The sequence below is a fragment of the Medicago sativa genome, chromosome 7, assembly GCF_051527215.1.
Source record: "Medicago sativa cultivar Bolivia chromosome 7, Bolivia_mono, whole genome shotgun sequence".
Lineage (NCBI taxonomy): Eukaryota > Viridiplantae > Streptophyta > Magnoliopsida > Fabales > Fabaceae > Medicago > Medicago sativa.
Genome location: NC_140755.1, coordinates 103,493,669 through 103,565,757, shown reverse-complemented (window position 1 = coordinate 103,565,757; position 72,089 = coordinate 103,493,669). Strand labels below are relative to the sequence as shown.

Below are 72,089 nucleotides of genomic sequence, written 5' to 3'. Positions count from 1 at the left end.
TGAAGTTCAGCAGAACATCCTCCATCTGTTCCGCGCATCGCCATTTCTGCTGGAACACACCCTAATGGTCCAGTGCCTGTCACAAGAACTCTACGAGCTCCTATATCATATAGTCTCTGCAACATATATAATTATGTCAAACTCTTATCACTACGTTGACATCATACATAGATAAATGTTAGTATATTAGTTAGGTTGTTTACCTCCAGGAGTTTACGATATTCTATGATGAGAAATTTGACATAATCTTGTAGCGAATACTCACGAGACCTTGCGGAATAAGGCACCAAATAGTAATTGTTTACAAAATCGTTACCACCAACAGTGACGAGGACTAATGCTTTATTGACTAACTTCTCAGCTCGGGCTGCGCCGATTATAGAGGCCACTCGATGTTGGTACTCTTCAAAGTAATCTAATTGTCTATACATTCTGATTATATTAAGCTGCAAATGTAAATTATTTCAATACAATAAACCGAAGTTTACATTTGATTTGATTATATATACAATGGCAACTAGCATACTTACAAATTGAACTCCAGTATCATTGAGAATGCCAATTCCAGCTGAAGCAAAATTGGCTCCGGCTAAAAGCTTTTCACCTCTTAGCCGTGGACTCAAGTATGGCAATACGGATTCAATACCAAGTTTTTGGCCTGATAATCAAAGAATTTTTTTTTTTGAATTGAATGCATACCAAAATTAAAGATACCAAAAATATGAAATTGGTCTCTAGTTTTTGTGTCTCAGCATTTACATGTCAAATTAGAGATGTATTTATTTTCGTTTATAACTTTTCATTGCTAATTTAATTTTTTTTTAGTAGTGTGTTTGATATTTGATTGATTAGTGAGCAAAAATGAAATAATTGCATATATATTTCATACTTGTTTTGGATTTGTGGTTGATGGAATTCAAAAAAGGAAGTAGTGTTGAAAAATTGACAAATACCCTCTGTTTTTTTAAGTGTCGAATTTTAATTTTGTTTTTGTTTTTTTATTTGTCGTTTTCAAAGTAGTTTTGTTAAAATTATCTCCAATTATTTATTGTAGAGAGAAATACCATAAAAGATATGGTAAGTAGTTAATTTTTTTTTTTGTGGTGGCCGGGATTCGAACCCGGACCTTGCATATATTATGCATTGTCCATACCAACTGAGCTAAACTCACGAGATAAGTAGTTAAAAAAGTATAATAAGTAAACGATAAATAAACCGTAACAACTTTTTTTAGTATGCGTAAATAACCTTAAAAAGAGAATTAATTAATGTGATACTTAACTGATAAGATCAGGAATATTGAGACCATTAGAGAATCGACCGGTTGGTCTACCAGTTGGATAATCAATTCCATAAGGAGGAGAATCAGCCCTAGCAGTAGTTACCAAATAATTGTTATTGCCACTATCAACGAGTGAATCACCAAATACAAAGAAAGCCCTTTGCTTGGTATCAGCTCCAGCTGGGACAATGACCCCAATCACTAAAAATATACCAAAAGATATCATCAAAGCAGCAAAAGAGGAAGGAATTGCCATTTGCATGGAGTTAGTTGAAAAGAATTAACGTTTCAATATGTGTAAGTGAATATGTTGTATTGGATACATCAATTCATGCCTTTTTATAGCCACTTTTTTTCAATCAATAAAAGATTGAATTTTAGGTAGAATGAACTTTTTGGTGGTATTTAATTGAAATGAATTGTTTCAAGTTGCATGTTTTCTAGTTTTGAAAGTGCATGACATGTGAAATTGGTTGAATAGAAATGCAATAAGAAATAATTTCCGCCGCCCAAAAGCATACAAAAAATGTAAGAAGAAAAAAGTGAAAACAAGGTATGTTTCCTATGGTTGACGCATGCTTTTAATACAACAACCAATAAAACTATACTCTTGTCACGAATTATTGGATATTCTAGCTAAATACTTCCGTGAAAAGCACTTCATAGACCATATTGCCAGTTTTCCAGTTGCCACAATGTTTCTCACTTTTAATTTTTTCATTCCTAATGCAAAGTTTTACCAAGAGTCTAAGACGTGTGATTCTCATGAGAAGCGGCGATAAAAAATGAGAGAAAGAAAACTCAGATTACAATAATTTTCATTCAATTAGCACATAAATACAAATCAGAATAACAAAGGGACTACCAGGCTCGGTAAGCTTAGTTTAGTTAATAGGAACATCGTATAATATACGTAGGGATTGAGGTTCGAACTCACCAAACACCCCATTTATTCATCTTATGATATAAATTTATAGTCACTAAGTTAATTGAAAAAAAAAAAAAAAAACAGCAAAGCGACTATCAACTTAGCAATCTAAATTCCAGAACATAATGCTAAATGGTTTTAACAAATTAAATAACATAATTTGATTTTAGCTTTGTTTCAAAAGACAAAAGTTTATTAGAAAGCTACTCTCTTTTTTTGTTACATATTAGAAAACTACTCTTTTTTTTTGTGGTGGTCGGGGTTTGAACCCCGGACCTTACATATATTATGCATTGTCCCTAGCAACTGAGCTAAACTCGCGAAAACATCAAAAAAAAAACTACTCTAAACACGCATGAGTCGTGACAAATTAAAGATAAAATAATTTGGTTTTAGTTAATAGTTAGATTCTCAAATTAAACAGAAATTGTTGAAACATATTCAGTCAGAGACAAGTTATACATAGACTAGTTTGATAAGTAGTAAAACTATGAACAGGTGTTTAAAAATTATTTAAAACTTTAAGGATTGTCGATATCACTTTTTGGAAGTAGAAACTTACCATTATCTTTGACATCATGATATCAGATACAAAAATAATGAAAAACAAACATGTGTTTTTAAAATTCAACTCATATTTATTTTCCTTGTTTTTGTCGAATCAATGTCGATCATGTCACCATACTAGCTGTAGTAGGCGAGTACAACAATTTTATAACCTAAAGAAAAAAAAAATAGAGTGACTAACGCTTAATCCCTTATTAACTTTATATCTTTTTAAATGTAAAATCATTTATCGAATTTTGTAAGTAATTCTATCTCATAATAATGTTCATATTAAATAAGGTTTAAGCTTGAACCTTTAAAAATAAGGGTTAATTAAGTAAATGGTCCCTATAAATATTTAGAATTTTGTTTTTAGTCCCTACAAAATAAAATCACACTTTTAGTCCCTATAAAATTTTTCATCAGCATTTTTAGTCCCTAAAAAAATTTTCCATCAGCATTTTTAATCCCTAAAATGCTTAAGGAAAATGTCACAAGGACTAAAAAGTGTGATTTTATTCTATAGAGAGACTAAAAACAAAACTGTGAATATTTATAGGGACTAAAAACTTAATTAACCCTAAAAATAAAAACAACTACGACCATGGTTGTAGGGACAAGAAACGATGTGAGTTTCTATGTAGAATTCTGCTCTTTACCCAACAAAAATTGCTCGCTCCCAATTGAAAAGACAAAATTACTCATGCGTGAGTTAACTCACGCTGCGTGAGCTAACTCATGCTGGTGTTATACTCCCGTGTGAGTTAACTCACGCATGTGTTATACCTCATGTGAGTTAACTCACGTTAGTTCAAAATTCAAGTTTTAACTTTACGTGTTCACATGATGGTTTTGTTAGGTACTTGTGTTACAATATACCACACATGACGCATCACATGTGAGTTTCACATGATGGAGTAATATAATCAATTAATAACTCATGTTGCTTTCTTTTTGTCATTTCTGCTGTGCTGAATTCAATTCAAAGTTATATGGTGGTGCTTTTTGTCAATTCAAAGTCATGTAGATCATTGGATCCCACTTTTGTCATAAATAATTAATATGGGTCCCACTTTGGTAGTCATGTGGATCATTGGATCCTACTTTTGTCATAAATAATTAATATGAGTCCCACTTTGGTTGAAATAATGTTAGCTGGTGATAGAAAAGTGAGAAAGAAATCAGCGTGAGTTAACTCACGTCGGAATTTTCAGTGTGAATTTTCAGCGTGACTTAACTTACACTGCGTGAGTTAAGTCACGCAGAATTAACACTAGTGTGAGTTAACTCATGCAAGGGCATTTTGGTCTTTTTAGTTGTGAATGAGCAAAAACTGTTGGGTAAAGAGTAGAATTCTTCTATGTACGGGTGTGAGTTCACATGCCGGGTTAGGTCGGTTTTGGCCAAATCCGCTACATGGCCCAATCAAATTTTAATGGATGAGGTTTGGTTAAAAAATTGTATTTTTTCTATCAAACTCACACCAACATGAGGTGATAAGCAGGTTAGATCATTGGGTTCGTGGGACATAACTTTCTGAGTATTACTTTTTACACCCTATAGGATTCTCACGCGCCCTGCGTTTTTTTCAAAAATGCCCTCGAGGTTTCCGGATTTCATAATCCGGAATAGTGTTTTCCATTGTTATAGGGTGAAAAATGGAGTTACGGATTTTTCCGGATTTTGTAATCCGGATACTTCAAAAAAATAGGGCGCGCTACATGATGTTTCCGGATTACATAATCCGGAAACCCCCCAAACACCTTTCTTCAAGGTAAAACAGTTCGGATTATATAATCCGAACTGTATCAGCACAAATTATAAACATGTTTGTAACATGGATAGACATTTTAGGGACAATATTAATCTTCCTAACTCTCATCCTTATGTTTTTAGGTCATTGTTACCTGTTCATAGTCAAAAATCGGGTTTTCGGGCTACTTGATCGGATTGCTCCGAAACTTCCCCAGAAAATCAGAAAAAATTCAAGGACCATGACTCCCCTAGAAGGGACTTCTTACGGGACTCCGCCCCTCAAAATCCAAAATTCCATCGTTTAGACCCATTTTTCATTTTTTTAAATTTTTCATATTCTCAGAAAAATCCGAAAAAATTTGCATTAGTTTTATTTGATTTTTAGATTTTTTTTTTGCTATTTTTATATTTTTATGATTTTATTTGACAGGTTTTTAGCATTTTTTACTTAGTTTTTTTGTTGTTTTTAAAGCAAAACTCAAAACTGCTGAAATGTGAGAGAGTCTGATGACTGATTATACATAAGAATTGTCCGGATTATAAAATCCGAAATAGTAAACATGAATCCGGATTTTAAAATCCGGAATGCAAAAGGGCATTTTTGGAAATAAAAAAAAAAGCAGGGCGCGTGAGAAACCTATAAGGTGGGAAAAGTAATACTCTAACTTTTTTAAAAAAAAATGTATATATAATCAAACAAGATTCTAAATACAAATTTTTAAATTCTATAATTTAATTAGAATAAATTTTAAAAAAATCTTAGTCTTTAACCATTAAATCATGCTGATTGTATTACCTTTTATATGGTATTAGACATAATTGCATAAAAACATAAAAAAAAAAAAAAAATTAAATAACATAGACATGAATAAAGACTTTTTTTTTTTTTTACAATTCATGGAGTAATGTACGTCTCAATGAAATGGTTCTTTTCACCTCTTATAATTGAATCCTAGACCTCCTCATAAATAAATCATTGATGCAGACGAAGGAGGACTAAAATGTGCAACTTTTTTATGAGAAAAAACTAAATTTTGTAAGTAAAAAATGTTTGCAGCCACTGGTCCATGGTCTTGGATACACTAGTGGGTGGAGGTAGATGACCTTGAGAAAAACTTTCCATAAATTTAGTCATTTGCTCCCTAAGCAAACATGAATCTTTTTGCGATGAACAAATCAACTCCTCATGAGTCTATTGCTCTTTAAGAGATGCGTTTTCATGAGTCTTTAGGAATCAATACAATTGTTAAGGTTGATACTTTATCTATATACTATACACTTGAGTCTTGTCTAATTAAATGTTTACTCTCACCATATTATGTGGGTGGGTGTGCACGCGCGTGCGTGTATGTTAAGTGGAGGAAAATAAAAATTTGGGTGGGGAGAGCTGGAAACTTTGTTTAAATTATTGTTAGGGGGAAGGGGTAGATTAAATTTGGTTGTGGTAAATTCAAAATATTTATAAATTCATAAATATGATAGAGTATCCTAAAATGAATTAAAATATATTCAAAACTATAAATAAAATATGTATAAAAATTATAACAATTATAGAACTTTTTTTTTTGTCTATTTGAAAAGAGTATAAAATTATAATGAATTAAAGAGTAACAATTATAGAACAATTATAGGACTCATTGTGATAACTTTGGTGGTTAATATTGTTGGAGAGCATTATAATTAATTTTGCTTATATTGTAGAGTACTTCACTAAACATGTGATAGGAGCATCTTTCAAAAATACTCACTTTGCCTCAATTACTTCAATTTTGATAGTAGAAGTGGAGGATTGTTGTGAAACTACATAAATGAGCTAGGGACCATCTTTCTAAAATTTCAGAAACAACTAAAATAGGAAGAAAAATAGGTTGCTTGCAGTGCAAGGCTGAACTGGGGAGTCTTGAAAAATATAATTTGATTTCTTGTCACATTGCATTCTTTTTCTTTCTACTACTATATAAACCACCTCACTTTGCTTCTTCTAAGTCACCCCTCTTCTAAATAAAAACACAGAAGCACAAACAACTTAAGCACAAAAAATGTCGGGTCCAGCGTGGTCATCAGTGCACACTTCTTCTCCCTCAGTGGCGAGGCATCCATCTTTAGTGGAGTGTTGAACTCTTGACCATAGCATGTTTAAGTTCTTCTACGGCTGAGCCATTGTGATTTATATGCTTTGTGTACATATGTAATATATATTATAATGTTTCACGAGTAATAATTTTCTATAACTTTCCATAAATTTAGTCATTTGCTCCTGAAGCAAACATGAATATTTTTGCGATGAACAAATCAACTCCTTATGAGTCTATTGCTCTTTAAGAGATGTGTTTTCATGAGTCTTTACGAATCAATAAAATTGTTAAGGTTGATACTTTATCTATATACTATACATTTAAGTCTTGTTTCATAAACCTAATTAAATGTTTGCTCTCACCATATTATGTGTGTGTGGGTACGCGCGTGCGTGTGTGTTAGTGGAGGGAAATAAAAAATTGGGTGGGGAGAGTTGGAAATTTTGTTTAAATAATTGTTAGTGGGGAGAGGTAGATTAAATTTGGTTGAGGTAAATTTAAAATATTTATAAATTCATAAATATGATAGAATATCCTAAAATGAATTAAAATATATTCAAAACTATAATATGTAAACAAATTATGACAATTATAGAACATTTTTTTTGTTTATTTGGAGAGTATAAAATTATTTTTTGCCGCAACATCCACAATTCCTATCCCAACGACATAAATGGTCACAACTGCAAGTGCATCCTCGACTGGATCTGCAATTTTAAAATTATGCATAGATGGATCATGATCATCAAATTTATAGGAGTTTAGTAAATGCATGTAACCAACAAATGCAAAATTGTTGCATGGCGCGGTTAGGGTGTTTGGTATGAAAGAGAAGTTGAGAAGAGAGAAGTTGGGAAGAGAGAGTTTGAAAAGAGAGAAAGATGTGAGAAATAGAGTAGATTTGAGGTGTTGTTTGGTATAAGAGAATGAGAAGAGAAATAGAAGAGAGAGAAGTGTATTTATTTTTTGAAAGGACAAAAACACCCTTAACTAAAAACTATTATTCAATTCATTTTATCTCAAAGTTAATTTATTTTTATGTAATTAAGCTATCTCCTTAGACTACTAAAAAACTGCAATATTGTATATTGAACTTTAATTTATTCTAAAAATTATTAATTACGTTAGTTTAATACAATGAATTTATTGTAAAAAAATATAATAAATTCATTCTCAAGAGAAAACGTAAAAAGAAAAAAGATAAATTGTAAAAAAATATATAGAAAACGAGTAGATTGCAATGTTAAAAAAAAAAATTGTAAGGCATTCTCTTGGTCACCCATTATGAAATAAGTCCAGCCAGTGTCCGTCAAAAAAAATTGTAAGACATTTTCTATAAAAAAAAAAAAAAAATTAAGTGCAGACATTGTGATAGAAAACAAGGATAAATGTGGAAAAGGCAATAATTTGGGCCACTCTCTCCTATTTCTTCGCATGATTGAAGAGAAGATAAATTGTGTGGGGCCTACATCAATTTGGTCTCTCTTCCCTATTTTTCTGCAGTGCCAAACAGAAGAAGTTCTGCATTTCTTCTCAAACTCTCTCGCTTGTCTTTCTATCGCCTCTATTTCTCACGTTCCAAACAAGCCCTAAATTCATTACTTTATTCCCTCCAAAATCTACGCTTTCCTGAAAACCTAATTGCCTCCACTCTATTAGAACTATCACTTTTATGAGTAAGCTGGTTGTACTGATCGTACTCAGAATGATCTAGATAAATTGGAGTCCCTTGTGCACCTGTTCGAATATGGCTTTGATCAGTCAGAAGATCATGAGAGAGTCTACAATCTCCTACTTTTGCATGAAAGTTAGCGGTAAGAAAAATATTTCTGGTTTTAATGACGTTAGAAGCATGAAGATGTTTTAGTGCTCTAGTGGTCTCCACTGCAATATTCATCCTAGCCTTCCAAGTTAATTATCCCTATATTGCTTTGTCGCCATGAAGGTGATCAACCATAATTCCATTGGACACATACTCGTAGACAAGCATGTAACCGCGACTTCCACGTGAGGTGCACCCATGTAACGACATAATATTTGGATGGGAAAGGTCCTTGAGTTTTACGTTCATTCTAAAATATATCATATGTGTCAAAGCAGAGATCACGAAGCTTCTTCAGTGCAATTTGAGTATCATCGGGCAATTTACCTAGACAAGAAATATCATATGATAGAAAATATAAGTTAACATTATTGAATGTTAAAAAGTAAAGTAGAAATAGATACAATAAACAAAAACATACTCAATTTCCTATGGTAAGAATTACCTACTGTCATTGCAGTCAATTTATATGAGTCGTTGTATAGAGACTGGACGACTCACATCAGGACTTTTGGCCAATTGAAAATTCATAATCTTAATTGTTTGATCTTTTTATATGGACATGATCACTGTCTATAATGACTATTGACAGTAAGGACTCTGCTTATACTGCAAGAAGGTGCTAGGTTTTACCATAAAACACTTTCCATTACTATTGCTAAATGAGTAGGGGTCAAAACCACCTGACCAATCAAAACCCCATTGAAGTAACAGTTAACAACTCAGAATCAATTAACAATGTACTCAATACAAACTGATCCAACAGATGAACAAATAAAATCCTTACCTCCTTGAAGTAAATTATATTCGGGTGCCGAAGAGACCTGTGGTTGATAATCTCTCTAGCCACATTCTCATCAATCTGGAAATGAAGTAGCAGAAAAAGTAAGGAAACAAAAAACTTATAATCCCAGATGTCTAAATAATAGTTTTTTTTTCTTCTTCTACTTTTTCTTTTTTAATTATATTTTTTAAAAAGTGAAATGGTGAACTCCACCAAAGTTATCTCTTGTTCTAATTCTATGACTTTCTTGTATAGATGGTTGGTTGAGAGACTCTGTATGAAGCTCTGCAGAACTACTAATGTATTGGCGCCTATATTTATATAGGCGCCAATACCAGAAACAACACCTTTCAAAAAATGTAGGAAATCAAAATCAGTATATTGTGTTAATAAAGTGTTTACATGAAAAATATCAAAATTGGATTTATTACCAAGAATGAGTTTCATCTTTGAATTCCTTGCTCCCGCAGCTGTTAGTTGTGAAAGCAATGATGAGTTAGCATTATGATGATTCAATAAACTAGTTTAGCATAAACAACTAAAAAATATGTGGTAAACTAGTTCAACATAAGAGTATTGTTAAACATTTACGATGAACGAATCAACTCCTCACGAGTCTATTGTTCTTAGGGTTTGTTTGGAAGATCAAAGAAAGTAATAGGAAAGATTGTTTAAGGAATGAAAGTGAATAGAAAGAAGGTAGAATGTGAGATGATTGTTTGGTTGTTTGGTACAAGTGAAAGTGAGAAGAAAGTGAAAGGAAAGAATGACACATATTTTAGTAAATGACACAAGTACCCCTCATTTAAAATATAACATTTTATTACAACTATATAAATATATAATATAAATGGAAAAAAAATATATGTCCTTGTAAATAAAGAAAATAGTGGTATAAACATTACAAGAAAAATGGAAAGGTAATCAAGCAATTTCATGAAGAACAGTTGAGTACATAATAGTGATGCAATGCTCTAAAATAAGGGTTATTTGGTCTTTTTGCTAAATTCATTGTTCTCTCCTAACTTTCTTCTCAATCTGGTGCGGAAAGTTTTCAAGGGATGGGGTCCACAAAAAGTGCACTTTCTTTCCTCTCTCACATTCAAACTAAACCATGGAATGAAAGTTTTCCATAAACTTTCTATCCTCTCTACTATCAATCCTCTCACAATCATTTGAAACAAACGACCCCTAAGAGATGCGTTTTCGTGAGTCTTTTTGAATCAATAAAATTGTTAAGGATGATATTTTATCTATATAATATACATTTGAGCCTTATTTCATAAGTCTAATTAAATGTTTGCTCTCGCCATATTATGTGTGTGTGGGCGCGTGCGTGTGCGCGTGTGTGTTAGTGGAGGGAAATAAAAAATTAGGTGGGGAGAGTTGCAAATTTCGTTTAAAATTAAGGGGTAGAGGTAGACTAAATTTGCTTGAGGTAAATTTAAAATATTTATAAATTCATAAATATGATAGAATATTCTAAAATGAATTAAAAATATATTCAAAATTATATATAAAATATGTATAAAAACTATAACAATTACAGAACATTTTTTTTCGCCGCAGCATCCACAATCCATATCACAACGACATAAATGGCCACAACTGCAAGTGCATCCGCGACAATTTTAAAATTATGCATAGATGAATCATGATCATCAAATTTATAGGAGTTCAGAAAATGCACGCATCCGCAAATGCAAAAATGTTGCATTGCGCGGTTACTAAATTCATTTATAGTAGTTTATATGTGTGTCTGTATTGTCCAAGTAATGAAGAAAGGGTGCAGTTAGTAAATGTTTCAAACAACGGAACACCAAATTACGCACGGTTGGCACCGAATTTGATTCTAAGTTTTCCATCATCAACATGTTTCACTAGTCTACTTGCAAGACAAAGTGTGATAAGTTGGTTTGATATTTTAAGAAAATAAATATAGAAGGCTGGAGAATTAAGAAGTTGTGCTCTGTAGTAAGTTAATTAAAACTTATGATTTATTAGTATTTGTTTTATAATATTTACGATTTTTTTTTACCTATTAATAAAAGCAAGTAATTAAATTTTGAATCTGAATCAAAATTAAGTGAAGATAAGAAAATACAAATTTGTGGGGTCAAGTATAGGTTTGCTTATTGTTAATCACCTTTGAAGTAAAATTGATTGAGGTTGTTTAAAAATTGCTTAAATAGGGTCTTGCAAGTAAACGATTGGATTGAACACTTTGGATTAGTCGGTCCTAGACCGAACACCGAGTTTTCAAAACAAAAAATAAAATTGGAACTTCAAGTTCAATGCCTAGTGGAAGTGCAAACTCTTAGAACTATTATATTACTAGACTTTCCACCCGTGTTGCCGCACGGGTCAGATACATTCTAAATGTAGTAGGCGGAAAAAAAGTTTAATAGTTCAATTACAACTTACAATGTTAATGTCATCATTTTTTTAGTACAAATATTCATTCTGAGTTTACATGCCTGCAAATTACAAAATACTTCTTTAAACACTACGTTCGAAGTACTATTAACGCGGACACCATCTATCAGCAATATTTTGACACCATCTTCATGAGAAAAATGTTATAAAAATCTCGAAGAGCATGCCATCCTTTTGTCAAGTAAATGCCTCTATTGTTCCTCTTCACCAATACCTCAAACTCATTGCACGGGTCGAATTTACTATAATTTATAAAAATAAAAAAATATCTTATTAAAATGTTGATGTTAAATAAGTCGTATAACATTAACCTTTTTTTTTTTTTTTAGGAATTTAACCTATTTTATTATAAATTATGAAATGCTTCTTTATATACCACGTTCAAAGTTAGATTAGTTTCTTTACCGTATTCACCAGTTATGAATATCTTCAATCATTCTCTTGCACTAACTCTTGAAATTGCAACGGATAATTGATCATAGAAAAAATACAGAAGTTGGTAGATATTTTCCAACATGTCTAAGCGACCGTCATGACTCTTATTAATCGTCATTGCAAATGAAACAACTAAAAGAAACTTTCTTCGTTGAAACTTGAAAGAAATTCTTACGTCACTTACGTCAGAAGGTGTCAAATATAGCATGGAAAAAAAAATTTGTCACCAATTTTGCTTTCAGATATCACATTTCATTCAAGCACATATTTTTCCGTCCTTCTTATTATGAACCTTGTTTCATTGGATAATCCTAATTTTTTTATCTACATTTCTTAATAGCATGACTTGCACTCAAACTTTAATCTAAACTTACGGTTTGGAATTCCTGAAGTAGAAATTGTGTTAAAAAATTTATGAACATCATCAACTATATCACTATCCAAGTTGCTCCAATACGGAGTATCATTACTCAAATATGTTTTGTCTTCACCTAGTCCAACATATAACGTTGTTCTTTTCAAAAAAATTGTATTTTGAGGAGCTAATTTAGAAATATTTTGGAAATAACTTATGTCTTTCATATTTTCCAAAAGTTTCAGATATGTGCTCTCAACAACAAATGCAAGAGGATCACCCAAACTTAAAATGAGTAAATCAAATGGGATATCAATTTCTATTTCAACGATATTGCTTTCCCCAATTGCTATAATGATCAAATGCATTTTTCCAGCTAGTTCTATATCAACCGAACTTGAAATGACGGTATTCATCATGTATTTTTTTTACAGTTATTTGTCATGTTGAAGTAGGCATAAATACAAAATTATTGTAGGGATGTTGCAATAATAAATTGCTTTTTTTAGAGTATAACATATCAATATACCAAAAAATATAGGGTAAATACAGACTTTGGTCCCTTAACTTATTTTTGCGTTTCATTTTGGTCCCTTAACTTTAAACTGTCTCAATTTGGTCCCTTAAGTATCTCTCCGTTTACCAAAATGGTCCTTTCCGTTAGTTTTCCGTTATGTTTAATAAAAAAAATTAAATGTGATACACGTGTCATTTTGCCATTTGTTGAGATTTTTTTTTTGTTATTTTCGTTATATTAATTTAGAAATAAAAAAATCTAAAAAATTTGAAAAAATTGGAAAATTAATTTTCAAAAATAAAAAAAATTCTAAAAAATTGGAAAATTAATTTTCAAAAATAAAAAAAAATTCTACAAAATTAAGAAATGTTGGAAAAGACAATTTTACCCCTAACTTCTACTACCTAATTTTTTCTTCTTTCTTCATTCTTACTTCCTCTTCTTCACCGTAACATCATCTTCATTCATTTATCAACATTAAACCCAGAAAAAATTAACAATAATTTTTTTTAAACAACACCAAGAATCATGAACACCAACAAAATTAAAACTCAAAAATTACAAAATTAAATCAAAACCAAGGGCCAAAAGAAACCCAGAAGATAATCAATATTTATTACAATTCTTTAAAAAAAGAAACAAATCTTCAATTTCAACTTCTTCTAATGAAACCCAGCCATCAGTCTTCAATTATTTTTAAACAAATTCCTTTAATTTCAATTTCAAGAACAACAATGAAATAAAAAAGGAAAATTAAATTTAGGAATTTATGGGATGAGATACTGTTATGCGTACGTAATCACAAAACCCACACACTCTTACATTCTACCATTCTACCATGGTCCTACTTTTCCTCTCCACCCTTCAAAGAAACCAAAACATGTTTTCCCCTTGTCTCTCAATCTCGCCGTAGCAGGAAGTTGTGCCGCCATCACCACCACAGCGCGACGGTGGCTCATTTGCCGTCTTCGTTTCAGATGTCTTCATCTTCATCTCATTCCTATTCTTCTTACTGGATCTGCAACTCTCCTTTCTTCTTCTCTCCGAATGATTAATTTAGCATGCTTTGTTACTAACATTCTTTGCAATCGGATCATTTATTGTATGGTATCATTTATTTTCTTTGAAGGTGTAGTGTTTGTTTGAAGCCTTTGTTTCTAGATCTGAGTTAAGGTGTTTCGAATCTGGATTTTTAACGAGGGGACGGTGATGAGTTTCCACCGGCGACGAGGGGACGGTGATGATTTTTAGCGTGGTGAAGGAAGAGAGATTCGACTGAGAAGAGAAACAGGGGGGCTGGGTTTTGAATTTTTGCTTTTTTTTTTTTGTATTTTGAAGAAAATAACATGTTAAAAAATAACAAAATAAATTCTCAACAAATGACAAAATGACATGTGTACCACATTTAACTTTTTTTATTAAACATAACGGAAAACTAACGGAAGGGACCATTTTGGTAAACGGAGAGATACTTAAGGAACCAAATTAAGACAGTTTAAAGCTAAGGGACCAAAATGAAACGCAAAAATAAGTTAAGGGACCAAAGTCTGTATTTACCCAAAAATATATAACTAATCAACGATATTTTTGTTGCATTCTCTTGTTGCAAGCTCTTGTACATCTTGTACTCGAAGTTGCAATATAAGAAATACTGATATTTTTTTGATGAAGATATTGACCAGAATATGAACCCGGAATCTCTCAATTATGTGTGATTTTAAGGTTGTGATTACATTCTCATCTACATATAAGGAGAAGTATTTAAAAAAAATAAAAATAAAAAAATAAACTTTGAATGAAAATTGGTTAAAAAAATATCACTTTAGACTTCAAACCAAAAACAATTTTAATGAGTCTTACCGAGTTGAAATACAAAGCAAAGGCTGTTGTAAACTTTTGTCTTAACCATGACACTAATTTATAAGAGTTGGTATAATCATTTTCAAATTTCGAAAATACTTGGATTAAAACCACAAACACACGTAACATACAATAAGAGCCATTGTTACCATTAACTGTGTTATCACAAAAAAATATAGACATACTAATATAAAAAATCTATCATTATTTTTTATTTTATTTTTTTTGAAGGAAAAAATCTATCATTATTATTAACTGAGTTCTAAAAACTACAAATATACTAAATAAAAAGAGGAAAGTAGTAAAGAATTCATGGACAATGCTTCATTAAGCTTGCCCAATATATAATCATACATAAACTCCAAACATCTTTGCAAATTTAGTGAGAAAAAAAAAACTTCTAGAAATTTGGCCATAAATTCAAGTTATACAACTTTAGTTTCTCAACCAAATCTTTCCATTTCATGCTTCAAATTTAAAATGATCTCTTGAGAAAGAAAGGTACATGCAGACACTAATCAAAATGATAATGACATCACAAATCATTAACTTATACCAATATTAAACATAGTTCATTTTTTCCAACTCTTGCAACAATTAACTATTCTTATAGATGTTTGACAAAAAAAAAAAAAAACTAATATTAAAGATGTGCATGTAAGTTTTCATTTTAAGATAGAAAAATGAGATAAAAATGTATCCTTCACTTGCTCCTCTTCGGATTGAATTTCCATTGTGGTGAATTAAAAGAACATAGTGTGACAAAGAAGGAAGGGACAATAGATATGTTTATGTATCACAAATCATGTCTACAATTACGGAAAAAGAATCACTTATGTATTTTTTTCATTTTCATCTAATAAATTACTTTTGCTGTTCAAAAAAATAACATCTATGAATGGAAATTAAATAATAACATAAACAAGCAAAATCCAAGGCAAAGAAACATGAGGGATATAGAAGCAAGGCAAAACAATCAACCTTCTAAACTCAGCAAAACAGCTGTAGCTTCTTCATTGTTGGATTAGTATACCATTATAAATTAAAGGTTTGAGTTTTAAAGGTTGTAGAGATGGAATGCTGGTGATGGAAGAATGAAAATTTCTTAATCACGTACCATATTTATATACATTAATATTAGAATAGTCTAGTGGAGGTAGTTGTAGTATTATTAGTGGAGGTAGTGATTAAGGTTTGAGCTATCACAATGTAGCCTTGGAAATATATAAACCCTCCGGTCACTATTACTCCCTCCGGTCCTATATATAAGAAAAGATTTTTTTTTTAGATACATTGAATAATTAATGTATCTTGTTTACAATGAAGACTAGATACATTAATTATTAAATGTATCCAAAAAAAGAATCTTTTCTTATATATAGGACCGGAGGGAGTATAAGCAAAAAAACAACATTTTAGATTCATTCATTTAATGATGTATTTGGTCTTTATTATAGACCACATACATCATTAAATGAATGAATTCAAAATGTTGTTTTTTGCTTATAATAGTGACTGGAGGGTGTATGTGCCGCCTCTTTATTTGGTATTGGAGTATACATCAATTTTCATGTATTTTCGATGAGGAGCAAGGGATATAATTAATTATGGTAGTTATTAACACTCTTTCAAGCCACTCCTATTTGAATTTGAAACTATGCAATTAATTAATTCTCATAACAAACCGTGTCAATGAATTTTAAACATCCTAGGTCATTAAGGCAGATAATTAGGCGCCAAGTGAATTAGGATTAGGGTTGTAAATTAGGGTTAGCAAATGTACCTTAGGATTAGATATAAAGTAGATTTCTGATGAAATGCAATAACTTATTTATACATAGTAAAAAAAAAGAGTGGTAAGGAAAAAGAAACTATTGGACACAACAAAAATGACTCAATTATTATATATGCAATTACTTTTGCACTGCCAAGAGAGATTGATAATAAAGATAGTGTTCATCCCTCATCCATCCACTACTAAGACATCAAGATCAAGTACTATTTAGGGAGCTGTAACTTTTAAAGCTCCAATCCAACTTATACATATAAATCACAAATTAACAAGCAGATCAACTTTTTCAAAGATAGAAAAAACTTGCAGCAATATTAAAATCATATATAGCTTGCTATGTGTTTTTGGAATCCAAGGCTAAAACAGTGCTGAGATTCATTGGATACATATAATCGGTTGTGCCTGACAAAATCTGTTGAACAATCAAGCTGTTAGCCTTTTCAGATGGATGGAATGCATCCCAAAATGCATATTCGTCACGGTTAGGGCATAAATTAGAGAGTGGTGTGCATAGCCCAAGTCCATTGTAGGGTCCTTGACCACAACATGCTACCTGTGATGTAACAAATCCTGCATAACCAGTACTTTTTTTATAAGAAGGTAATATTACCATAAATCTAATAGTTATGCTGCCATTATTAAATTACTCTATATATCATATGAATATGATTAGTGTAGTTACCATATGCTTGGGGATTATTGACGAAGTCAAGGGCCATCTGCCTTGTGTTGGCTCCCATGAATACATTTGAACCAATTTCATTGTTGAGTTGTTGGATTATTTGAATAAGTTGTGGATTGAACAAAGCTGCTGCACGTTGTAGCTCAACTGAGCATCCCCCATTTGTGCCTCGTTGGGCTAATTCTGCTGGAACACAACCAATTGGACCAGTTCCTGTCACTATCACCCTACGTGCTCCAAGATCGTATAGTCTCTGATATTATACATCACAATATTTCAAAATTTAAATGTTATTATTATAAGGGTCCTGTTAACCGGTGCCCTCCAAAAAAGGAAATTTTGAATGAAAAACAACACTTTTTTGATTTTTGAGAAAATTAATTACACAGTTTCCGATACAAAAACTACTATATTTACTTCCTTAACCAGTGCCTTATTATAATTCCAACATATCAATCAACACTCTAGCTAGCTACTTCATATAAAAAAAAAAAAAAACTATAGTTACTTCCATTGAAGTGCATCTTAATAAACTTTGTTTATTGTGGTTCGTCGTGATTCTATCATATCTACCATGATAACAAACATACACTACACTGACATTACATATAAAATGCCTCATTTATTGGGAAATGTGGAAATTCATCCTACTTCAAAAAAATGTGACATTTTGGTGCACAAATAGAGAAGGGTACTTGGGTATTTTTCTTAGATTATTAAAAAAGGTATGATATGAAAGAAAAATAACACTTCTTTATCATAAAACAAAACAAAACGGAGAAGAAAAAAAAGCAATTAATCTACAGACAAGGGGACCTACTTGAGTTACCAAATTATTTATGGTAATTGACGAATGTCTAATGTGCACAAATAAATTAGGCGTACACACCAAACACACATATATTTCCTACCATTAGATCAATATCCAATGATGGAAAAAATGTTGTGCATGATGCAAAATTTGCAATATTGGTCTGTAAATTGTTACTTTTTGCCTAAAAAAAATTTGTTACTTACTTTTTGACGGCCATGATTGATACTACCAACCAATTAAATGTGCATTTTATATAATTTGACCTTGAAATAAATCAAACCAAATAATGGATCACATGCTAGGAAAAAGACGTATAATAAAGGAAGAAAGTGATGGAATGATTAAAGAGAGTAATTTACCCTCAAAATCTTCTTATACTCAGATATTATATATCTGACATAATCCGGTAAATTGTATTGGCGTGATCTTGCAGAGAATGGCACCAAGTAATAGTTATTCACAAAATCATTGCCTCCAAGAGTGATGAGTACTAATGCTCCATTCACTAAGCTCTGAGTTTGTTCAGGTCCAATGAGACCACTCACTCTCTGCTGGTATTGTTGAAAATACTCCAATTGCCTAAATATTCTAATTATGTTTATCTGCAATTATTTGTAACAATGTCAATTAAAATTAATCAACCTTAAATTAAAATGTAATACATTTGACATATTTAATGTATGTTTGAATTGGACCGGTGAGTTTGACAAAATCACAATGTCAATTTAAAAATATACTAAGACCAGAATTTCACTTACAAATTGGATTCCGGTATCATTGAGAATTCCAATGCCAGCAGAAGCAAAATTGGCACCAACAAGCAATCTTTCCCCGTTAAGTTCAGGGCTTAAATAAGGCAAAGTTGGTTCTGCCCCAAGTGCTTGACCTGCAAAATCATTGCATAAAATAAAAAACTATATAAGTTTAATGTTAATCACATTATTACGGGGGATATAAATTAACCTTGCATGGTTACTAAGTGAGGGAGTTAAGACGTGTGAGAAGTAGGTCGAAGATTCGATCTTCACTCTCAACATAGAAATAACAATACTAACATTTTTCATTTAAAATAAAAGAAAACACGTTATTATTTGCGAGAAATAGAACGAGAGAGAAATGAAAGATTATCTTAACTGATAAAGTCAGGAATGTTGTAGCCATTAGAGAAACGTCCGGTGGGTCTACGAGTTGGATAATCAATGCCATAAGGAGGAGCATCAGCTCGAGCAGTAGTTGCTAAGTAATTGTTGTTACCATTATCAACAAGAGAATCACCAAACACAAAGAAAGCACGTTGTGCCACTGTGCTTTTGAAACAACTTCCCAATGCCACCATCAATATGATCACTACATTGATGTAATAAGACTGCAAAACCATAGTGGCAGACATGGATTTAATTTAACTTAAAATTAGATATGAAGAGAAAAATTAGCAATGTATATGAAGACTGTAAGTAGAGGAATGAGGAAAGGGTGCTATATATATAGTGTGTCAGAGATATTATATGTATTGATTTTGGAAAATAATACTGATGATGAATGGCCCACACAGCAAAAGGTAGTACACAGGTAGTTGTTGCATTTTATTCAGGAAAATAAAATTTAAGGTGTGGACTGTCATGCATACATTACATATATAGTAAGATGCATGTTAAAGTACCCTCTTTTGCACTCTCTAGTATTACTTTACCGACGAATGAGGAAGAATAAATATAACTGGCAATCTTCCTTCATTCCATTCTTCTGCTGCATGGGACATTTTACCAGTCAAATTAGATCACACATGTACCCTTGTTGCCATTTCAAGTACGTTTGTATATAGTGTTTTAAAACATCACTTTATGGCTATATTTTTTAAATTTTGTACACGACCAGTTAGGAATCTCATATGATCTTAAGTTAGGAATCTCATAACTGATCTTAAGTTTTAAATGTTGGAATCTCATATTTAGGATTCAAGTACTCTGGAATAAACAATTTAATAAAAAATGACAAAAAATAACATAGAGTGATAAAACAACTTCGGCAATCCATCCAAGATGATGTTTTTGTCCTTCATATGACACTTTTATTAGAGCTATATAGTTCACCTCCTCACAACGCTTATGTTTATACATCTTGCTACGTCTCATGGCAAAGTAAAATATTCATGTTAAGGTCCGTCATCCTAACAACCAGGTCCCTCTGAATTTCTTATATAAACCCTTATAAATTGGGCAATTTCTTTAAATTTTTTATTATTTGCTTGCAATTTCTTATGTAAACCCCTATAAATGTATTGCAATTTTTTTTTCGCCCGGGCTTTATAAAAATCCTGGCTCCGCCACTGCTAACAACCGACTTAAAATGTTAAATCTTTTCAACTTATAATTTAAAAATTTCAAGTGCATATATGCACTAGGGTACAATTCTACAAAGCTACAAATTATAACTTCATTATAATGTACATCCAATCCATTCACACCGCAAAGAAAACACAGACCATAAGTGGCAAAGGACCACCCACGCAAAAATAGTCCACCTTAGAATATTTTGAATGTAAACAAATAATAAATAGCAATTTATGTTTACTAAACATTTTTGTTTTCTGATAATTAGTAATATCAAGCCAAAAAACTAAATAGAGATTGAGTTACAAGTGCCATGCAAATCAACAGATAACTCTATGACTTTTACTCAAGAGGCCAAGAGAAAGCCTAAGAACAAACCACTTGAAACTACGACTCATAAGTATCAAAACTCTGGCCTCTAAAAAAAATGAGAACTCTATGATACCTAATGTGAGACGGATGTAGTACATTTCAACAAAATTTATATATTTCATTATGATTTATTAAATGGGCTCCGAAAAAATAAAAAAATAGAAAGTGCTTCGATGGTCACCATTCTCTTTAAACCTCCAAATTTTGTAGTGCACAATAAGAATGTGTAGTGAAGCAATTACAGTTGTGGATGGTCTTGGTGAATAATGAAGTTGTCATAGTCCTTCGATCATTTTTTGTGTAAGTCCTCCTATCATCATTGCTATAATTGTTACTCCTTCATTTTCCTGACAACCGTTAAATTTGCACACACAAAAGTTGCCCCGCGAAAAAAGTACTGTACTAGTATCATTTTAACTGTAATTTTAATTAACTTTTTGTTTATTTGTACTCTCTAATTAATATCATGTTTACCATTTATAGGTTATATGAAAAGTATTTATGTATAAACTTATTCAATAAAAATGGTAAAATAAGATCAAATTATTTTTATATAAATTAGAAGTTGTTTTTGTAAGTTTATATATATATATGAACACGACATAACTTATTTCTATAAACTTTTTCAAACAATGTCATATGCATTCATGTGTGTAGACACCTTCAAATAAATCAATTCAAACAAACTATTTTCTTGCTTGGGGTGGCCTTTGTCTATTTTTTATATGCACATATCCAATATAAAAAAAAAAAGTTAGAGAAATGATATTTGTATAACCCTTGAGACAACTTTGGTGACAACTATCTCTCTCATACTCATATTATGTTTTTACTTTCTCTCTCTCTATTATCTTAATTTCCGGGTCAATACTTACATTTCTTTATAAATTTATGGTTATCTCAAAAATTATCACAGTAATAATTGTTCAAATATCACACTTCAAAAGTTAAACGGTTATTGAGGATAGAGACAAACATAGTGACATCAAGAACACTTTATGAATATGTTCAATTGATGATACCGTTCTAAAACAAATGCAACTTATTATAAGATAAATAAATATGTCTTCCATTTATATACACTTTTATCACAAATGTATAACTCTCGAGATCTAGTAGAGACGTATAGAAAGACACAAGCATGACTAGGCAGTAACAGGGGTCAATTCTTGGTTGGATCCAAAGAAAATTGAGTGGTGATTATATTTATAAGGACCACATTATTATTATATCATATGGGCAATGTAATATATATGATCGCAAAGTAAAAGCAATAGTATGAGCTGTATAGACTTTATAATACCAACTACTCTTACACCTAATATCCTTGACATCACATAATTCAGCTGGAGAAATGGTTCAACCAACACTACCCTTCACCACAACCAAATGTTAATAATTTGATATTTTATTGACCCCTTCTTCTTAGATTCTTCAATTCAACCAACTTTTGAGGCTATTTAATTGATTCCAAGCAAATTAAGTCGTAAACTTCAATTAAAACTAGCTGTTTCCTCCTCACTCTAGCTAGTAAGAAACAACAAGGTTGATACAATTCACATGGCAATCACTGCACAATGTAACATGACCTGATATAAATCATTGCTGAAAAAATAAATAACATTAATTCTTTGGTTTTATTTCATGATGATGGATCATGGTCAAAATTGTAATTAGATTAATTTACTCCGTATAGCGCATTTGGAGGCAGAGTTAATGTCACAAAAGTTTGATGAGTTTATAGACTTGGTCCCTTAGATATTTATTTCACCAATATTGTTCTTAGCTACCAAGCTTCTATTGTTGGATCACCCTTTAATGCATTTTTGGGGGGTTTAATTTGGATGTACATTGTGCTTGTAGACATGAATGTACATTGTGCTTCCATTCCATGTTAGTAGTAAAGTAGGAATTATGTTAATTTTTAGAATTTGAACATTAAACTCGTTCTTAAAACTCCTTCAATGTTTCTCAATTTAGCAATAGAGTTATCTGTGTGGAAGTTACATGTACTCACTTTTAGTGTGTTGAGACTTGAAACTGACCTAGATGCATGCCTACCTTTTAGAAACTTTCCAGAAATGGTGGAGATCTCTGTTTAGTGTTTTTTGAGAGGACCAATTTTTTATCATGTTATAATGTGCAAGACTAAATCTCTACATTAGTATATGTTGCACTAGTTTTTCAAATGGAGTTTTGCTGATCATTATGGTCCTACTCAACTTTAGAGGTTAGTCTTTGCAGTTGCACGCAGAAAATATATGATTCACGAAAACATATATAAAATAATTTGACACATAAAAATATTGCAAATGAAACACTTATAATGTGATGGCAAGTGTATTATTTCTCCTAAAATAAGCGTCACTTTAAATTTGGAAAGTGGTATCAATTACTCATCTTGTAATGAGTTTTTGACAATTTCACACAGATTAAAAACAATGTATAAATGAATGAGAGAAAATAATACTTTTACTACATTATCGTTTATCATGTATTGGTATAATCATTACCACCATATATGCATAGAAGAATATAATTACTTGAGAATGATGAAATTAATCTTAGTTAAAGTTAGAATTGGAAAACAAGTAATTAATATTCCCTTGAAAATCAAAATCATAATCAAAATCAAAATGTCATACATTTTAGAACATTTTTTATGAGCAATATTATATCTCTAGAAAAATAACATCAAGAATTATTCAAGAATAAAGAGCAGCCAATCACGATGCACTATTTGCCACAATTCAAGGAGATGTGGCTGAAAAATAGTAAATGAACAAATAAATCATGCAATTAAAACTTGTAAGTTGTGTCTTTAAGAATTCTTGATGCTATTTTTTTAGAGAAATAACATTTTCCTTTTTTTATATATAAACGAGTCGCTCATTGTGGGGACGGGGGAGTGTACTTTTTCAATTGTAGTATCTACTAGCAATTTTTTGTAGAAGTGCTTTTTTGAAGTTTTTTTTATAGACGTGTCATCTAATTAATACTAAATTCAATATTAATATCTTTCATTTTGTATTTATGATATCAATTTAATAATTTCTAAAAAAATAAAACAACATAAAATATAAATACAAAAAATACAACTAAAAATGCGGATAAATGGACACTACAATAGTATTATTTTTTTATCAAGTCTTTCTATTAGTATTTAACAAGGGAAAATAAAGAGAAATGTTAATTTGTGCCCTTAAAACACGAGTTGATGAGTCAAAAATGGAAATAATTTGTTGTAATCAATGCATTTGAATTTAAGTTTTTTACTTTTAATTAATTAAGTGCACAAAATTTAAGAGAATGTTTCTACTTTTGAATTGCTTAATATGTGCCCAAGCTAGCATACCCTAGAATAAAAGTTTCATTTGTACATATTTCTTGTGTAAAATGGTGAAATACGTCTATAATTGTGGGGTTGAGGCGGTATTATTTTTCAACACAGCCTTCCTTGTCGTGTCACTCTCATTGTTGTGAATCCTTCTTTAATAACGTGTGTATCTTGTTGCTAGCTCGTAAAGATATCCCAACACATTAATTCACAAAGTTTATGTAAACAACTTCACAATCAGTGTGTTCAAAATAATTTGAAAGTGAGATTTAATTACTTTGTTGATCTGTAATAACAATAGTTTGTAATTATATCTCTGAACTTGACAATAATTTAGAAATTACAATCTTTTTGAATAATTTATAATCAGGTTCATAATTGGTGACAAGTTGATCAGCTACAGATTAGTTAAAAAGTCATGAATCTAATTATAAATTATTTGAGACTTTAAGGCTCAAATTGTAAACTATTGACAATGACAAAATTATGGACTAAGTTGCATTTTTTAGTTCAATGGCATATTGAAAACTTGAACAATTCAAGAATCGATGGAATAAACATGCCGGCTCAAACATAAGGCCGTCCAATCATCGAAACCCTTATCCATAGCTCAACTTCATTTTAATGTTCGGTTTAGAACTCTTAATGTCTTAGGTTGGTCCAAGAGTAGTAAATAAACATATAAGTAATACTACTAAAAAGAACTTCTATCTATCAATATGCTGATCACAAAAGAAATGTTGCACTTGGATTCAATCAAAGGAAGACATTTTATTACTGGCAAAAAGACCAACGACAATTTGAGTGGGCAAACCAGTACTTAAGAACTTGGCATGACAAACCACTAGCTATGGAATACAAAAGATTAATGGATAAATTAAAGGGACACAGATAAAGAAAATACACACATAAACTAACAAAAAAACATTAACCAAATGTCTTGGATGGATGGAAGGAAGGATGATCAAGTCCTGGAATCTATGGCCATGATAGTGCTGAGATTCATGGGGTACATGTACTGAGCACTGCCCCTAAGGATTTGGTTGACTATGATTTTGTTAGCCTTTTCAGATGGATGGAATGCATCCCAAAATGCATTAAGGTCTCTGTTTGGGCACAAGTTTGAGGCTGGTGTACAAAGCCCAAGTCCATTGTATGGCCCTTGTCCACAGCATGCTACCTTTGATGTTGCAAATCCTGTCAAGCCCAATTCAATAGTTGGTTAAATTTGTTGGTCAAAGTCAAACAGAACGTTTATGAATCTCATCAAACATATGTCCTACTAAACATGAGACATAGCAAACTCATCTATGCATTTTTATGGCATAAATACAAAGCATCAACCTAACAAACAGGAGTGTGAATCTTCTCCATTTCTGAAGAGAAACTGATAGTTACATTGCTGATATTTGAGTGTATTAAAATTTAATATGACTGATAATAGTATTCTTAAAAATGTGTCTATATATACCAATGCTAAATTTATTTATTTTCCGAAAAAGTATATAATAATTTTGAATATGGCAGTACATACCATAAGCTTGAGGGTTGGTAATGTAATCCATGTGCATTCTATATGCATCAGCAGCAACGAAGATGTCAGAGCCAATCTCTTGGTTTAGTGATCCGATCATGTCAACAAGTTGAGGATTGTATAAGGATGCAGCTCTCTCAAGTTCGACGCTACACTGACCATTTGGACCTCCTCTCATAGCTAATTCTGCTGGTGCACACCCCATTGGTCCTGTTCCCGTTACAAGAACCCTACGAGCTCCCAAATCATAAAGCCTCTGCATATGTTATGCAATATAGAGAAATAATTTAATTTAGGAAAATTCTATGGTGAAGTCGTGAGAATGACTTTTCTGGTGAAGTTAATACTATAACATAAAAAATTTAGTAAGTAACACCCCACTGTTTGTACAATGGCATCAAAAGTTCAATCCTCATAGCATCATCAATTTATTAGATTAACAAGACTACACTTAATCTAATTTTATCCTACCTTGTTTTAAGCGTAACACCCCACAAAGTGTAACACTTAAGACTATCACATAATATTATCAACTCTGTTTGCATGTTAAATATTCCAACGATAAAATAGTATCTGTAAGTCCAAGATGTTGCAAACATTACTAGATGGATTACTATTGATTATTAACCAGTAATCAACAATTTAAAAATGAATCAAATATTAAGATCAAAATTAATTTTTTCAAAAAAGTCAACTGCACCATAGAAGCTCCCAATAATTTACTACCTCCGTCCCAATTTAATTGACACAATTTTGTTTTTCACACATATTAAGAAAAATGTACATATAAATAAAGGGGAAAGTGAAATATATTGTATTGGGAATGATAAAAGTAGTATTATTTAGTGTTATATTGTATTGGGAATGATGAAAATTGTATTGAAAATTGAAATGGGTCAGTTATTTTAGGACACTTTTTTTTAGAAAATGGATCAGTTATTCCGGGACGGAGGGAGTAATAGTTTAGTACTAGTTTAATTCATGGACGATAACATTGACCAGACTTTATTAAAGTCAGAAACTGCATTAAATAATACTAGACATGTTTTTTTAATGATAATACTATACATGTTTGAAAGTGACACACAAATTAAGTTGTTAATTATCCCTCACCAACTAACACATTTTGCACAAACACATTCACTCCTCTACTAACAGCCATTATTAAACATGCAACCACGTCCATATTAATTATTAAATATCCTTAAACTATAATCTCAAACTTTTGGCAATTGGTTATGTGACAGAGAACATAAGTGAAATTTAAATATAGTGATAACTGGATTGGTACAAAATGAAGAATAATATACCCTGAGAACTTTGCGGTACTCGGAAATGAGATAACGAACATAATCTGGGAGAGAAAATTGACGAGATCTTGCTGAAAAAGGAACCAAATAATAGTTGTTGACAAAATCATTGCCACCAAGAGTGATGAGTACGAGTGCTCTGTTGACTAGGTTTCTTGCTCCCTCTGAACCAATGTGTGCACTTACTCTTTTCTGATACAATTCAAATAGCCTTAGCTGCTTGTAGATTCTAATGATATGGATCTGCCAAACCAACCAATCATCATACATGTTAATATTAATATGTTACTACTACCAATTTAGCATAAACTTTTTTATTATAGTCACCATTAATTTGGTGACATTAATGTTTTAACAATTTGAATTACTACTAATAGTTTAATGTTACACTTACAAATTGGAATCCGGTATCATTGAGAATTCCAATTCCAGCGGATGCAAAGTTGGCACCAATTAGAAGCTTCTCTCCAACTAGTAGTGGGCTCAAGTATGGAAGTGTAGGCTCTAACCCAAGCTCCAAACCTGTAATTATACAAATATTAGAAACAAGTATGATTAGTCAAAATATGTTGAATTATATTAAAATATATACTAGAAAAATAAATTAGCAACAAAAAATAGTGATTGGAAAAAATTAAATTTTCTCGCTAATTCTCTCGTCACTAAATTTGGTGACTAATTTAGAGAAATATTTTATGTTTTCTCTTTCTAAATTTTCCTAGCTGATAGTGTTTTTTTTTAGTAGCAATGGTAAACTCGATCTTACTGATTAGGTCAGGGATATTGTAGCCATTAGAGAAACGCCCAGTAGGTCTATGACTTGGATAATCAATGCCATATGGATAATTGTCAGCTCGGGCCGTGGTAGCAAGAAAGTCATTGTTACCACTGTCCACTAAAGAATCTCCAAAAACAAAGAAAGCTCTTGGTTGAGCATAAGCACAACCAACCAAGCTTATCATTACACAAAAAGCAATCACCAAAGAAGTAGCCATTGCAATGCAAAACAATTGAGAGGATTGAGAAGTGTTACTAATTTGTATGTGATGTCTCAATTTGATGAGTCGTGGTTTGTATGGAACATGCAAATGAGAAGGGTATATATAAGGTTGAATTGACACATTCTCTAAATAACACTCATTAATGTTATTTTCTACCACCTCCCAGTGATTTAAAGCAAACCGCCGAATCAAGAAAATTCAAGTGCCTCACATAATTGCTCAATGATCATTGGTCTTAAATTAGATATAGAATTGAAGTGAAAATATCCATCTAACTTCAAGTACATGTAATTTCTAGCCGCCAATGTAGCCAGAGTTTAAAATGACTGTAAGTCAGAATTATTCTTCATCATAACTACGGACAAACATGGACATTTATTTTTACTACCACTTCTTGACAATACTTGCTTAACTGGTACATATACACTGACTGAATTAATGTAATTTATCAAAGTTAGCAGATTTTTGTTTTGACAAGGTATCAAAGTTACCATGATGAAATAATGCAACTAGCTAGGTACATTAAGAAGTATTGTACATGACGTCATTATTTTTATGGGTCTTGCTAATTTGTGCGGGCGCATTATCATTAGGAAATATATATAATTTAAATTCATATATGAATAACGTAAAGTACAATATTTCTTTTTTGAATTCAATTCGCAAAAGGCAACTAGTTCCATTATGAAATGATTAGGTTATGTTTGAACTGGTGGTATAGGATGTAATGAAATAGAATTGATGTTATATATTCTTTATACTATACTATTAATACAAACATACCCTAATTCAGTGTACCTCAAAAAGATTAAGGTGTAATTTTTTGAATTTTTATTTCCTCTGTAACTGTTATATAGTACTGTCTTACTTCTTACCATTAATGTGAGAACGAGAGAGTAGATAAACATAAGTGTAGATCCAAAAACAGTTGACGTCAATGTGTGTTGATGTATACAAAAATAGCTAGGAGGGCTGTTATTATATGTACATTTGAGGCAAATAGAATGGTAGAGTTATGTTCTGCCGGCTCTGTTGTCAAGCCACTTCTACAACTTTATTTGTTACGATTTCGTTTTTATAGCATCACTATACTGTCATTGCATGATACTTAAATATATTATGCTATTTATAATTGTTCTCAGAATCTTATTAAATTATCCATAATTTTTTCGTAATTGGTAATAATAAATATTTTTTTTTGTCGGAGTGGCTAGAATTCACTTTTTAAAGTAAACAAGGGTGTTTGGGATTCGAACTCTGGCCCATACATATAATGAAGTGTTGTCTGTGCCAACTGACTTATGCTAATGCGGTTGGTAATAATAAATACTCTTATTAAAAGATAAAATGATCATAAATTGAAAAAATAATCTTCTCAAAAGATAAAATAATACCACAAATTTAATCTTTTTTTTTTTAAGGAATCTTAATACTAACTTTTTCCGTCAAAAAATACTACTGCTTAATTTTTTTAATCTCTTTAACTTTTTTGGTAACCAAGTTATTAGTATGAAGTCCCCTAAAAAAAAATTATTACCATACACATTTAACAGGGTCTTTTCTCAAAATTAAATGACTCAAACTCGATACATTGCTAAAAAAAATTGAGTCATTTGATCACTTAGTTAATGTTTGAAATTTAGATATAGATGTCTAAATCATAAATAAAATTTCAGTCATAATCAATCTAATTTCAAATGTTTCTACAAGAAAATCTAATTTCAAATGCATCACTATCGGATGGTATTAATCAATATCGTCAATGATAATAATGAAATGAACTTTTTTTAGAAATTCAAAAAACATTGATACGTTGATTATGAGATATTGATTGAAACTTCCAACCATATGGTCTAAATTAAGTCTAACATCTCCATGACATATATGCATAAAGTTTAAGCACGACAATTAAGTCATGATATAGAAAGATCAGCAGAGAACTAAAATAACAAAGAAATAACATGTAACCCGAAAATAAACAGGTTTCTCTTGTATGGACAGGATTGTTTGTGTTCCTCATTAATGTCTGATAATCAAGTTTTTCTGTTAAACTATAAACAATGTCACTCTCAAAAATTGGTTGATTTAGAATAAGTAACAAAAAATCGATTGGGTCCATATTAGTCCCTTTTGAGCTAAACATGATTTAAAGAAATAACGAGGTGTTTTTTCCCTAAACAATAATTCAATTAGGTGGTGGGGACGACGAGCAGACAGATATATATTGTGCATGTGTTCAACATAAATACCATGGTATTCGTCACAGCTACCCTCCTCCAGTGTCACTAATTGGTGTAGTCATTTGTTGGCAGTTGGCACTGTTACATAAAAACGATATTCGTGTTCGCTCTATATCTTTGCAGATATCCGATAGATGGAATATATTTGCCGGGTTATGAGGTATCTACGTGTATCATGTATTTTTCAAAAAAGAAAAATGCTTTTTGTAAAATATTATTTTGTAATTATATAGATTTTCTTTCCTGTCATTTTACAGCAGAAAAGAGTATTGATGCATATAATTATTTCTTTCTCGTCCATAATTACAATTGCATATTTTACTTATATCTAGGGACAATCAGAGTAATACATTATACACTCACTTTGAAAAAAATTATTGATCAAACAATAAACACAAAATTGGGTCAAAGTTTCTTTTAGGTTGAGTTTTTTTAAGTATTTTATTTTAGTAATTTTACTAATTTGCTAATGAATATGATACATGTGCTTACAAATATCACAAGGTGTGTGTCTCTCTATCCATTAAAAGATGTGTACTCAAAATTTCGTTTTTTTTATTCATAGGTTTCCGTTAAGATTTCCGTCTCGTGAGCGTAGCAGATTTTATATATGAATATATTCCTAAAAAAAAATATGAATATATTACCCACGTATCGATAACTAATGGTGGCAATCAAAAAAAATTTTTTTTTGAAGAAACTAAAATGAAATATATTAACACAACCAAATGGCATTCCTAGCACAAGGTGTACTAAGGAAGTAATACCAATAAACAGACAATGTCTACACAATAATTACATACCACCCAAGAGCAAAGAAAAGCAATCAAAATATTTATTTTATAATATCCACATAAACTTGCAGTATATTTTTTCCGTTCAATTATTTCTATGGTTGTCTATCGAGTCACTTATTAACCGTCATGAATCGCTAAGCCCTTTGATTAGGGTGCTTATTGATTTTTCCTTGTTTTACTTTTGAATTCTTTTGTGGCTAAACCGCTTAGCCATTTGATATGCTCGCTTATCTTTTGTCCATTTTCCAATTTTATTGATTTCTTTAGCTCCAATTCTTCAAGTGCTACCCACCCATGAGTGTTAAGTCTCTTTAACCCATAATCACAAGGAAATATGTAAAAGTACATATGTAATAAAAACCTAAATTCTAAATATGTACATTCAATTGGAAAATACCCCATGTTTTTCTCTATTCAATTCAAGTTAATAAGTGCCTTAGAAATATATTGGAAAACAAGTAAATTTGACACTTATCAACTCTTCCCAACTTATAGTTTTGTTTGATCTCAAACAAATGTTCTAACAAAAATTCAAAACAAGGTTCAAACATTATAATTGTGTGCAATGAACACTCAAAGTTTATAAACAATCAAGAACTTCTAATTTCAATCATTTTGAGTTTGCATGATTCATGAAATGCATTTTCAAAGACAAATATCATGATGTCAGTGAATCAAGGAAATGCTTATGAAACAATTCGCTAAACCAAAGTGTGATGTCAAACATTCCAATCAAGAGTTGATTATTCATAATCACAATCCTCACAAATGTTTCACTCAATGTGTACATTGTATTCACAACAAATCAATTTTGAAAATAAACTAAGAAATTATCACAAAACATGCAATCGATCATGGATCACTATATTTCCTTGGGTTGTAATATGGCTTCTCTTTCAAAAAATCCTTTGTTTGTAATATGGCTTCTCTTCAAAAAATCCTTTGTTTTTCTAAGAATGCTAAAAGCCTAAGGTTAAAAGAACATTTATTTTCAATATACACTATATATCGTGACCACACTTTCTTTCCTTTTCCACACCCAACACCATTTGGTAGTTCTTTTGACATTTTTCTTTTCTCTGCTTTTTTCTTTCTAATAATTTGAAAAAAAACTTATAACTAAGGACAAATTTTTTTCAATGCGTCCTTACAAACAAATATTTGAATTTATAAAAATTAAAATATAGGTTAAGTCGTAGAATAAACAAATATAGTTGTAGCCCGGTTCAACCTTCAAACTTGTTAATTATATATAAAAATTATACTCGGATAACAAACCTACATAAATTATAGATTATATAGACGAGAGAGAGTGTCTACATTAGACAAAATTTATTGAGTTTTTAAAGATGATATTGTTGATTTTTTTTAACGAAAGAAGCTTATATCATTTCATTACTTAAAGGGAAATATTAACTTGTGCCCTCAAGGCACAAGTTAATGATTCAAATATAGAAATAATATATTGGAATGTGTGCATTCCATTTAATTTTTAACTTTTTAATCCATTAAATGCACAAAATTTTAGAGAATATTTCTTCTTTTGGCTTTCTTAACATGTGCCCTAAGGGCACAAGTTAACACTACCCTTACTTAAAATATGTTCAATACAATCTGGTATTTCTACCAAAATCTGGAAACTAGCTGAGGATGTGGTTGCCTTAGCTAATCTATGGGCTGCATCATTTGTTTGTCTCCTCACAAACTCAACACTAGAGTTGACATAATATTGTTCAAAGATAGTTTTACAATTACGAATGAACATCCCAAATTCTATAACATCTTGATGTACAGATGAAAAACTATCCACCACTTTTTTGGCATCAAACTCAAAATCGATAGGTCCCAAGTGTAAGTGATGAACTCATTCTAAAGTTGATAACAGTTAAAGAGCTTCGCCAACATGTACCTCACAGACTGGAGTAAACCATTCAGTTTTTTCCAAAACAAAAGTGCATGTATCATCCCTTATACAAACTCCTATTCCACTCTCTTAGAAAGCTGGGAGAAAGAAGCATCAATATTGCACTTAAATCTTCCTTCAGCTGGTTTAATCCATTTCACATTTCCTTTTTGTCGCGGTTGTCCACAAGATGTATTACAAATCCTACGTGCATCTTGCCAATCATGAGGCATAACTTTTGCTCTCTCGACAACATAAACTTGAGCATCAATTACCTCATTCCACACTTTGTTGTTTCTTTGTTTGATACTCCACAACACACAACAAAATAAAGTCGCACCGTCCTTAGATAAATCTTGTAATGCTTTGAAGATAATATTCTTGCTATCCATTCTTGTTGTAGCAAAATAGAAATAGAAGAAAAGAAAAGAAGCATACTCCAAACATTTATGCTACTTGGACATGGAAAAAATAAATGAAGTATATCCTCATTGCCCACAGTACACAGTACAATTCATAAGGCATGTGACTCCATTATCTTTTAGACGTACACGAGTTGGTAAGCAATTCCTACAAATTCCCACATGATTTTTTTACCTTTTTAGCAATCTTGAGCTTCCCACATGAATTACTTGAAATGGGATGTATCAAGAAATTCTTGCATACAAAAACGGTATGCACTACGAACAGAGTATTCACCATTATTTTCTTTTTTTCATATGAGTCGATCTTTCGTCACTGATGGGTAGAGCGGTGTATTCACTATATGTTGGAATCTACCTTTCCTGCAGTCAATTTTTTATCATCATGATATTGTTGATATCATGACATAACAATGGAAATAGAATATGATTTAGGGTGAATAGTGTTTTTCACCCCTGTAATATATGTCATTTCCAGTTTTCACCCTTATGAAATTTTTCGTCCGGTTTGTGTCCTTGTAAAAAAAAATTTTTCCGGTTTTCCACCCTCCTCCCTCCAACTCATCAACTTAGCTGATGTGGCGCTGACATGTAATTAATTTTTAATATTTATTTTTTTTTCACCTGCCACGTGTGAAAATAAAAAAAAAATTTAATTGAAATTTGTTAAATTTTATTTTCGTTTTTTTAAAACTCAATATTAATATTAATTCCTAAAAACTATTTAAAAAATGGAAGTGAATGTGTAACGTTTTTTCATCATTCCACCCTTGTGATTGTTTTGAACAATGAGACATTGAGACAAAGAAACCCCAAGTTCTCTAACACAAACCCTATAGAAATCGATACCCAGAAACTCGTAACCCAGAAAATCGTAACCCAGAAAATCAATGAAAACGATGAAGAATGGTACAAAGAACAAAACGAAAAAGCTACGAAAGAAGAAGATGACGACGGTGACGACGAAGGTGACGACGAAGGAAGCAGAGAAGACGAAGGAAGGAGAGAAGACGAACGAAGTTGTGAAGAAGATGCAGGAGACGATCGAAGGACAATCGACAGTTAAGGAAAACGTTGGAGCTTCAGTTGCTGATGTAAGTCGTCTAAATACGCGAATCCCTTTACTTTCTTGTGTTTGTTTTTGAATATGCATGTTCTTTCTTTGTTTGTTTATTTTTGTTGCGGTACTGTTAAAGAGCAAAAGGAGGAAAACGTTAAAGAAGTTGTGAATTTTTAAGGGTTTATGTTGTGAATATTCATGTGAACTTGTCTATTGTGGTATGTGGGGTCTGTGTGTGGGGTACTGTAAGACACGTGTCTGAATGTTATTGGTCCAATTTTTTGTGTGCAGGACAACACTAAGTTCAATTGCATTTTTCACCATGGGGGAGGGTTTGTTAGGGAAGAAACCATATTCTACAGAGGTGGGGTTCAAACCATTGTCTCTGACTTAGTTCCAGATGCTTGGAAAGTAGGTGTTATTAGGCAACTTGTGTGTAGCTGGGGTTATGAAGAACATGAGATTAGGCTGTGGTGTAAAATGGATAGGATTGTGAATGAGTTTGTTGAACTTAACCAAGACCACATTGCAGATGAGGTTGCCATCCATGCTGTAGGTGATGGAATTGATGGACAAATTTATGTTGAACATAACGTTACTAATATGTCTGTCAAGGTTGATATGCCAAACTTTGTGGATTTGAATGAGTTTAGTGGGGAAGATGAAGACAATATGCTGATGTATTCAAGTGATGATGGTGGTGCCAAACGTCTGAAGTTTGATGACAGTGAGGATGAGAGGACAACTGCACTTAATGATGGGTTTGCCTATGTTGAAGTGGATGCACCTGTGAGTGGAAGTAACAGAGTAAATTTTGGTGGGAAGTCTTTGAGGATTAAGACTTGTGCTTCAAAATCACCTAGGAAAAAAATGAAAGTGAAGATGCTTAAAGGGAAGAAAGTTGAGGATGAAGCAGAAGAGTACCATAGTGATGAACTAGATAGCTCAGACCCTGATAACTCTGACCATGAGAATGGGCCCAAATATTCTAGGTTTAGAAAGGAGCAATTAAATGAAAACTATGAGTTTAAGTTAGGTATGGAGTTTAATTCAATGAGAGAATTCAAGGATGCAATAATTGAGTGGAATGTGCTGAATGGGCATGAAATAAAGATGCCAAAAAATGAACCTGGTAGGGTAAGGGTAATTTGCAAACAAGAATGTGGTTATTTGGTCTTTTGCTCTAGAGTGGGGACCAGTCACACTTATCAGATAAAGTCTTTGGATCCAGACCATACATGTGCAAGGAAAACAAAAAACAAATCTGCTTGTTCTAGGTGGGTGGCCAAGTTTGCTGTGGTTAAGAAGCTGCAAACAAATAAGAAGGTAACCATAGAGGACATCATGGATGACATGAGGACAAATCATGCAGTGGGTATCACCAAAGGTAGGGCCTGGAAAGCAAAACAAATAGCTCAGAAGATTGTTGAGGGTGATGCTGATGGTCAATACTCAATGATAAGGAGATATGCTGCTGAACTTATAAGAGTGTGTCCTGGAAACAGTGTGAAGATCAATGTTGATAGGCCAGATTCAGGATTACAACCCAGGTTTGGATCATTTTACTTTTGTTTTGATGGCTGCAAAAAAGGGTTTACAAATGGATGTAGGCCATTTATTGGGGTTGATGGCTGTCATCTAAAGACAAAGTGTGGGGGTCAACTGCTGATTGCTGTTGGTAGAGACCCAAATGACCAGTACTTTCCTCTTGCATTTGGCATTGTGGAAACTGAGTGTAGGGCAAGCTGGATGTGGTTCATGGAGTTGCTGTTGGATGACATTGGGAAAGATAAAAGATATGTATTCATATCAGATCAGCAGAAGGTAAGTGTTATCAGTCTATTTAATTTATTCATATCAGATCATGGATTATTATTGTAACATTATTGTTGTTGTATATTTTCAGGGACTAATGAGTGTGTTTGAAGAGTTGTTTGAGACTATTGAGCACAGGTTCTGCCTAAGACATTTGTATGCTAACTTCAAGAAGAAATTTGGTGGAGGTACTCTGATAAGGGACTTGATGATGGGAGCTGCTAAAGCTACATATTTCCATGGTTGGAAGGCAAAGATGGATGAGATTAAGAAAGTTGATGTAGCTGTATGGGAATGGTTGATGGGCCAACTAACTAAAAGCTGGTGTAAGCATGCCTTTAGCTATTACTCTAAATGTGATGTTCTTATGAATAACCTATCTGAGTCATTTAATGCTACAATCTTAGTTGCTAGGGATAAACCTTTTCTGACTTTGTGTGAGTGAATTAGGAATTACTTGATGAATAGGATGTCCACATGTAGGGTTAAACTTGACAGATGGCATCATAACATTATGCCCATGCCTAGGAAGAGATTAGATAAGGAAGTTTTTATGAGTGGCCAGTGGACACCAAACTGGTCAATAGGTGATGAGTGGCAAGTAACCCATTGCTATAATCAACAACAATTCATTGTGAACACTGCTAAGAGAACATGTGCATGTGGCTTTTGGGAGTTGGTTGGGATCCCATGTAGGCATGCAGTTGCTGCATTAGGATATACACAGAAAAACCCTGAGCACTATGTGGATCCATGTTACTCAAGAAGATCATATGAACTGTGTTATGAACATGCTATCAGTGCAATTAATGGTCCTGAGATGTGGCCTGAAGTTGAATCTGAGGAAATTCTGCCACCTTACTACAAAAGAGGTCCAGGAAGGCCTAAAAAGCTTAGGATTAGGGAATTTGATGAACATGGAGGTAGGATGAGAAGGCCTGGAGTAGCTTATAGGTGTACCAAATGTGACAAAATAGGTCATAACAAACGCAAATGCCCAAGTACTACCCAAGACCCACAAGCTGCTAAGAGACAGGTAACTTATAATATGTGTTTTAATTTTCCTTATATGTTTGAAGAATTTACTTTTATCTAACTTTGGATTGAATGTATCAGAGGAAACCTGCAAAGAAGAATAGTGCTGGTGCAAGCACTAGTCATGATGGTGATGTAGTTCACAATGAGGCTGGAGAAGCAGGGAACACTGAGACTGATGCCAATATTGAGACTGAAATTGCAGGCAACAATGTTCAATCTTCAAAACCTACTAAAAAGAAGGTAATTTTTGGTTCTTATTGTAGGTTCTTATTCTTATTGTGTTGCACTTTTTTGACCATATGATTTACATCAACAGAGGAACCTTACAAAACTCAAAGATGGCATTGTCAAACCTTCTGAAACTGTCAACACAGGTCAACCTTCTGAAACTGTCATCACAGGTCAACCTTCTGAAAATGACCAAAATCTGTTTGGTGATATACCAGATGAGGTTTTTGCTTCTACTGAAGTCCAACCTACTGAAGTAGCACAACAAAGTGAAGTGGCAAAACAAACTCAATTTGAGAATGTCAGAGGTGATGTTACAGGTGGAACAAGGATGATGAATGACCCAAGGATGATGAATGGCCCCAGGATGATGAATGGACCAAGCATGATGTGGGGATCAAGAATGATGGGTGGACCAAGAATGATTGGTGGACCAAGGATGATGAATGGACCAAGAATGATGGGTGGACCAACAGTAATTAATGGACCTAAGCTGAAGGATGGACCTCAGTTAAAGAAGAGAAGCAGTGACAGGTTAAGGAAGTTGAAGACAAAAGCAATTGTTGGTCCAGGTGCTAGTGTTGATGAGCCAATGGTCTTGGATGAATCTGAAGAAGGTGTGCTTACACAAGAGGATGGTGCAGTTACTTACAAGAATTGAATGCAATCTAATATTTGCATTTTGTTTGTAATGACTGTAATGACTTGAATCTCTGTATTTTGGTTTATGTCTTTTAGATGTTTATGCACTTAATGTGCAATCTTTTGGCTTCTGACTTTTAGAAGTTTATGCACTTAATGTGCAATCTTTTGGTTTATCACTTTTAGAAATGTATGCACTTAATGTGTAATCTTTTGGTACTATGTTGTAATGACTTGAAACACTTTATGTCCATGCTTATGTAATGTATCCTGACTATTATGTGCTATCTGTTATGTTCTACCTACTATCACTTTGATTGCAGTGTCAATTTTGTACTATGTAATATGAAATCAAACCAAACTTTCATTAAACTGAAATCAAACTTCTACAATTCATGGAACAATACAACAACTACAAAACCTTACATAAACTGATAAATTAGAGCAAATTACATCAACTGATACACTTGAAAATCTTACATAAACTAAAACATGTTTCACTTAGACTTCAATACAACATAAACTAAAGTTTATGTCTCACATAAACTTCAATACAATAACAAAAAAAAACCCATGACAACACAAGTGCAAACAATAGGATAGAAGTTTTCTTTCTTTCATTCTGCAACTTCTGCTTAGTTTTCACATGCTTGCTAGAGACACTTTCTTTCATATAATCCTTGCCAAATTCAATTCCAATCTCTTTCCCAATCTCTTTCCCAATCTCTTTCCCAAATTGCTTTAAGTTATCTGATATCACTAAACAGTTTTCACACCTAACTACATCATTCTTTGAGGAAGTAGCATTCTTTGAGGAGACATTTTGTCTGGAACTGGAACCAATGTTGCTAAAACCACCATCACCTTCACTGTTCTTTGCAGCCAATTTTTTAAGCATGGCTCTAACTCTAGGCGTATCAAGCTCATCATCCCATATGAACAAATTGCAATGGTAATCATTCTACACAAAAAAAACAAATCAAATTGTTTTCATTATAATATATTTTTTCGAATTTTTTTGACCACATAATTTCAAATCAGATTTCAGAATACTTACCTCCCAAAAGTTTCGACATCTCCAAAATTTCCTCTTTGGATTTTCATCTGTATTTGATACCCACAATTTCATCACCTCATTACAGCCACACTTCGGTAGATTTTGTCCAACTGGGTACCCAACTGCTGAAGCTTTGCTTCCTCCCATTTCAGAAACCCTAATAAAAATATCTCAACTGGGTACCCAACTGCTGAAGCTTAGAGGAAGAAATTTTTCAAATTTCTGGGATTGGGTTTAAGGACATGAAGAAATCAAAATTAATGGTGAAGAAGATGATGAATGGGTGAAGAAGATGATGAATGAGAAAGTGGGATGATTTTTGGCCGTTCCATTTTTTAAATAGTTTTTAGGAATTAATATTAATATTGAGTTTTAAAAAAACGAAAATAAAATTTAACTAATTTCAATTAAATTTTTTTTTTTTGATTTTCACACGTGGCAGGTGAAAAAATAAATAAATATTAAAAATTAATTACATGTCAGCGCCACATCAGCTAAGTTGATGAGTTGGAGGGAGGAGGGTGGAAAACCGGAAAAAAAAATTTTACAAGGACACAAACCGGACGAAAAATTTCATAAGGGTGAAAACTGGAAATGGCATATATTACAGGGGTGAAAAACACTATTCACCCTATGATTTATATGAAAACTATACATTTTCTATTTTACTCAAAACTATTATCTTTTCTAAATTCTAGTCTTTATAGTTATATTTAATAAAAAGTGTCGATGCATATTTCTTTTAAATAATTTACAGGCAAATTAATTTTATTATAAAGATTTTGTTAACGTATCTTAATCGTATTGTATCCTAAATTTTTAAAAAAAAATTTATCTGCACATCTGTATCTTATCGTACCCATATTACGTACACGAACTTCATAGCTAGCAACCAGTAGATTTGCGTCTGAGTATTTTGAAAAGGAAAAAGAATTACATTAACTTGTTGATATGTACTAAAAAAGAGGTGTGCTAATAGTAAGCCACTTGTGAAATTTTCATAAATTCCTATACAATACTAAGTGCATTTTTTAGACTCACAAACCCAATTGATACAAAGCTTACAACTTAAAAACCATTCATCTCTTGATAAAAAAAACAACAACAACCTTTTATATATTCTCTAAGTTGGGACATTCATCGTCATAATACTCTTAAAGGAACCCTTGGAGAAAAAATTTCTAATGAATTCAAAGGATTTGCTTATAATTTGCACACCTAGTAAAAACAATGTAGCCTAAACAATCGATACATATATAATACAACATATTGTGCTGGAAGTATAAAGACATTAATTGTAACAAGGTATTACTATTTAATTAATTAAGTTCTTGAATCCAAAAGCATAATGGTACTGAGATTCATTGGATGCATGTATTCACTGGATCCTATCATGAACCTTTCTACAATCAATCTGTTTGCTCTGTCGCTTGGATGGAAAGCGTCCCAAAATACATATGCATCTCTGTTTGGGCATATGTTGGATGCTGGAGTACACAGTCCAATCCCATTGTAGGGTCCTTGACCACAACATGCAACTTTTGATGTGGCAAATCCTACATATATATATATGATAGAAGGTAACATGTGATTTCAATTTTCAAATTTATGGGGTAAAATAATAGCGTATATAATGTGAGAGGTTGGTAGTTGGAATGCTCCAAAGTCTTAAATAAATTCTGAAAACCAAATACCAAGTACCAAACCAACTCATAGATATATTATGCAGGTAGTTGTAAATTTTCTACGTACGTGTTTGAATAGTAGAACTCTACTCATGAAAATGTACTAATGTTAATGTATATAAGCACATGTCTTCGCTACTTCTCATAATGTGATGAAGAGTTTGATATGTAAAACACTATTCATACCGTAAAACCTAAGTTATATCTCAATACCGACATGTTAAACAGTTAAAGTACTTATTATTAGTACATACATAACTTATGTATTTTAATTGCAGCATATATTGTGTAAGACATATGTTTCCCTTTCATCAGTCTTCGGTATAATTCGAATTTAAACTACTTCTAGTAAAAATGAAAATACTTAAAATTAAGGAATAAATTATTTATTTCCACTTTATACTCATGATGATATAAAGTGTGGTCCCTGGAAACGGTTTCCCCCATTCAACGTCATCTGCAAGTGCTGGCTTCATTTGGATTTGGGATTGGGCAGAGTAAATTATTTATTTCCACTCTATACTCATGATATGTATGTAGATGGGAAAATTAAATATGGTCACACCAATATTTTCCAAATTTCACCCACTTTAATTTTTCATTTAGTTTTTAAAATATTTGTTTCAAGCAAAAGCTACCCGTTAAAATTAAGGAATACTAGTGGTAAAGTTCACATCGTAAAAGACCGATTTGATATGTTGTGGCGCAGGTTCGAACCCACAACACTTGTTATATTTGTATTTAGTTTATGTGAATTTAGTCGTTAGTCTCTTTAAACCCAAAAATACGCATATTAGAAATACGATACAATAAAATAAAAAAAGTGATGTTGAAGGACATGTATACCGTATGCTTCTGGATTACCAATGAAATCCATATTCATTGCAAATGCATTTGCAGAAATAAAGACATCAGAACCAATTTCAGAGTTGAGTTGACCCAATAAGTCAACGAGTTGAGGGTTGAACAAATTGGCAGCTTCCTGCAATTCTGCATAACATTCGCCATTTCTGCTATGCTGAGCTAATTCTGCTGGGACACAACCTAACGGTCCTGTACCAGTCACCAAAACTCTTCTTGCTCCCAATTCATAAAGCCTCTGCAATGCATATGCATGCATACGAGTAAGTGCATCATTTAATATTACTTACACAATTATTGACGTACGTTAAAAAAAGACAAATGTGTAAGAGATAGACCCCATAACACATTAATTTTGCTCACATGCATATGCTTCTCAATTTAGACCACTTTTTTATATATAATTTGTACTATCATAAAAACAGCAGGGTGTTAACATTAATTTGTGTTCCTTTCAAAAATATTATTGTGTGTTCCCGTAAATATAACTCTTCTGATAAAAAAGGTAAAGACATTTGATATATTGGAGCGCAGATTCGAAATCACAATTATCTACTTCGTAACATTTTGCATGTGTTAATTCACTGCTACACTTTTTAGAAAGAAAAAAATAATTAACTAGTGGGTATATCTACATTTTTTGTAAGGCCTAGTTGTCCTCGATTTACTTATTATGCAAGAATCATTCAACCACACAAATGTTAGTCGTACAGGTAAATTTCTGCACTTTCATTTTACAATCGAGTTAAACAAAGTGAACTTGGTTTTCATGTAAGAAGTAAATAATGTGATATTTATAAAACTATTAATCAAAATATTTCAACCAAAAAAATAGAATAAATCGAATTTTTATCTCTCTTGCAAAAGGGAAGTTTAGAAAATTAACGTGTGTGTATATATTGGATATAGATGAAATTCATAGAATAAACATAATTAAGCTATATGTCCCATATTATATAGATCTAGTTGACCAAAAATAAAACATTATTAGTCATCAAATAAAAATGAAAATGGCTTAAGGAATACAAGGATAACTTGATCGCCCAAAAATATTGATTAATGGGACAAGATTATATACTATGAATGCTCATATAAAAAATATATCAATGGAGTATGATATATAAAATGATGATATAAATATGACTAAACCAAATAGTACAGAAAGCAAAAACTATGTAATTTTATACCAAAAAATTGAAGAGACCCAATTATCTACGAAGACTCTAGAAAAATATAATTCGTAGATAATTGAGAGTCACACTTAAATGAGAGTAAAAATAAAATATTAAACAACTTGCAACAAAATAATGCTAACAATTAGTATTAATATTTCAAAAAAAAAAACTTGTAACAAAATAGATCTGGTCATGCTCACTCCCAATATAATGTTAACAGTTATTAATAATACTGACATTTACCAATTAAAAAAAAAAACATGGCTTTATTCAAAAAAAAAAAAAAAAAAAACTATTCTATCTATCTATATATTTACATCATTCAAAGTTTTTCCTTCACTTCCTTTTTTGGATGATGATTCACAATCATTGCAGGTCTTACATACTCAAGAAAAATGTAAAGCAAAAGCTAATAATTAATGACAAAAAATAAAGAGAGATATAATTCTAAAAATAATAGCAACAGATCGGAAGAGAGTAATACCGCAAGAATTTTACGATACTCGGAAATGAGGTACACAACATAATCTGGAAGTCTAAATTGGCGTGATCTTGCAGAGAAAGGCACAAGAAAATAGTTGTTCACAAAATCATTTCCACCTAAAGTCATCAGGTACAGTGCTTCATTCACCAATCTCACAGTTTCCTCTTCTCCTATTAGTGCACTCACTCTTTGCTGATACTGCTCAAAGTATTGCAATTGCCTTGTGATTCTGATTATGTTAAACTGCCAAAAACAAATGTATATTCACAAATTTTCATTATATATCCTTAGTTTAGTAGACAGAAGGCATATATATTTTCCTTAATGTATGGCCACAAAAATTGAAAGCATAATATATTTGAAGGTAGCTTACAAATTGAATTCCAGTGTCATTGAGAATTCCAATTCCAGCAGAAGCAAAATTAGCACCAACTAGTAGTGCCTCTCCATTGAGTTCAGGACTCAAATATGGTAATGTGGGTTGTGATCCAATTCGCTCACCTACGTGCATTAATTAATTATTTATAGTAACTATATGTATATAAATTTATCAAATGATTAAATCAAGTTTAGTTAGTATATGTATATACTATATATGTAAGTATAAAAAATGAATGAATTATATACTGATAAGGTCAGGCATGTTGAGGCCATTGGAGAAGCGTCCAGTGGCACGGTGAGTTGGATAATCAATGCCATAAGGGTAAGAATCAGCACGAGCAGTGGTTGCTAAGTAGTTATTGTTGCCATTGTCAACAAGTGAATCACCAAAAACAAAAAATGCTCGAGCCTCAACTTGTGGAACAACAATGTTGAAATTTATCAACAAGCATATTAACATACAAGAAACAAAAACTACTCTTTGGTTGTTTTGGTCCATGGATTGGATAGTGCCTCTAAACAATTGGCAAGCTTTTATGCCTTACTAGAGAGACTACCCTTTTGTTTGTGAGTATTTGTGAATGAGTGTGAGTGTCTTTATATAGAGGTTATTTGTTGTGATATTTCATGTACTGAATTAAATAACTTCTGCTACCACCCCAAGTCCCCAACAAATGGGCATAGTCACCATAAATAAAGAAATGCCTATCAATATTATTTTGAATCTAATTCTATTCACTACTGTTAGTGTGTGTTAAATGCACACCATGACTTGCACTACATCTACCTAGATCTGTTTTATTTTTATCTTTTTACTTATTTCATATTTTTCTTACAGATAGTACTATGCTAGAACTACCAACTATGACCATACAATGATTCATGCTTCATTTATATACCATCGTACTAAATATACACCTCCATAGGGGAGTAGAAACTTGGATCCCTACAGAGAAATATGATTATGGGAAACGCAGTGTCTTTCTTAACTTATTGTGGATTTCATTTAATAAATAAAATTAATTAATTTTATTGAAATTTAATGATATAAAATTATCGGTGGAATCTAATTTTTAGATGTTAGGTTGAAAAAGAATCGACAGAAGGCGTCCGTGTGATTGCCTCCCAATTGATCAAACTGCAAAAAATGCTCAAACAAAAACATAGGATCAACCCTAGAAACACCTGACCAACGGCGCAACTGATACCAAATGGTGTCAAGAATAGGACAAGAAAAAAACAGGTTATATGTCGTTTCCTCCATCCCGCAGCCACCCACGCACAGCTGATTATCCTTCTTAATATAAGAAAAAAAGATGCTGTGGAAAAAACAATTTTAACCCATGCTGCCTTTCTGCCACGCCATCAATTTAAGGGTAAAATGTGTCTAAAATTTATGTTTTGCAACTAAATCAGTACAATTTGATATGGTTTTGCTTTAATGATGTCATTGTGTCTTGGTTTGGTTCAATTGCTCTTGAGAAATAAGTTATACTTCCAATGTAACTAAAAAGCTTACCTATATATTCATGGGACAACTAATAGTTTCATTGCTTTTAAACAATTCCCATTTCTCAATGTCACTATGCCAAAGTCAGCCAATACTTACATCTTGTCATATCACACAATTCAAATTTCGAAACTCCCCCCTAAATTTTAATACACCAACCTTTTGAAACCATATATTCAAAATCACTTTCCACAATTTTTTCATTCTCACTTTTCTGTTTCCAAAAATAAGTGAGAGAAGAGAAATAATGAGAAAGATTAAGTTCTATATTTTTTCTTTTTTTCAAACTTGCTAATCTCCATCTTCTACTCTTCAATTTTACTCAACAGAACAAGCAGTTCTATATTTTTTCTTCTTTTCAAACTTGCTAATCTCCATCTTCTACTCTACAATTTTACTCACCAGAACAAGCAGTTGAAGTGCTGCAAAAAAAAAATTATGAACAACTTTTTAGATCTCCAAGTTCATTTGATGTTTAAAATGTCTATAATTTACACTTTTCTTTATCTAACATGTACCTTTTCATTATTTGTATTTGTATTCAACTACAATTTTTTGATCTATAAATGTTATTGCAGGAAAGTTGAACGGAGTTATTGTCTTTTCATCAAACTACAAACAAAGAAAAGATACACAAGTAAGTAAACGATGAGAATTACTAAATTACTAATTACTAATTGGTTTAATACATAAATCCTCAATAAAATAAATAACTAATTTTTGTATTAATTTCTTGCAGCAAAAGTCAAATGATGTTCATGTCTATCCAACAAACTACAAAGAAAGACATTATTTATGAAGAATAAACTAAATACCTTAATTTTATTTTGCATGTTACATTCAAAAAAGTTCTTACTTTATTCAAAAGTTTTAATCTTTTATTCTTTTACATCTAAATAAAATACTTCTATTATGTCAAACATATTTCTTACAAACCTACTTTTTTAGATCTATCTAGATGTAGTATATAACAAATTGTATTCAAGAAATTGTCCAAAAAAACATATTAAAGTTTAAATTTAGAAGATAATGAAGAGAAACATAGATCCAAAAACATTCTCAACAACAAAATCTTACACTTCTCTTATTAAGTGGTACCACATAAAATGTGTTCACTTCATTCTTCTCCCTCTTTTCATCATTTAGCTTTTCCCTCTTTTCAACTTCTTGTCTTCAGTACATTCCCTTCATGTTTTCTTCTGTCAACAACAAACTATAATAACAAAAATTAATATACGGGGAAGTAAATGATGAGAAAACACAGGTAAGTGAATGATCCTTTTATTTTATTTTTTTCATTTCTATTGGATTTTACCAATACTCGCTGTTTTGAAAAAATATATATATCAACTAATTTGTCAAAAAAATTGTTTCAAAAGAAAATCTACATAAAATACATGTTTTGACATATTTCTACTTTTTTTCATGTTCATAGTTATGTTAATGCCCATAAACTACAAATAACTATTCTTTGATGTACTCATTTATATACGTACTGCACTTTTTCTATTTTATTAATCTCATTATTTGTCATTGTCATCATCATCGTCAACTTCATCCTTGTGATAGTGGAAATGTTTTTTTTGTAGGAAAGTTGTACAATGTTGTTGTCTCTCCAACAAACATCAAAGAAATATATGGATAAATAAATGATGAAAAAACAACCAGAAGAGTTTGATTATGAAGTTTTTTATGTATTTTAAACTTCTATTAGTTTGTAACGAAAGGAAGAAAATAGTTCAGTTCTGGTTGTAGCAATTTTAACCATAGTCCACAGTGGATGGAAAACTAATTTAAAATGCGATGAATTTTAAATGTAACTCTTTTTGAAAATCTGGTTTGAAAGAAAGACAATAGAGAATGAGATAATGAGTAATAAGCAGTTTTTTTTTTAAATAACAGTCACCGGAAGACTGATGGGTAGAGATGAAAAAAAAAAACTAGGGAGGTAAAGTTGTTTTTGCTGGTACATGGTGTCATCCTCCTTAATATAAGAAGATACTATGTTGTGGAAAAACCCAAACTGGACATCCTCTACTAATGACACGTCCTAAATTGAGGGGTAAAACAAGTCTAAATATTGCTTTTGGTAACCAAATGACCTATCTTTACAAAAATGATGTCATGTAACTACCAAGTTATGTTTTTTATTGTTTCATTGCACTTCAAATTTCTTTTCCCGGTTTCATGCTGACTACTAAAACTAAATAGTATTCACTTTTTCGGATTCCCAAGTCTGACCCAAAGTGTCAATTCAATATGCACTTCTACCAATACATAGAGTTCACATGTCCACTTGCTGTATAAAATTTTGGGGGCAAACTCTCACATTTGAATTTCAAATTTCATAACTCTTTTCTATAAGATTCAATACTTTTACAAATCTGTTATTTCATTTTTCTTCTCTCTCACTTTTTCTTAATCTTCACTTTCTTATTTTGCAGCAAATGTAAAGGAAATGTAAGGTAACAAAAACAACTCTTCTTTCTTCTTCATTCTCTTTGCAAACATGTCTTCTCCCTTCTTTATGTCCTTCATATCATCATGTTAAACTAAACTAAGTTCACTTTCTTCTTTTTTTCAACTGCATAAACATATAACAAACTCTATTTCAAAGTATATCGAACAATATTCATATCCAAACTATAATAAAGTTCTGCCTTTATATTTTTGCAAACTTACCCTTTTTTTTCCTCTACAAAAATAACAAAGAAGAAATAGACGTGATGAATATCATTATGAAAGAGTAAGAACAATAAAAGAGTAAGAACAATAAAAGTAGGAAGAAATATAAATTTTGGAATTGTAATGTCATTATTATGTATAAACTGGGATAGAATATCACACTTGAAGAACCCATGCTATTGTAAATCTCAGAAACTGTAGTGTTTTTTTTTAATGCATAAAAGAAATATGTCAATTTAAGTATGAGGAAATAAGGAAAAATAGGAGGACCCAACTTAAGTTAACTTAATTTTATTTAATGAGTTTTTGTATCAACAGCCAAAACAACATACTTTTTTTCCTACAAAATTTATATTTTTTTGTCGAAACATAAAACTATCAATTGAAACAAAATTTATGTTTTGACAAAAAAATTATTTAAAATCTGTTTTTTCTATGTACATAAATAAATCATTTAAATGATAGAAAAAAATATTAAATAAGGTTTACACATAATTTTTTTTTGTCTATCATGTAAATAATCAATTTCATTAAAATTAAACAAAAAAAAAGTTCTTTGAAAACAACAACAAAATAATTTACTAAACAATATTTACCAGCAAAACATAATTTTTTTTTGTTGACTTATAACCAATTTTGTTTCCTCACAAGAAACTTTTCTTTTGCTTTAATAAATGTGATTTTGTTGTTGCATGTATCAAATAAATAAATATGATGAAGAAATCAATTTCATACAATTAAGGATATGAATATAAAAGCTGATTTTGTTTGTTGTTGTTGTTATTTGTTGCATGTGTGAAAGAAGTAGATCACATAGGTCCAAAAGAGAGCTTACATGATGATGGTTCCAGATCAGCTGCACAATTCCATGATTGAGATCCAAGTTTGTCGAAAATGGGAATTATAGACTTTTGTAAGCTGTCCATTGAAGATTCCATATCAAAGCTACAAAAAAAAAAAATGAGAAACAGGGATGAGTTGCTGGTGTTCTGATTTTCTAGAGACTCTCTAAAAAGAATCTATTAAAGAAATAATTTTTTCAAAAAAGAAAAAACAGAGTTGTAACTTTTGTTAAATAAAAAAATAAAAAACAGGGATCGAATATATAAGGAAAAAAAACATTTTTTTGATATGCAAAAGAAAAATATCATTCACCAGTTAAAAAAAAACCTTATTTGCTGAACAAAAGTTTCATTTTTTTTTTATTTTTTTTTAAATTCAAAATTGGAATAAAAATGATAATTTTTTGTGGTAAAGAAAGCCATCTATTTTTGCATGAACCACAAAACAACTCAAACGAAGTCTTCAAGGAAATTGCAATATTAGCTTCTTTATCAAAGATCCATCCAGTAAAAGGATTACCAAAATAACATTAGTATTAGATCTAAAAAAACCTAAAACATATTCATTAATCTACAAAAACAAATCTTACATGTCTTGAAAATATAAGAGAATCACATCAATTTTCATCTTTTGAATGTTTTTGTTGTTGCATGTTGGACGACGAAACTGAAGCTATTGATGTTGCGGTTGTCCCCAAAAAAAGTTGCTCCGGCCGTAATTTTCTGTTGTAGATGTTTAGAGTAAGCAAAATATCACTTTGATTTTTGCAGAGGACGCTAACGTACGGTGGCTGCAAAATCGGAGAGAAATTGGACTCAATATTCATACTTTCCTTGATCTCAAAATAAATAAGTGGGTTTTGTATAGGAGAATGAGACGATAAAAACGGTGGCTTTATTTATAAGTACGGTGGTCGGAGTTAGTTGCAGATGAAGAGAGAAGGAGGTTTTCTTGATTTGTGAGGGCAGAGAAGAAGAAGATACGGCGCAGAGAGGGAGAGAGAGAAAAATTTCTTCTGTCTTTGGTTAATGGGAAATGAAAATTAGGGTTTGTTATGGAAAGTTATCTATTGGGCTTTCTTCTGTCTTTTTACACGGTTTGGGCCTAACCATGACAATTATCCTATTTTTTAAATTGCTTTTTAGACTCCTATTTTTTTCAACTATAATTTTGTTTTGAAGATTGATATTTATTCTTTATTATACACATAACAAGTGGCTAACATATTCTAAAATTGTATAGGTCAATTATTAATATACACTTGAGAAATTGTCGTTTCTAAAAATCCATGCAATATAAAAAAGTCTACACAACATAAGAAAGAACAAGTTGTTGCTGCTATAAAGTTAAAAATATTAATCATGCACGGGACACGTTGTCGCAGATGAAGTTTTAAAACAATTATTATACACATGAAAAGTTGTCATTGATAAATTTTTAAAATGATTATTATACACTTGAAAAGTTATTGCTACTAAAAATTTAAAAATTCCGTCAAAAAATTAAAATTAAAATTATTATTATACACGGGAAAAGTTATTTTGCACAGGTTGTCACAAATAAATTTTTAAAATAATTTTTTTATACTTGAAAAATTGTTGCTGCTAAAAATATAAAAATTATCATTATACACAAGATAAGTCGTCACTAATACAAGAGACATGTTTTCATTCATAAAAACTTAAAGTAATTATAATACACGAGTCATATTGTCATTGATATAAATTTTTAAATAATTATTATACCTGGGACAAGTCATCACTAATACACACGACAAGTTGGAAAACATATTATAAAATTGTATAAGTCGAAAATTATTATACACTTAAATAATTGTCGTTGCTAAAATTCTATACAATGTAAAAAAGTCTCCACAATATAAGAAAGGGATAGGTTGCTACTGCTAAAAAGTTAAAAATAATAATTATACATGGAATATGTCGTCAGATCATGTTTTAAAATGATTATTATACTCATGACAGGTTGTCACAAATAAATTTTTAAAATGATTATTTTATACTTGAAAAATTGTTGCTGATAAAAATATAAAAATTATCATTATACACAAGATAAGTCGTCACTAATAATAATTACTATACACGGGACAAGTCGTCACTATACACGACATATGTTTTCATTGATAAAAAACTTAAAGTAATTATAATACACGGACCATGTTGTCATTGATATATATTTTAAAATAATTATTAAACATGGGACGAGTCGTCACTATATACGAGACATGTTCTCATTAATTAAAAACTTAAAGTAATTATAATACATGTGTCGTATTGTCTTTGATTAAAAAATTAAAATAATAATTATACACGAGACATGTTGTCACTGGTAAATTTTTAAAATGATTATTATACACATGACAATTTGATAAACATATTTTAAAATTATATTAGTCAATATTGTTTTAGGAGAAAAATCATATAAGTTTATAATATTATTGTTTCAATTTGCATATAAAAAATTTTGATATTATAATATAAATTATTATACAAAAAATTTGCAAATTTGCACATGATAGAAAAACATATTTTTAATAATCATTTTTGTTATCCAACGTTTTATATACTACATTACAAAAATATTAATAATAATTTGTTTAATATGTATACATTTCAACTGTTTACAAATTCTTTCTCTTTAAAAAAAACTGTTTACAAATATTTAATGTCAAGTTTATACTGCACAAATTCGTCCCCGACCAACCAGCACCCGTGCGGATGCACGGGTATGTTACTAGTTTTTGTAAGAAAAAGTTGAGTGTGTGGCTGAGACATATCACGTGTGAATAGTTGAAAAATTGATGTGTGATGATGAAAATATTTAGTATAGTATATTTAATAATAATAACAAAGGTGTAATATTTTTATTTTTTTATTTCTGGTGAGGTAGAAAAAGATTTCAGATTATGAATGATAATAAATTTTTAGATTTAGAAACAATATAAATAATTTTCGGATTTTCCTTCAAAAAGAAATAATTTTCAGATTTGAACATGACAAGGGTTGGAATCTCACATAAAAATCCGATATTCAAGATTTAGGTGCACAATGAGAGAAAAATTATTGGTATAAAAAAGACAAATTATGTAATTAAATAGAAAAAAACATAAGCATGGTCTTTTCAAAAGATTAGGGATAAATACAAAAACAGAAAATAAATAGCAGGTAAAAAAACAAAAAAATTGCAGATTAAAAACAAATAAGATGAAGTTTTGTGCACAGATCTGCAAACAATTTACATATCTAAGAAAGCTGTTGTTGCATGTGCAAGAGAAGAAGTCATGTGCCCAAATCATGATGAAATAGGTACAAAGGAGAGCTTACATGGTAAAGGTTCCAGATCTACTGCTACACTCCATAGATGAGATCAAAGCTGGTCGAAAATAGAGCTTATAGCGGCGGCGGCGGTGCTGCAGTGTCAACATGATGATTTTGAAAAACTATACAAATGGGAAGAAAACAAAAGATGATACCATGAGATTGGTGGTGTTTTAATGGACATTAGAAGCCAGATGGTTGTGGAGGCGCGGCCACAACCCACAAAAAGAGAGGGAGAAGCGGCTAGGGTTTGGTTAGAGAAGGGAGAGTTGTGTGATATGTGGAGAGGGAGAGAGAGAAACATAATGTCAAATGAAATGAGAAGTGTTTGTACGTGTGGTGTGAGTTGTTGGAGGAATGAAAGAAAAATAAAATGAAAGAAAAAAAAATGTGGGAGAGGAGCCTCTACGTGTGACAACAAATAGTGTTAATTAATTACTTTTAATTTTTTTGGTCAACTTATTAATTGTTTTTAATGTTATTTACTTAAATAAAACACACTACAAATATTGTTATGGTTTTTTAAGGAAATATTTTATATTGAATAATGGAAAATATGGTTTAAATATTTGTCACTAATATCTACTCCTTCCGTTTTAAAATAATAGTCGTTTAAGATTTGTATATCATTTTAAAATAAAATTAACTCCTTCAAAAAAAAATGATTAACTATATTTTTTTGAACAAGAAAATGATTAACTATATTGATTTGAATGATAAAATTAGTATCATTTACCAAAATACCTTTAATTGATCATGGTTAATGGGGTTGTTAAGTTGGAGGAAATTCAATTAATAATAGTATAATGGTAGAAAAAAAATAATAAATGTTGTATTGATAGTTTAAAGTGACACAAATATGTATGAGACCAAGATTTATGACGGGTAAATATAAAAAAACACGGGACCATGATTTGTTATTGATAAATATATATACAAAAACACGAGATAAGTTGTCACTACCTAAACTAACTTTGATACACGTTACAAGTTTTCATTTATAAAATTTATTCACGATAAAGTGTTTATACTATTTAGAATATCACTTCATTTCAATTTTACAATGATATTGAATCTTCATCAACTAAAATGCACGCAATAAGTGAACATTGTCTAAAAATTTCTAAATAACTAAAATAAATGAAAGAAGTGGGCATTTACAAAAATTTCAAAAGTAACTCAAATGCACATGATAAGTTGTCGCTGACTAAACTAACTTTGATACACGGTACAAATTATTATTTATCAAAAATTTGTTCTTTCAAAAACTAATTATACTATTTAGAATATCACAACATTCTACAATTATATTGAACTCTCATCAACTAAAATGCACGGGATAAGTGGACATTGTCTAAAATTTCAGAATTAACTCAAATGTAAATGATAAGTTGATACTGACTAAACTAACTTTGATTCATTAGACAAGTTTTCATTTATACAAATTTGTTCCTGATAAAACGTTTATACTATTTAGAATATCATTCTACAAAGATATTGTACCGTCATCAATTAAAATGCATAGGATAAGTGGGATTGTCTAAACGACCGTACATAAATAAAATGCTTGGGAGAAGCGGATATTGACTAAAATCTTAGAAGCAACTCAAATGCACGAGCTAAGTTGTCACTGACTAAACTAACTTTTATATATGGGGTAAGTTGTCATTTATAAAAAAAATTGTTCCTGCTTAAACATTTCAACTCTTTAGAATATCATCTGACTTCAATTCTATAGTGATATTGAACTCTCATGAGCTAAATTACATGAGATAAGTGATCATTGACTAAAATTTCTGAAATAACCAAAATGCATAGAAGGAGTTGACATTGATTCAAAAAAAATTATAAATTGGACAAATTATCATCAATAAAATGTACGAGAGAAGTTGACATTGATTAAATTAAACTATCATGCACTTGCCAATTTTTCACTAATAAATTTTTAGAAAATTAACTTAAATAAAGGGGATAAGTTGTTATTGGCTAAACTAACTTTGATACGCGAGACAAGTTTTCATTTATAAAAATTGTTCATGATAAAGCGTTTATACTATTTAAAATATCACCTCATTTCAATTTTACAATGATATCGAATCCTCAACATCTAAAATGCACGGGATAACTGAACATTGTCTAAAATTTTATAAATAACTAAAATACATGGGAGGAGTGGCCATTTACTAAAATTTCAAACGTAACTCAAATACACAGCATTAGTTGTCGCTGACTAAACTAACTTTGATACACGGTACAAGTTATTATTATTCAAAAAATTGTTCTTTCAAAAAGCGCTTATACAATTTAGAATATCACATCATTCTACAATTATATTGAACTCTCATCAACTAAAATGTCGGGATAAGTGGGAATTGTCTAAAATTTCAGAATTAACTCAAGTGTACATGATAAGTTGATACTGACTAAATTAACTTAAATACATGGGACAAGTTTTCATTTATACAAATTTGTTCCTGATAAAACGTTTATATTATTTAGAATATCATTCTACAATGATATTATACCGTCATCAATTAAAATGCATGAGATAAGTGGAATTGTCTAAAACACCGTACATAAATAAAATGCTTGGGAGAAGCGAATATTGACTAAAATCTCATAAGCAACTCAAATGCACGGGCTAAGTTGTCACTGACTAAACTAACTTTGATATACGAGGTAAGTTCTCATTTATAAAAAAAAATGTTCTTGCTTAAACGTTTCGACTTTTTAGAATATCATCTAACTTCAATTCTATAGTGATATTGAACACCCACGAGGTAAAATACATGAGATAAGTGATCATTGACTAAAATTTTAGAAATCACCAAAACCCATAGGAGGAGTTAACATTGATTAAAAAGAATAATTAAACATAAGACAAATTATCAATATAATGTACAAGAGAAGTTCACATTGATTAAATTAAACTATCATGTACTTGCCAATTTTTTACTAATAAATTATTAGAATTAACTCAAATAAAGGGGATAAGTTGTCATAGGATAAACTAACTTTGATACGCGGGACAAGTTTTCATTTATAAAAATTGTTCATGATAAAGGGTCTATACTATTTAAAATATCACCTCATTTCTATTTTACAATGATACTAAATCTTCATCAACTAAAATGCACAGAATAAGTAAACATTGTCTAAAATTTTCTAAATAACTAAAATACATGGGAAAAGTGGACATTTACAAAAAATTCAAAAGTAACTCAAATGCACAGGATAAGTTGTCGCTGACTAAACTAACTTTCATACACGGTACAAGTTATTATTTATCAAAAAATCGTTCTTTCAAAAAACGTTTATACTATTTAGAATATCACATCATTCTACAATTATATTGAACTCTCATCAACTAAAATGCACTGAATAAGTGGGCATTGTCTAAAATTTCAGAATTAACTCAAATGTAAATGATAAGTTAATAATGACTAAACTAACTTTGATACACGGTACAAGTTATTATTTATCAAAAATTGTTCTTTTAAAAAATGTTTATACTATTTAGAATATCACATCATTCTACAATTATATTGAACTCTCATCAACTAAAATGCACGAGATAAGTGGGCATTGTCTAAAAATTCAGAATTAAATCAAGTGTACATGATAAGTTGATAATGACTAAACTAACTTTGATACATGGGACAAGTTTTCATTTATACAAATTTGTTCCTGATAAAACGTTTATACTATTTAGAATATCATTCTACAATGATATTATACCGTCGTCAATTAAAATGCATGGGATAAGTGGGATTGTCTAAAAGAATGTTCATAAATAAAATGCTTGGGAGATGCGGATATTGACTAAAATCTCAGAAGCAACTCAAATGCACGAGTTAAGTTGTTACTGGCTAAACTAACTTTGATATATGGGGTAAGTTGTCATTTAAAAAAAAAATTGTTCCTGCTTAAACGTTTCTACTCTTTAGAATATCATCTGACTTCAATTCTATAGTGATATTGAACTCCCATAAGCTAAAATACATGAGATAAGTGATCATTGACTAAAATTTCAGAAATAACCAAAATGCATAGGACGAGTTGACATTGATTAAAAAGAATAATTATACAGAAGACAAATTATCATTAATATAATGCACGAGAGAAGTTGACATTGATTAAATTAAACTATCATGCACTTGCCAATTTTTCACAAATAAATTTTTAGAATTAAATCAAATAACGGGGATAAGTTGTTATTTGCTAAACTAACTTTGATACACGGGACAAGTTTTCATTTATAAAAATTGTTCATAATAAAGCGTCTATATTATTTAAAATATCACCTCATTTCTATTTTACAATGATACTAAATCTTCATCAACTAAAATGCACAGAATAAGTGAGCATTGTCTAAAATTTTCTAAATAACTAAAATACATGGGAGAAGTGGGCATTTACGAAAAAATTTAAAAGTAACTCAAATGCACGGGATAAGGTGTCACTGAGTAAATCAACTTTGATACAAGGTACAAGTTGTTATTTATCAAAAAATTGTTCTTTCGAAAATGTTTATACTATTTAAAATATCACTTCATTTTACAATTATATTGAACCCTCAATAACTAAAATGCACGGGATAAGTGGGCATTGTCTAATATTTCAGAATTAACTCAAATGTACATGATAAGTTGATACTCACTAAATTAACTTTGATACATGGGACAAATTTTTATTTATACAAAATTGTATAAAACGTTAATACCTATTTAAGTTCATCAAATGTTTTTCAAAATAAATGGGTTGACCCAATAAATTTAGTAACAAATATTTTATACTACTTTTACCCCACGTATTAATTCTTACACCAATATTGTAAATTGCCTCATCAATTTTTTATTATTTTATTTATTTTACTAAACTATTATTTTATTTATTCAGTACATATATATACTAAAATTCATTCCTCACAAAAAAATGTATATACTAAAATTAATAATAATTAACTTTAAAATGGTATAAATTTAAACTTTTTACAAATACATAATGTCAAATTTAAACTACCAAAAATCATCCCCGACCAACCAGTACCCGTGCGGATGCACGGGTATGTTACTAGTCATGATGAAGAATGCTGCACCGAAGAAGATTGTCCTTTGTAGGAAGCCTTTCACGAAGAAGACGCCAAGCAAAAACCGTAACTTTCAAAGGCACCTCCTTATGCTAAATCAGATTTGATGGAGCTATGTGGATAGGTTGCTCGATAGTAGTTAGCATCTGATAAACACCACAGACTTTGTAACCTTTGTCAGGCTCTAAATACCATTGCCACTTGTCAACAGTGTCAACCTGCAAAACAACATTAGATAACAGACCACTACACTCCCCAACCAGCTCTTCCTACCACGCAAACAACCGACGCCGCCACTTCCACGCCTCATCACTGACCCCCACCCTAAAGCAAACATCTCAGCCACCAATGAACTAACTTCGGTTAACTCAAAAAGTTGAGGAAACCGAACACTCAAAAGGGCGAGTATAATGTTGTTTTATTTGTAGATTTACTATGGTTTTGTTTAATTTATCTTCTTATTGTAGTATTTGTTTGATTCAGATCGATATATTAACTTTGATACTACAAATTCAATCGATCAGTATTCGTTTGCATGATTTAATTTGTTTGTTTTTTCAGTGTACTATACCAATTCAAATGAATAAATAAATATCATTTTTTAGTTTGTAATAGGTCAAACCTAAAGGACTAATTCATTAGGTGGAAGAGTCGTATGGCTACATGTCCACGTCAAGTTTTCTTTAACTTTATATGTGACGCATAACATTGTCACCCCTTTAAAGAGATGCCAACGATTAATGATTTTTACTATACCATCATTGACGTGATGGGAAAGTCTTTTTCCTTTAGTGTTTTCACTCGTCTATTAATAGTTGGGGTGTACCTTAATCTAGTGTATAGATGGCCATTTCCATAGTCTAATTTACAATGAGAGAACCATTTTTTATGACTCAAACTCACTAGAAGAAGAGTCCAACCAAAAAGACTAACTTATTATGCACATTAAGTTTTCTTACTTATTGCATGTGAAATCATAATAATACATATAATTTGTGAGTTTAGATCATATTTGAAGTAATTTCAGTCGTTAAAATTTTAAAATTTACCTTATAAAAATGATTATGTAAAAACAGATGTATTTTAAATTAAAAAGAGAACTCTTGATTAATTGAGCTAAAGGTGTCAAATTGGTACAATTATACAAGACGGAAACATCAAACAGAAGTCACAGTTGCCACGAAGGATATGCGTAAGAAATTGTACACATTCAAATCTGTGTCAACAAGTCAATCTAAAATAGATGTATCTACCACATTTAAACCTTTTTAATACCTTGTTTATCTTGTTCCCAATTTTCCTGACCCTGTGAGCTTGTATGTGGATCTTGTCTGAAGAGATTAAAAATAAATAAAAAAATAAATAAAAAATTCGGTACATATAGACTAATGAATATGTAAGATTGAAAATGGATTCTTTCACTTAAAATTTTACATGATCTGATCGTGATAAAGTTTTACATTTATATCTTTGTACCCAAAAAAAAAAATTTACATTTATATCTTAAAAAAAAAAACAAATTTAATTTCCATCTCATTCAATGTTGGTCAATGGTATATAGCTAGGCCTTGTCTCGCACATAATGATCAATAAAAAATTTGTATTGCAGACGGGTGATACTTCTACTTCTACTTGCATAGAATAGACCATAGGGCGAACTACCTTCCACAGTGGACTATCTGTATTTTTCTTTCAAAATTGCATCTTAGTTACTTTGTCATTTAAGTTTTTCTTCCATATTAGTTATTTAAGTTAAGTTTTGTTTGCAAGAAGCTAGTCTCATTAAAAAAATGTGTGGTGTTTAGTATATTACTGGATTAAAATATTTGTTTTTTTTAGGAATACTGGATTAAAATATTATATTGTTGGGTCACACTGTGTTTGTTACGTTCATTTCTTCTTCTTCTTCATTTTTTTGACAATTGTCAATTTTTTGTTGTTTAAATATCATTACTCTAATTAATATTGTGTGAGGTTATAATTCTATAAAAAAAATGATTGATTTTGTTTGGTGTTAAAATATAAACGGTATAAGAAGTGCAAGTCATTGTAAAACTCAATCAATTCTAAACCCAATAGAACGAGGGTAGAGAGTGGTTGGAGCCTCTTGAAGGCCAAGGAAGGTTAGAACTCCAAAATTCAACAACTCTTTGTTATTCTTCATTTGACAAATGGGTAACTAAACTCTCTTGTGTTAGGATTGGATGTAAATAGCTCAGAATATGTGTAATACTCTTAGTTTGGCTGGTTGTGTGTGATTTATGTTCTCTATATAATTTTAGTCTAAATCTTTTCTTAATGATTTGTTGCCAATGTAGTGTGCCACAATTGATCTTTTGATTTAGTCAGACCCTAGTAAGGTTAGTTATCTAAGGGACATGGTTTAGATTATGTATAGGTACTATCGCCCGAGAAATTTCAGTCCTTTAAGGGAACACACCTCTCAAAGAGAGATTTTCTTGAATTGGGAGCTGACGAAGAAGTTGTCAAGAGGTAGCACTTAGGTGTCATTGGCCTTTGGTGTCATTGGTGTTTTTATTCTCATCTCTCTCTTAACCACTCATTATCTTTCATCTAAATAATTTATTTTAATCATTCTCTCTCATCTAAAATAAATTAATGGTACTGAATACCGGGTTCGATTCCCAGGGAGAACAACATTTGGCCAGTGTGCATGCCTCTACGCATGAGCCGGATTAGTCGCCCACCTTTGGTGGGTTGGAAACCGGTGCGAAAGCCAAAAAAAAAAAATATTACCAATGACATCCAAGTATTTTCGGTTGTCAAGAGAAAATTAAAATATAAAAGTACCAGCTTGTGCTTAAAGTTCTTGAATAATCTAATTTAAAGTAATGAGAGTAATAAGAAGGAACTTCGCCAGAAAAAAAAAAATAGAGTTGGCTTTGTTTTGCTTACATTTTCATTTTATGATAATTTTTCATTTTCTACAACTTCTTATTCAATAATATTTTTTTAACCCATCAATTCTTAGAGGAAGAGATCGAATAAATAGTTCGTTAACCACATAAACTCAATGTCTTAGATTTTGAATAATGTTTTCTAATGAGTCGTCTCTTCCTTATGGAAGAAGAATTTCCTATGATTTTTTTAGGGGAGAATAAGATTTGGTTGTGTAAAGAAATTTACATTTCTTAACTTCTGTGTCATTTCATAAATTTAACTTTGATAAAATACTTTGTAAATTGTAATTATTTTGAACATTCAACATCTTAATTATGTTTGATATGCTAAAAAGAAGTACTATAGAACATTCAACATCTTAATTATGTTTGATATGCTAAAAAGAAGTACTATAGAAAGAGCAAGACTTGACAACATTTTTTTAACCCTCCAATTCTTAGAGGAAGAGATCGAATAAATAGTTCGTTAACCACATGAACTCAATGTCTTGGATTTGAATAATGTTTTCTAATGAGTCGTCTCTTCCTTATGGAAGAAGAATTTCCTATGATTTTTTTAGGAGAGAATAAGATTTGGTTGTGTAAAGAAATTTACATTTCTTAACTTCTGTGTCATTTCATAAATTTAACTTTGATAAAATACTTTGTAAATTGTAATTATTTTGAACATTCAACATCTTAATTATGTTTGATATGCTAAAAAGAAGTACTATAGAACATTCAACATCTTAATTATGTTTGATATGCTAAAAAGAAGTACTATAGAAAGAGCAAGACTTGACAACATATTAGAAATCATGGTTGGGCCCAACACAACCCCACAAAATCGGCTTGTAAGGTGAGGATTGCCCCCACTTATAAACAAGTTTGATATGCTAAAAAGAAGTACTATAGAAAGAGCAAGACTTGACAACATATTAGAAATCATGGTTGGGCCCAACACAACCCCACAAAATCGGCTTGTGAGGTGAGGATTGCCCCCACTTATAAACAAATTGTCAGGTCAACTCCTAACCGATGTGGGACTCTTAACACATCCCCTCACGCTCAGGATTGCACATCTGAAGCGCGAACATAAATGACGGGTGGCCCGAGATAATGGAAACCTGATTACAGGTGTGAACAAATTGTCAGGTCAACTCCTAACTGATGTGGGACTCTTAACACATCCCCTCACGCTCAGGATTGCACATCTGAAGCGCGGCACATCTGAAGCGCGAACATAAATGACGGGTGGCCCGAGATAATGGAAACCTGATTACAGGTGTGATTACAGGTGGCCCAAAGAATCGTGAAGAGGCTCTGATACCATATTAGAAATCATGGTTGTGCCCAACACAACCCCACAAAACCAGCTTGTGAGGTGAGGATTGCCCCCACTTATAAACAAATTGTCAGGCCAACTCCTAACCGATGTGGGACTCTTAACACAACACAACAAAGAGACGCAACAACACATAAGAAACTTTGATGGTATTGAACAATTTTTTGTCTTATATAATTTTTGGTGGACAAAATATTATTCAAACAATTTTATGATCAAACACGAAACAATTCTTCTCTCAAAGTTCATCATCCAAACATTCCAAACGCATTGTTTGTGCTCAAAAACTTTCTCGACAAACAAAATAAGACACTTCACTTGAGTGTTTCATCCTTTTCAACATTTCATAGACGGTATAAGACTTTAAGGGGTTCCTTCCTTTACTCATTCATTCAACGACTTCCACATACTGAAGACGATGACGACTCTTTCCATCTGCAAACCATGCTCGAAGGAAACAATATCTCAGGGCTTTCCAAATCTTTTTCTTGACTTTTCGTCACAGTTTTCTCAATCAAAGTTATATATGGTGAACTTTCTTTTCATTATTTTTCTCTTTAAGCTTTTCATTGTTCTCAGAAACCTCATATCTTAAACTTGCTGCTAAACACTCACATTTTCTTCTTAAGTATCTCTAGCTAGCATTGTTATTTCATCCATCTTATGGGATGCAAGGCAGCATCTCATTGTTTCTTAAGAACTCACCCTTTAGTATCCAAACATTACAGCATCACATTGTTATTGTTAATATGCTTGCAATTGTTTGTGAGGAGGTTCTTGCATCAAAGCTTGCCTTTTGTGAAATTATCGGACAGATTTATGATGAGGTTTAAGCTAGAGCAGAGCAAAGTTTAAATTATCTTATTCTTAATTACCCATCAAAACTATAGTTTGGTAAAATTGATGTTTAAAACAATTTGAATTGAATTGAATTAATAGTTTAATTACACTTGCAAACCTTGAATACAATCCAGTGGATGCAAAATTGGCACCAATTACAAGCTTCTCTCCAACTAGTAGTGGGCACAAATATATAAGTGTAAGCTCCAAACCTGTAAATAACAAAAATGATGCACATTAATTAAATACACCATACACATGTGACATGAGACATGCATATATACAAATAGTAGAAACAATTATGATTAGTCGATATACATGCATGTGGATTTATTTGACAATATATAAGCATTAATAAAAAAAATTGAAAATATATATTGCAGAATTTCACGTTTTCTCTTATATAAATTTCTCTCGCTAGTGTAAACATTTTTTTTCTCTCAAAAAAAAAAAAATAAAACTCGATCATACCGATTAAATCGAGGATGTTTGGGCCATTAGAAAAATGTTCACTAGGTATGTCTGGCTAATCAAGACCATACGGATGAGTAGCGTCAACTATGGCAGTGGTAGCAACAAAATCATTGTTACCACTATCCACTATAAAGAATCTCCCAAAACGAAGAAATCTTGTGTTGGTTGAGCATAAAACCAACCAAGCTTATTATTACAACACTAAAAACAATAACCAAAAAGTAGCCATGCAATGCAAACCAATTGAGAGCAGTGACAAGAGTGTTATTATTTGTATAATGTGAATCTCATTTTGATATGGAGCATGCAATTGGGAAGGGGGGTATATAAGGTTTGATCATTTGACACTCTGTAATATATGTAAACTCATTAATGTCTTGTTTCTACCACCTCCCAATGATTTAAAGCAAACCGCTCAATCGTCATGAATGGTCTTAAATTAGATAGAAGAAGTGGAAATATCCATCTAACTTCAAGTACATGTAATTTCCAGCCGCCAATGTAGCCAGAGTTTAAAATGACAGTCAGATTTATTCTTCATCATAATCACATACACGCATGGACAAATATTTTTACTTCTTGGCAATATTGCTTAACTGGTAGTGGTATACACACACTTACTGAATAATGTAACTTCGACAAATTAAATTAGCACCTTGACGAAACAAGTACAATTAGGTAGGTGTTGGGACATCACGTCTTAACTCAAAACTTTGCATTAGATATGTTGCACATTTCACTTAATGCGTGTTTGGTTGAACGGTGAAATAAACAAAACCATAGAGAACGGTTCACAAAAACATGATGGTTTACGGTGATTTTACTATCTTGCCAATCAACCAAACAGATCAAACGTGATTTTGAAAATATTATTAAGTTGTTAGATTTAATTACTCAATAAATTTTAGATGCGGATCAAAATATATTGAAAAATGAGACGAGAGAGTAAAATCCAAAAGAAAGAAGAAAGAGAGTTAAATTGAGTAAAATCCAAAAAAAAAAAAAAGAAAGGAAAAAAAAAAGTTGAATTGAGGGATCAAAAAGTTAGTTTTTATAATACGGAACCAAAGTTTATTTTTTAAAAATAGGTGAATCAAAAATGTATTTTTGCCAAACATTAAATATCAAATGTTTATAAGACCGAGCAATCATTAGGTTGAATAAATCATATTTATATATCCTTAAAAAAAAAATCATATTTATATAAATAATATATTATTTATTAAGTAAATTATTCTAAACACATTAGAATCAAACCTTGTAATACGTACCTGGTTGATTTATGATTTTACAATCATACTCTCTTAGTCAATTAAGAGATATACGACATTCATATGGGTTGGTCTGGTGGTATTGGCTCGACACTTTGGAATGTCTTCTTTTTAAAGTTTCAGGATCGATTTTCTTAGTGCCAATTCCGATGGATTAAGTGCATATAAAGTTATGTTATGTCTTTAAATGGGGTCTTCATAAGTGGATGATACCTCTTGGATTAGTCGACTCTTGAACCATATATCGAGTTTTTTAAATAAAATAAAAATATTTTAGATATATGGAGAGGACAAAGAGGTGTATGTGTTGTTACCGTTGATTGAGAACGTCTAAATTACATAAATTATAGTAGTCTTTACTTTTTCGGTTTTTTTGAAGGATTTACTTTTTCGGTTTGTTAACTATGTTATTGATATTCCTTAATAAACCATGTGGTTGATGTGAAATGTTTATGACTTTTTTATGATTATTTTTTATATGAGAATTACTCAATAAATTTTAGATAATGATCAAATTATATTGAAAAATGAGATGAGAGATTAAAATTCAAAAGAAAGAAAAAAAGTTAAATTGGGAGATCAAAAAGTTAGTTTTTATATTACGAACCAAAGTTTATTTTTTAAAAATAGGTGGATTAAAAATACATTTTTGTCAAACATTTAATATCAAATGTTTATAAGACCGAGCAATCATCAGGTTGAACAAATTATATTTATATAAATAATTTATTTTTTATTAAATAAATTATTCTAAACACATTCACGTACCTAGTTAATTTATGATTTTATAATCATACTCTCTCTTACTCAATGAAGAGATATATTGAATTCATTGGGGCTGGTTTAGCGGTATTGGTTTGACATTTTAGAGTGTGTTTCTCCTAAAGTTTCAGAATCGGTTTTTTTAGTGTCAATTTTGATGGGTTAAGTTCATACAAAGTTATGTTATGCCTTTAAATGGGGTCTTCGTAAGTGGATGATACCTCTTGGATTAGTTCGGTTCTTGAATCAGATATTGAGTTTTTAAAAAAAAAAATGAAGAGATATATAAAGAGGACAAAGAGATGTATGTGTTGATTGAGAACGTCCAAATTACATAAATTATAGTACTCTTTACTTTTTCGGTTTGTTAACTATGTTATTGATGTTCCCTAAATAACCATCTTGTTGATGTGAAACATCTGACTTTTTTATGATTATTTTTTATATGAGAATTGTTGGTTCTGGATTTTCAAATTGTTGTATTTTGGACTTTTATACTTTATTTTTTTTGAAGAAAAAAATAATCATCCACCAAAGTTATTACTGATTTGAGTCACGAACAACTTTCTCCTTCTTTTTCTCTCTCTTGTTGTTATTGTTTGCTGGATTGTAACACACTAACATTCTTCAATTTTGCTAACCCTTATTTTTTTCCCCAATTTTTTTTTTAGCAAAACAAAAAATACAAAGTAGTTAATGGATTTTCTGGAAAACAGAGGGAGATCAGTCAGTTAATGGATTTTCTCACATACAGCTTTGATTTTCTGGAATTTTTGGAATTAAGAGGAACAGAGGAAAATTTAATGGATTTGGGTTCTTTGATTTGAGACAATGACAAAAATTGATGTTTTTTTTTGTGGTGACCGAGGTTCGAACCCCGAACCTTGCATATTTTATGCATTGTCCATACCAATTGAGCTAAGCTCACGAGGACACAAAAATTGATGTTTAGATGAAAGAAAAAAGGGGAAAAGATTGATTTTAGGCTTAATATGAGTTTTAATTTGAAGAGAGTGGAAAAGGAGAGATTTTAATTTATTTTCTGTTTTTTTTTGGGTAAGTTTGAAGTTTCTATTCTATGAATATGAAAGATGAAGATGACGAAGAAGGGAAGGAAGAAGATGAAGAAAGAGGGAAAAAAAATTGGTGATGGTGGTCCACCGTTACATAAAATGGACCTGCAATCTAATGGCTGAAATCATATCTAAAATATTAGGCATTAAAAAACTAACGGAGAGATCAATTTGAGTGACGGAAATATAGATAAAGGACCAAACGGAAATTTTTTAGAGTTAAGGACCAAATCAAAAACAACAAATAAGTTAAAGAACCATTTATATAATCAAGCCAAAAAATTAAGAAGAGGGTGATTGTCACGTGAGCAACTAATACAATTCTATTTTTTTTTATGATATTACTTAAAGTGTTAAATATATTTTTGATCCTTATAAATATATCAACTTTTCGTTTTAGTCCCTCTAAAATTTTTCTTCAACTTTTAGTTCCTATAGAATTTACAATCCATACTTTTGGTCTCTCTTTTTAACTAAATTTTTGTATTTTCTAATGAAATTATGCATAATTTTGTATTTTTTTAATGAAATTGTGCAGAAATGTGTAGAATATTGCAAAAATCTCTCCCATAAAAAATTATAATTTTTTAACAAAACATGAATTAAATATGAATTTTTAGCCGTCAAAAATATAAAAATTCATATTTAATTCATGTTTTGTCAAAAAAATCTAGTTTTTTTTGGAGCCATTCTTATAATATTATAAATTTTCTGCAAAATTTTTTTTGAAAATATGAATTCTACATATGAGTTTACTTTAAAGGAAAAACCAAAAGTGTCCTCGTGAGCTTAGCTCAGCTGGTTGGGACAATGCATAAAATATGCAAGGTCCAGGGTTCAAACCTCGGCCACTACCAAAAAAAAGGAAAAACCAAAAGTGAAGATGAAAAACTTTTGAGGGACTAAAAGTTGAAGAAATTTTTTAAAGAGACTAAAATGAAAATTTGACCTATTTATAGAGAACAAAAATATATTTAACCCTTATTGTAGTTACTATCTATAATTACTATATATTCTATATTCAATATATCAATATGTAGAAGTACAAAAATTTGAAGATTCTCAATAAATGTTAGTTTGAGTGGAACTTAAATCGTGATCCTATTAATTCATTGAGTTTGAGCTATCTGAATGAAAAAACATGGTTGAAAGACAAGAGTTATTAAAGGTGGTCAATTAGATTCTTGTTGGAGCAAGTGTGGAAATCAAGCGTTAAAAGATTAAACATAAGGTCCTACATTAGGTAGAATTAGTGTTGTGTAAATTGAAAAATGTAAAAATTCTATGTTGGATAGATCATAGTATCATACACATTGATAGTGTTTTTTTTTTTTTTTTGAGAGAATACACATTGATAGTGTTTATATAGTATACCTCTAAAATGCGCATAATTTTGTGAACATAATATGTACTCATTTTTTTAGGGGATATATATATATATATATATATATATATATATAGGGCCATATCACATGAGAATGACTTCTATATGTGAGAATGATGAGAATGAATTGCAACCATTAGATTAAAAAACAAGAGCTGGATTAAAATAACTTAAGTGAGTTGCCAGTCATGTGATTATTTTCTCACTCACTTCAATCATTCACCTTCAAGTCTGTACCTTAACCTTTCTTCTTCTTTCAAAAGTTGTGTCTTCTTCCCCTCCTAATTAGCAATATTTTCCGGCGACCCTGACTCCGACAACCACAACCCTCTCCGGCGCAAAGCTCATTGTCTTCGTGTCTTCTCCATCACTGTTTCCCTTTCACAAGTCTTCTCTCTTTAACCATTCACATTTAACAGATCTAATCTTTGAATAATTTTAAATTAATGTATAATTGGGCATGACTCTTCATGGTTTGTATCATGTTGAAATCAATTTTTACTGTGTTGGACTAAAAATCGATTTCCATGAAAAAAGGCAACCCCAATTCAGTAAAAATTGATTTCAACATGATACAAACCATGAAGAGTCATGCCCAATTATACATTAATTTAAAATTATTCAAAGATCAGATTTGTTAAATGTGAATGGTTAAAGAGAGAAGACTTGTGAGAGGGAAACAGTGATGGAGAAGACACAAAGACAATGAGCTTTGCGCCGGAGAGGGTTGTGGTTGCCGGAGTCAGGTTCGCCGGAAAATATTGTTAATTAGGAGGGGGAAGAAGACACAACTTTTGAAAGAAGAAGAAGGGTTAAGGTACATACTTGAAAGGGAATGATAGAAGTGAGTGAGAAAATAATCACATGATTGGCAACTCACTTAAGTTATTTTAATCCAGCTCTTGTTTTTTAATCTAATGGTTGCAATTTATTCTCATCATTCTCATATATAAAAGTCATTCTCATGTGATATGACCCATATATATATATATATATATATATATATATATATATATATATATATATATATATATATATATATATAGACACACACACTCAAGTTTTGTTAAATTATTTTGAAACGCAATCTGAAATATTTTGGTGCACAATCTAAAATATTTTGATACTTGATCCAAAATAATTTGGTGTTCCTATGAGATATTTTGGTACTAAATATAAAATATTTTGGTGTCATATTTTTGTACTCAATAAAAGATATTTATGTACTAAATCTAACAATGTGAGTTAATTATTCCCAAAGTTTCTCAATATTAGTTGTGAATTTTTTTTCTATAAATAGAGAGCTCGCATAGTTCATTATATACAACAAAATTGAAGAGAGAATACTCTTTGTTCAAGATTCACAATGACTGTCAATTCTCGTTCAAATAATGATTTCACACCTACTGATGATGAACTTATCCGATCATTCCTCTACAATAAAATTCACAATAATCCAGTGCCCAACTATATCACTGTTCTTGACTACGAATTGTTTGGTATTGTAAAGAATCCTTGGGAGATTTGGGAAGAGTTTGCACCTTCTCACTCATATTGTGGAAAAGACCTATATTTCTTCACTACCTTAAAGAAGAAATCTGCCACTAGTAAACGCTTGATTCGTACTATTGGAAGTGGTACGTGGGAAGGTGAAGACACCGGAAAAAGAATAGTTGCCAAAGAGACTAACAAAGTCTTAGGTATAAAAAACGATTTCGCTTTGGGAAGAGTAACACTTTCCATGATGGTGCATGGATCTTGCATGAATATAACCTTGCTGAATGTTTGATTAACAATACTTTGGTAAGCGATATGATATATTTATATTGTTAGTTAGTTAGGATCAACGTGAATAATCTACCATCCGAGCATGTATTCGTTTGTTATATGTTAAGGTAGAGATTACTAGCTATCCCACCTCGTTTTAATTTTTGTTGAACTAAGACCAATGTTTAAGTTTATTTTATGGTCATACATTTCATAACTAAGCCTAAGTTCGTAGCACTGCATGTCAAATTGACATTTTTTCCTTGGTATTGTGCACATGTTTATAATTTGCTTTTGAATCTTTGTTTTTTTCTTTCTTTATGCAGGCCAAGAACTATGTTCTGTGCAGATTTAGAAAGAATTTGAAAATCAATCAACACCAATCCAATTCTCACTTAATGAATAGCATTGGCTTGCCAAGAATTAATGTTGAACGAGATGGGCAAGGAAAGACGGTTGTTCCCGGACATGCGGAAAGCGACAAATCTGTAAGTTAACACACTATATTTAGAGCTACTATTTTTTTTTTTTAAGGTAATAGATTATGTTGCCTGATTGGCTGTTAATAATAAAGTGATATTTTTGTGTGTGTGTGTGTGTCTGATAATTAGGGATTTTATGCATTCAAGACTTGGTTATTTTCAAGATCCCCGTCTTATTTGTCCCGTCCCCCACCCCCCACCCAGGGCTCCCTGCAATTCTTTTGGTGGATTTTATCCCTTTTATTATTTTGTCAGGTAGTTTAGTGGTTATAATTCACCTTTTTCAAGATAAATAAGTAGGTATCCGGGGTTCGAACTCCAACCCCCACGTATATAACAATGCATTTCCCTGCTAACTGAGTTATGCTCATGGGGACTATTATTATTATTAACCCGTAAATTTATTAAAATTATAGTTATAGATGTTGGTTAAAATCGTAGGTATAAATATTGGTTTTGATTTTGATTAAAATTATAAGCATATATGTTTTTGACTGTTAATTTGTAACAAACGGTGTTTATCATTTTCAATTATACAAATATTATAACAAATACAACATAAATTGTTATATTTTTCAATAGAAAAAAAAACAATATAACAAAAAAAAAACGGATTTAGAAACAATAAAGAACCGATTCTTTTTGTTAGGAACCAGTTCTTTTATAAAAACTGCTTTCACTCTGTGTGTATAGATTTACCTATTTTCAAGAAATTCTAAGTTCTTGAAATCTTGTTTAAAGATTGCCTAATTTGTTAAGATTGTGATTGAAGTAAAATATGTTATTATGTAAAACAAGAAAATAGTAAAAGATTTTAGACTTTGATTCAAATTATCAAATTTTTGAGATTTCCATGTAAGATTTAATTGATTTTATTGTAAGAGTCTTTCCAAATTCCACTTTTTACCCAAATTCGACTTCCATTATATTTGGTATCCATGTTCATCTATATCAATCCTTTCCTCCGGTTTCCCAATCCTTTTGCTCAAATTTATGACACTTGACACAGTAGAAATCAATGGATGAGATTAAAAAAGCAAAAACCACCTTTCAAGGTGGAGTTTAACATGGGAAAGGTCAATCCTTTCCCACCATGGGAAAGCTTGTTTTAACCATTAGATTACTGATCTTATCATGGTCTCACCACACTATATTTTTTCTCTTTCTCTTTCACCATTCTCTTCAACCTCCATCAGACTACCTACTATGAACCCACCACCACCAATGATGGGATATGGGTATTTCTCCTTCCATTTTTTTTCCTATATTTTTTTTATTTTGATTTAAATTTCATCGATTTTATGAATTTTAGTTTTGTGGGTATTTGATTTTTGGTTGATAGATGCAAGCATTGCAGAAGAAGATGTAGGATTCATGCTCCTTGTTGCAATGAGGTTTACACTTGCCGTCATTGTCACAAGGAAGCAACTGTATTTCTTGATCCTTTTTCTTTATTTACCTTTGTTTTCATATTAAAAATCTTGTCTTTTTAATTTTTTCTGGGTATGTGTTATTTTCTTTATGTTTAGAACATGCTGAAAAAACCCATTTTGATTGTCATGAATTTGTTTGTCAGGATGTTGAACAAGTAAGAACAAGGACACTCTTGATTTTTATTTTCATGATTTATTGGTTATTATGCCATTTGAGATGTTGATGATGATTATAGGACTCGAGGTTCTTGATGTTGAAAATTCAGGTTGTTGTTGTTCTTCATTTAAAGGGAGTGTAAAATTGCAGATTTGGAGGTTGAAGATAAAGGGAAAGTGAAAAGGAAAAAAAAATAATTTTTGAAGATAATCTGAAGATATCAATACTCATGGAGGTTGCAGTCATTGGTGGTGGTGGGTTCATAGTAGGTAGTCTGATGGAGGTTGAAGAGAATGGTGAAAGAGAAAGAGAAAAAATATAGTGTGGTGAGACCATGATAAAATCAGTAATCTAATGGTTAAAACAAGCTTTCCCATGGTGGGAAAGGATTGACCTTTCCCATGTTAAACTCCACCACCTTTCAATGTTCCTCTTCTTTTCAACCATTAAAAATCAAATTTTGATGTAAATTTTGAACTATTTTGCATTCTTGATTTTTAGGGCAATAATGTTTCAACGAAATATAATATTAAAGAACCAAAAAGTCAATCAAATGGTGAACACAAAAGGAGAAAGGTGGTTAATTCAGAGCCTCAATGCAAGGAAAAAAGAGATGAGCATGTGGGAATTATTTGTCCAAAAGAGACCATCCTTCTAGGACCTGAAGCTACCACCAAAAGTGTAAGAATTATTTGTGTTTGTGTAACCAGAGATTTTGTTGATGTACTCCCTCCGTCTCTAAATAATAGTCGTTTAAGGTTTTTACACACAAATTAAGAAATGTAATAAAGTAGTCAACAAACATACTAATTTTACTAAACTAACCTCACTACTTATTTTTATTATTATTTAAAATCACATTTAGTTAAAGTTAAATTATTGGAAAGATTAAAAGTCACATTAAGGCATTAATTACAAAAGGTGATATAAACATTGTTAACATAATTGCAGCCGAGTACTTACTTCACACATGGCTTAAGATTA

General features: G+C 31.1%; 7 protein-coding genes, 3 long non-coding RNA genes and 1 pseudogene across 10 annotated transcripts in view; 3 read left to right on the top strand and 8 right to left on the bottom strand.

Annotated features, from left to right (window-relative positions):
• Positions 1-1,661, bottom strand: part of LOC146911607 (GDSL esterase/lipase At5g18430-like) — a 2,272-nt gene extending 611 nt beyond the window's left edge. Inside the window, exons 1-4 of the mRNA XM_085725869.1 lie at positions 1,283-1,661; positions 531-658; positions 204-446; positions 1-116 (exon numbers count right to left, since the gene is read on the bottom strand). The exon at positions 1-116 is cut by the window's left edge and continues 137 nt beyond it. Of these exons, the coding sequence (XP_085581995.1) occupies positions 1-116; positions 204-446; positions 531-658; positions 1,283-1,544 (749 nt within the window). The 5' untranslated portion in view covers positions 1,545-1,661. The remainder of the gene's footprint in view (positions 117-203; positions 447-530; positions 659-1,282) is intronic.
• Positions 1,662-16,669: 15,008 nt separating this feature from the next.
• LOC146911606 (GDSL esterase/lipase At5g33370-like) lies at positions 16,670-19,535 on the bottom strand. The gene is made up of 5 exons (XM_085725868.1): positions 19,218-19,535; positions 18,842-18,969; positions 18,443-18,685; positions 17,270-17,522; positions 16,670-17,157 (listed from the first exon to the last, which is right to left on the bottom strand). The coding sequence occupies exons 1-5, from the start codon at positions 19,471-19,473 to the stop codon at positions 16,922-16,924; spliced, it is 1,116 nt and encodes a 371-aa protein (XP_085581994.1). The 5' UTR covers positions 19,474-19,535; the 3' UTR covers positions 16,670-16,921.
• Positions 19,536-24,873: 5,338 nt separating this feature from the next.
• Positions 24,874-28,039, bottom strand: LOC146911605 (GDSL esterase/lipase LTL1-like). The gene is made up of 5 exons (XM_085725865.1): positions 27,733-28,039; positions 27,361-27,488; positions 26,967-27,209; positions 25,657-25,912; positions 24,874-25,319 (listed from the first exon to the last, which is right to left on the bottom strand). The coding sequence occupies exons 1-5, from the start codon at positions 27,959-27,961 to the stop codon at positions 25,087-25,089; spliced, it is 1,089 nt and encodes a 362-aa protein (XP_085581991.1). The 5' UTR covers positions 27,962-28,039; the 3' UTR covers positions 24,874-25,086.
• A 7,679-nt stretch (positions 28,040-35,718) lies between these two features.
• Positions 35,719-36,649, top strand: LOC146911604 (uncharacterized). The gene is made up of 2 exons (XM_085725864.1): positions 35,719-36,213; positions 36,296-36,649. The coding sequence occupies exons 1-2, from the start codon at positions 35,734-35,736 to the stop codon at positions 36,647-36,649; spliced, it is 834 nt and encodes a 277-aa protein (XP_085581990.1). The 5' UTR covers positions 35,719-35,733.
• Positions 36,650-37,443, top strand: LOC146911603 (uncharacterized). Its single transcript, XM_085725861.1, has one exon. The coding sequence runs from the start codon at positions 36,665-36,667 to the stop codon at positions 37,298-37,300; it is 636 nt and encodes a 211-aa protein (XP_085581987.1). The 5' UTR covers positions 36,650-36,664; the 3' UTR covers positions 37,301-37,443.
• Positions 37,444-38,551: 1,108 nt separating this feature from the next.
• LOC146911602 (uncharacterized) lies at positions 38,552-40,203 on the bottom strand. The gene is made up of 2 exons (XM_085725863.1): positions 39,170-40,203; positions 38,552-39,073 (listed from the first exon to the last, which is right to left on the bottom strand). Exons 1-2 carry the CDS (start codon positions 39,314-39,316, stop codon positions 38,636-38,638), a joined length of 585 nt encoding a protein of 194 aa, XP_085581989.1. The 5' UTR covers positions 39,317-40,203; the 3' UTR covers positions 38,552-38,635.
• A 144-nt stretch (positions 40,204-40,347) lies between these two features.
• On the bottom strand, positions 40,348-44,328 carry LOC146911601 (GDSL esterase/lipase LTL1-like). Its single transcript, XM_085725862.1, has 5 exons — positions 44,002-44,328; positions 43,748-43,875; positions 43,375-43,617; positions 41,701-41,953; positions 40,348-40,725 (listed from the first exon to the last, which is right to left on the bottom strand). Exons 1-5 carry the CDS (start codon positions 44,252-44,254, stop codon positions 40,493-40,495), a joined length of 1,110 nt encoding a protein of 369 aa, XP_085581988.1. The 5' UTR covers positions 44,255-44,328; the 3' UTR covers positions 40,348-40,492.
• A 951-nt stretch (positions 44,329-45,279) lies between these two features.
• Positions 45,280-52,474, bottom strand: LOC146911599 (uncharacterized). The gene is made up of 4 exons (XR_015018732.1): positions 52,135-52,474; positions 46,343-46,478; positions 45,784-45,877; positions 45,280-45,687 (listed from the first exon to the last, which is right to left on the bottom strand). It is a non-coding gene; the product is annotated as an uncharacterized LOC146911599 (long non-coding RNA).
• LOC146911600 (uncharacterized) lies at positions 47,575-49,519 on the bottom strand. The gene is made up of 3 exons (XR_015018734.1): positions 49,383-49,519; positions 48,786-48,895; positions 47,575-47,849 (listed from the first exon to the last, which is right to left on the bottom strand). It is a non-coding gene; the product is annotated as an uncharacterized LOC146911600 (long non-coding RNA).
• Positions 52,475-61,596: 9,122 nt separating the features above from the next.
• On the bottom strand, positions 61,597-63,075 carry LOC146911598 (uncharacterized). Its single transcript, XR_015018733.1, has 3 exons — positions 62,774-63,075; positions 62,421-62,514; positions 61,597-61,897 (listed from the first exon to the last, which is right to left on the bottom strand). It is a non-coding gene; the product is annotated as an uncharacterized LOC146911598 (long non-coding RNA).
• Positions 63,076-68,632: 5,557 nt separating this feature from the next.
• Positions 68,633-69,530, top strand: LOC146911597 (NAC domain-containing protein 83-like; annotated as a pseudogene).
• Positions 69,531-72,089: the final 2,559 nt, after the last annotated feature.

Excerpts from the sequence above, each read along its gene's own strand:
- LOC146911606 (XM_085725868.1), bottom strand. The coding sequence starts at position 19,473 with ATGTCTGCCACTATGGTTTTGCAGTCTTATTACATCAATGTAGTGATC. Across the intron at positions 18,970-19,217 it reads CAACATTCCTGACTTTATCA|GTCAAGCACTTGGGGCAGAA; the intron begins GTTAAGATAATC and ends ATGATTTTGCAG. Across the intron at positions 17,523-18,442 it reads AGTATAAGAAGATTTTGAGG|AGACTATACGATCTTGGAGC; the intron begins GTAAATTACTCT and ends GTATAATATCAG.
- LOC146911605 (XM_085725865.1), bottom strand. The coding sequence starts at position 27,961 with ATGGCTACTTCTTTGGTGATTGCTTTTTGTGTAATGATAAGCTTGGTT. Across the intron at positions 27,489-27,732 it reads CAATATCCCTGACCTAATCA|GTTTGGAGCTTGGGTTAGAG; the intron begins GTAAGATCGAGT and ends GTATAATTACAG. Across the intron at positions 25,320-25,656 it reads TACCAACCCTCAAGCTTATG|GATTTGCAACATCAAAGGTA; the intron begins GTATGTACTGCC and ends TGGGCTTGACAG.
- LOC146911604 (XM_085725864.1), top strand. The coding sequence starts at position 35,734 with ATGGATGACATGAGGACAAATCATGCAGTGGGTATCACCAAAGGTAGG. Across the intron at positions 36,214-36,295 it reads TCATATCAGATCAGCAGAAG|GGACTAATGAGTGTGTTTGA; the intron begins GTAAGTGTTATC and ends GTATATTTTCAG.
- LOC146911603 (XM_085725861.1), top strand. The coding sequence starts at position 36,665 with ATGAATAGGATGTCCACATGTAGGGTTAAACTTGACAGATGGCATCAT.
- LOC146911602 (XM_085725863.1), bottom strand. The coding sequence starts at position 39,316 with ATGGGAGGAAGCAAAGCTTCAGCAGTTGGGTACCCAGTTGGACAAAAT. Across the intron at positions 39,074-39,169 it reads GATGTCGAAACTTTTGGGAG|AATGATTACCATTGCAATTT; the intron begins GTAAGTATTCTG and ends TTTTTTGTGTAG.
- LOC146911601 (XM_085725862.1), bottom strand. The coding sequence starts at position 44,254 with ATGGACCAAAACAACCAAAGAGTAGTTTTTGTTTCTTGTATGTTAATA. Across the intron at positions 43,618-43,747 it reads ATGACACTGGAATTCAATTT|TTTAACATAATCAGAATCAC; the intron begins GTAAGCTACCTT and ends TGTTTTTGGCAG. Across the intron at positions 40,726-41,700 it reads TGGTAATCCAGAAGCATACG|GATTTGCCACATCAAAAGTT; the intron begins GTATACATGTCC and ends ATATATATGTAG.